Source organism: Sylvia atricapilla, chromosome 16 (assembly GCF_009819655.1).
Source record: "Sylvia atricapilla isolate bSylAtr1 chromosome 16, bSylAtr1.pri, whole genome shotgun sequence".
NCBI classification, from domain to species: Eukaryota; Metazoa; Chordata; class Aves; order Passeriformes; family Sylviidae; genus Sylvia; species Sylvia atricapilla.
Genome location: NC_089155.1, coordinates 8,342,032 through 8,411,610, shown reverse-complemented (window position 1 = coordinate 8,411,610; position 69,579 = coordinate 8,342,032). Strand labels below are relative to the sequence as shown.

The following is a 69,579-nucleotide window of genomic DNA, read 5'->3' as shown; positions in this document are numbered from 1 at the left end:
AGTTACTTCCATGCTGCCATTTGCAGACATTATTCCCCAAATTACTTCTAAACATCCAAATTGCAAAGGGAAGGAGTTAGTCTAGCGCTGGGATTGATTGCTGTAGTTTCTCTTGCAAGACTAATAAGAATATATCTATCTCTTCTGCAGCGTTTTGTTTAAAGTGGTTTGGAGCTTTTGGTGAAGGGGGAAGGCAGCAGAGCTGCCTGCAAGGCTGTGACCCATCACCCTCTCCAGTGGAGCCAAGCACATCAAAGCAAATCAGAAGGACAATTCATTAATCTGCTTTTAAAAACTTATTTCCCGGGCACAGCCGTGCTTGGAAAGTGGGAAAAACTCCTAAAAAATAAAATTTACTCAAGGCAGTTGAAGATTGCAACTCACAGCAGTGTTAGAAAACAAACACCTGGGATTAAGGCTCCTTTAATCAACATTTACTGCAGGTTTAATAACGTGTATTAAAAGCAGGCAGGCAAATGGTGTTTGGGAAACGACAGGAAAATAAAGTAGATAAATGTACTAATTGCAGCTTATCTGACAGCTCTGTGTTCTCCTCCACAGCTGAGACTCCAGATCGAGTATTTATGCATCAGGCAGGATTGATTCTCTGGGATCAAGCAAGACTCAGGGTAGGATGACAGCAGCTGATAGATGGGCATGGTGTCTCACCAAACCCTGGCAGATTGCTTTGTCCAGGTAGTGCAAATTGAAAAAGGAGGTATTTTGCAGCTGACAGCAGCTGTTTACAGCAGGGGAGACTTGATCTGCCTGGTTTTACAACACATTTGAGCTGGGCTCTTTTACTCGGAAGCAGCAAGAGGTTTTATGTGTATTTGTGTGTTTGGGGTGGGCTCCACCCTTCTGCGAAGCTCACACCCAAATAACCTCTACATAAAAAAGAGGCCTCTGGAAATCTGTGTCTCAGCCACATGTAATGAAGAAGAAAAGAGATCGAAATGGAGAATCTCCACGGGGCTGATGGGTCCCCTGAGCTCAGGAGGCTCAGCTCTGCCTTGTGAGGCCAAGTGGCAAAGTCCATCCAGCTCATCCCATGAGTGTCCACTGCCCCTGGGTCTGAGGACATACACCCCGAGGTTTTACAGATCCAGCATCACATCTTCACTCAGCCAGAGCTGCCCTTGTCACAGCTCCAGAGATCACATCCCTGCAGCTCAGTTTTTTTCCATGGCTCCATCAGTTCCATGGTTATTGAGTCAGGAGAGGTCTGACCAAAGCCTGTGTCCTCGCAGCAGCCATCCTGAATTTTGGCTTTCCTGCCCAGCTTCCCGCTGAGCAGCACATCTGAAGGGGCTCGCTAAAATCTTCCCTTCCATTTAGTGCTTATTGCAAAGAAACAGCCAAATCTGGGGTGGCCTCAACTGGTTTTGCAACTTGAAGGGAGGGCCTTGGGGGGGCTTTTCCTGAGGCAAATCCCAGGCAGATAGCATCTCCCCCGACCGCAGGAACCAGCTCCCTGTTGTTCTGTGCAACCACAGCATCTGCAGCCCCTTGTGCAGGGCCATCAATCACGGCAGACGTGGTGGCAGGGCCCTGGCAGGGACCAGGGTGTCAAAGTTCCCCAGCTCACGCATTTCCGCACAGGGCAGGGTTTAACGAGGGGAAAAGCATCCACCGGAATCACCAGCAGCAGCCAAAGTGCTGACCCAGCAGCTCGAAGGGAAGATTTTCTTTCTTTTTCTTTCTTTCTTTTTATTTCTTTCTTTCTTCCTCTCTTTCTCTTTCTTTCTTTCTTTCTTTCTTTCTTTCTTTCTTTCTTTCTTTCTTTCTTTCTTTCTTTCTTTCTTTCTTTCTTTCTTTCTTTCTTTCTTTCTTTCTTTCTTTCTTTCTTTCATTCTTTCTTTCTTTCTTTCTCTCTCTCTCTCTCTCTCTCTCTCTCTTTCTTTCTTTCTCTCTCTCTCTCTCTCTCTCTCTCTTTCTTTCTTTCTTTCTTTCTTTGGAAAAGAAAAGTGTGCAGAAAGAATTGTTCCCGAAGTTCATCACTGATAAGTTCTTCGTGGGTGCTTCCGTGGGTGCTGATAGAAAGAAGAGAAAAATGCAGGACTGAAATTAATTTGCTCCTCTGAGCTTTGGGCTGAGCTTGACAGTGGATTTCTTCCCCCCAGAGACACACTCAGAGGTTAATTCTCTCCCTCTGCTCCTCACAGAGTGCAGTTGTTACAAACAAACCCTCCTGAGCAACCTAAACCCAGGAGAAACCTCAGAATAAGCCTCACAGTCACTCTGTGAGTGATTTCCCCTGCAACTTGTGCCAACATTTCCGAAAGAAATGCTTCCAGCCAGCTCTGGAGCCTGCTTTGGAGAGAATAGCATCCTCCTGCCCTCCTGCTTTCCTTCCTCAGCCTGGAGCAGGGTTCCACCCACTCCCCTGGGAGCAGCAGCCAGATGCCCACAGCAGGCTGAGCACATCGGGTAACGCCGGGCACTGCCAAAGCTCTGAGCACATCAACCCCAGATTTTTAGTGTTTCCACCCTCTGGACTAAGCAAGAGAATTGCTGTGCTCCCCACTGACACTCTTCTCCTCCTAAAGCCACGGGGGGACTGTGCTGGGGGGCAGTGGGACATGTCCCATGGCAGAGCTGGCCAAGGCCATGTGGGACCTGTGAGTGCAGGGACTGACCAGAGGCCAAACACATCCTGCAGAGCTGGCACAGCTTTTTTGTTTGGTCCTCAGTGAACTGCAGCACGGAGCATTCCAGCTCTGCCAGCCCCACCAAGCCAGGGAGAGGAGACCAGGCCCTGCTGGGCTGAGGTTCAGCCCTTCTCCTGGGAAACTGCCCCTCGTTTTTAGCACTGCTAATTTCACTGTGTGTGCAAAGCATTGTGAAATGTAATTAATCACAGTCCTGTGCCCACTCGTGCCTGCAGTGCTGTAGAGGCAGGGATGATCCCAACAGAGCAGCCCAGGTAGGACCCCTGGAGCCTTCCTGGCCTCCCAAGGATTCTCCATGTCCCTGCAGACTGAGGATTTCCCTGGAAATCTCCTACTTAGTGAACCCATCGCAGCCCCACTGGGGCAAGCAAGGGACAGGGCCATGCAGGGATGGGTAATGAGGAGGTATCCATGTGCTCCAGGACCGATGGGCTGAGTGTGTGGCACACAGGGATCAAGGCTTCCCAAGTATGCACCAGGCTCTTCTTAAGATCCTTTCAGGCACCTGAGGTACATTGGGATCCCTTTACACAGTCTGTCCTAGGCAGTGTTCATGGGCAGTTTCTGACCAGAGCAAATCATCTGCTCTGGTGCACAGGGGATTTGGTGCCTTTATGGCACCTCAGCCTCTCTGGCTGGTGTATCCAGCCCATGCTCATGGTGTGCATTATAGCAAAGCTCAGTCCTTGCACGGCTTTGCAGGGAGTCTCCCCTTCCCAGCCACCACACTTCCCAAATGGCAGCACCCAGCCCTGCTCCACATCCCCTCCTGGTCCCCAAAACCAGTTTCCTCTGCTCAGCCACTCAGGCTCTCCAGCCGGGTTCCTGGTGAGAAGAGGAGAAACCCATTCTCCCAGGCTGTGATTTTCAACCCAGAATGATTTTCATTAACTCTGTCCCCAAGGCACGGAGGGGGACAGGCCACACAGGCGCTGAGCAGCCCCGAGCTTGTTGGAGTCAGAAGAAAACGAGGCAGAGCTTTGCTTGCAAAGTTAATTTGAAGCAAGCGGCAGCTGGCAGAGCAGCCAGGAGAGCCTGTCCCACAGCAAGAGCCAGCCTTTTCCAGGGATACCACAGAGCTGGGATGCTAGCAGGGAGGGCACAGCAAAGGGCTCAGTCAAAACGTTTGGGCACAATAGTTTGGAGAGCGTTGCAGGCACATGAAGATGGGCTCTGGCACATGGGCTGGGGCCGTGCCCTCACTCACATGTGCAGCTCAGCTCCAGGCAGGAGCACGGGCAGGGCTGGGGGACACCAGGAGAGCCCCAGGGGTGGTCTGTGCAAAGCTTGAGCCCTCCTGCAGGCAGCAGAAAGTGGGATCTGACACGGGATACTGCAGTTGTACCCCTTGTGCCTCCTCCCTCCAGCCTCCTCTGCTCTCATTTGATGCCAAATTAATGGAGTTTTATTATTTTGTGTAATACAATGGCTGCAATAAAGATGCAATTACTCCGGATGGAACTTGCACTCAAGAAATATTGTATTCAGGACTGGTGAAACACATCTTGCCAGGAGTGGATGGACATGGAGCATGGAGTGGGGCTGGAAAACCAGAAGTGTGAGGTGGTCAGACTCATTTCCAGGCAGGGCTGTGGCAGGCTGGGCTCTGTCAGACAGGCCAGATGTGAACAGCACCTGAAGAATCATCCCAGCTGGGTTAAAGAGGCAGGAAAAGATCCCCAGAACCACACTGGGGGTGGGAAAGGACTGGGAAATTAGAGCAGGGACAGAGTATCAACATGGATTTGATAGCATCTCCAGCTCAGGAGACAGATGGAGGGTTTGGATGTGCCAGGGCAGAGCCAAGCAACGATGCTGGGCATGAGGCAAGGGGAGGGATGCCTGGGGATGATCTGGCTGCCAGCACGATCCACACAGTAAAATGCCTCTTTCCAGCATCCCTCCTGCCTTCTTCAGCTCTGTTTCCCTGGCTCTCCTCTTTGGGCAGGAATCCATCCTCCCCCCAGGCAGGTCAAACACCTGGCACAATGCTCCCTGCACATGAGGTAGGGGTCCACTGCAGGGCAAGGAAAAGCAGAGCAGCCCATCAGCAACCCCCACTTGCAACACCACCAGGACACAGCCCAAATTACCTGGTTCATTCCAGCTTTTCCCCACAGGCAGTTCCAGCATGCCAAGGAAATCCCAGAGGCTGCTGCAACTGGCTCAAAACCACCAGCCCTGTCAGCTGGTTTGAATTTTCCTTGTGTTTGCAAAGGCAAAAAAAAAAAAAATAGATTAAATGGCCTTTTAATCCTTATTCAGCACTGCACTGAAGGCTTTTCCAGCTAAACTAAAATGTATCACCGACGCCTTGCTGTTTGCATTAATAGCCCAAGGGGACGTAAAGCTGGCTCAGACTGTGTCAAATGCCCCAGAGAGCTCAGGGAGGGCAGCCAGGCTCTGTGCACAGCCAGGAGCTCCCACAGCCCTTCCCTGGTTTATTCCCATGCCACGGACACTGTGTCCAGCTGCAGAGCCTGTGCCACCCACCCAGCACCATTCCTGGCCCAGGGGTGCTGCCCACACTGGTGATGGAGCTGGCGAGGGTTTCTGGCCAGGACACAGAAGGACAGGATGAGGGTTATAGCATCAGACTGGCACTGGGCTGGGTTAGGTTCAATGTAAGTAAGAAATTCTTCCCTGTGAGGGTGGTGAGGCCCTGGCACAGGTTATCCAGAGATGCTGTGGCTGCCCCATCCCTGGAAGTGTCCAAGGCCAGGTTGGACAGGGCTTGGAGCAACCTGGGAGAGTGGAAGGTGTCCCTGCCCATGGCAGGGCTGTGGGACAGGAGGAGTTTTAAGATGCCTTCCAACCCAAACTCTTCTGTGAGTGTCTGATAAGGCTCCAGGTATCAGGACTGCTCCCAGCTCCTGCATGATCCTGCCTTTCCTCAGGAGCATGGGATGGGTACATGGCAAAGGGCAAAGGGTCTCAAAATGTGCTTGGCAGCACAGGACCAGCTGGAGGCTGCAGTGGATGGATCAGCCCCATCTGCATCACAAGAAGATGGCACAAAATCCCCCAGCACCACAGTCCATCCTCCCTTCATACCCCATCATCTCAGTGCTGCCACAAACAGGGCACAGCATCCCGGTGCCAATTCACTGCCAAGGAAGGTTTAATGCATTTGTGCAAAGCACAGCATGATGAGAATTCCTTTTGGCTTCTCTCCTGAGCCAGCATCATGGAACAACCTGTGGCTGGCCCTTGCACCCAGGGACATGCACATCCTCCTAAACTGCAGCAGGCCAACAGCACTCACCAAACTCAGGTTACTCAGCATCTTTACGGCAGCTGGTCTCTGTCTCTCCCCTTTTCCTCTCAGGGTTTGTCAGGTTTAATTAAAATTCCTATACTCGGCTGGTTCTTTCACTCAGGCTATTATCTGCAGTGTGCTCTGCTGCTTGCCTCGAGCTCATCTCATTAGGAATCCACCTCTTGGTGAATGGAGCCATATTTAGGAGGCAATACATGGCCAGTGTTTGAGTCTGAGTAGTTCTATTGACCCATCTCCTTGACAAGACAGATGTGCCAAGGACCTGCTCTCAGTGTTCCTGCTACTCATCCATTTCCAGTGAAACGATAATTTGGTTCATTGCAGGAAATTACAGCCAGGAAAGAGGAGGAGGTGGAGGTGAGCCTGCCCTGCCCCAGCACTTATGGCTGTCAGATTGCAGGTGACACTGCCCAGAACACGGTGGGGACCCCATGTGCCCACCCTGAGCACACCAGGACTGTGGGTCTGCTCTTTAACCATCCTGAAGCCAACAAACCTGCAGAGCTTCTCCCTTCCTCTCTCCCTGGGAAATCAGCTCTCACATGGAGGTGACACTTGACTCTGCCTTCTCTGGTCTCACACAACAAACCTCACTGGGTTCCTCGTGGAAGAAGGACTAGGGGTGGTCTGCAGGGGACAACAGATGAACCCTCTAGAAGAGAGGGAAGTGGAGAAAAAGAGCCACAAACAACTTTCAGAGGAACAAGCCCTGGAAGAAAAAGCAAAGAGAGAGGCTGAGTCAGCTCCCATGGCCACGGGCAGCTCTTCCTCCTGGGTCTGTGAGGCAGCACAGTGATGTCGTAGGGCTGGGGACAGCACAAGGTCACCCAGCCTGCCAGGCCACCAGTCCCCAGCTCCTGGACGTGTTCAGCAGCTCATGTGTCTTCTTGAGCTCTCCCAAAGGGAGCCTTTCCCATAGATCTCAGCTCAACCCCACATGATTTTTTTTCCCCGAGTATTTTTTAGCTCAGCCACTGAAAGAGAAAACCTGCTCTTCACTCAACTCTGCCCTGATGATGAAGAGCTCAGGAAAAAAAGAAGAAAAAAAAAACTCTCAAAGGCAGACTCCACCACTGAGGGGATCTGTGCTGGGCTGGCAAAGGCAGGCAGAGAGAGATGGACCCAGCAGTGAAGCAGCAAAGGTACAGTGGCAGAAGGAGGACATCAAAGCAGAGCAGCCCTGGAAACACAGTGCAAGCCCAGGAGACTGTCACAGCCATGAGCTTCAAAGGGCTGGTCCCAAGCCCCCAGGACACCAGCCCTCTCCTGCTGTGGGCAATGGAGCAGCACAAACAGAAGCCTCAGGCTAAGCTCTCTGGACATGAAGCACTTTTTAGGCCCTAATGGAAGCTCGAGCCCAGGATTCAGATATGAAGCAGTGAAGAAACACGAGAGCCTTCCTCCTCCACCTCATCATTGTCCCCTGAGGAATGCATGTTCCAGCAGGTCCCCATCCCACACTCTGAGGCACCCCCAGCCCCACTGCAGCCCCCTCCCCAGCCTCTCCACACCCTCTCTACTCCCAGCAGTAGCTGTTCACTCCTTTAGGCCATTGGCTGCTGATTCCCATCCCGTACATTCCCTTCCATTTAGAGATATTGTCAGTTGAGAATCAGAGCTCAGATGTTTATTATTTCTAATGTAATCCCAAGCCAAAATAGGAGGCAGGGTGTTTAGTCTTTCCCTGGGCTCTCGCTGCTGAAGAATGGCAGCTGAGGCAGCACCCGGCGCTCCCCATCGCGCCGTGCTCCCCACGGACAGATGGCAAACCCTCAGCTCTTCCAGCAGCTCCCAGATATTTTTACTGCCTGTTGCTTTTTCGCCTCTGTTTATTTTTCAAGCTGAAATAAGCGGAGTGATGGGAAAAAGAAATCTCCTGCTGAGTGTTGCATCAGAGAGCAGATTCCCATAAGGATTAATTTCAGTGGAAACAGCGAGGCCTTCATTTCTTTGGCAGGGTGAACGCAGCAAGGGCTGAGCCCTGCAGCACCCAGCACAGCAAAGCAAAGCTGCTTTCAGTGCTGAGCACCTGTGCACCCTCCTTTGGCCTTTTTAGTAGAGAAAAGGTAAATGTGTCAAGACACCATCAAAAGACCTTGTTGGTTCAGGTTATAACTACAGATGCTTCAAGCACAGAGCCAAGAAAGCTCCATCCAAACTCCTTGGGGTTTGTGTGAGTCAGTTTGGCACTGCTCAGGCAGGGCATCCCAGGGAAATGGGTGATTCCAGGCAGGCAGAACTGACCTGAGGGGCACATCAGTGCCTGCCCACACTCTGGTGTCCTTCCCTGCGCAGAGATGGAGCAGACCCACAGCATCCCTCCTGGCTAACTCTGTGGGAACATTAGGGGGATTTGGGAACATTAAGGGGATTTCCCATTCAATGCTTTTACTGACTTCTGGGGTGGCATCATGTGATCCGAAGTCAAGTTCTTCAGAACTGGGATTGCATCACCAATTCTTGTCTCCCAGCAGCTGTGCTCTCTGCTGCAAAGCAAACTTCCCAGAGCTCAGCAATTGTTTTTAACCCCAGGCAGGCCATGGCCATAGGATGAATTCACAGGAAAAAACAAAATTCCTGACACCCCTTTTGTCATGCTATAGATGAAACCCTGTGAACACAGAGCAAAAGTGAAGAAATCCCAGCTGGGAGGATTTGGGGGATGAAGAAAGAGCACAGTGAGGCAGTGGTGAGGTTCTGTTACTATTTCTATCCTTAAATCTTAAAGAAATCAATAAAATCTTCCTGAGCAGAACCTTTCCCCATAAGGATCATAGCAAGTGGTGTACCTGTTCTGCAGCCACTTAAAACCATCCCTCAATCAGGATGGCTCATGCTGATGGTTCATCTGAGAAGGGCAGCTCTTGTGAGAGCTGCAGAGAGCTCAGGGCACGGCCCGGGGGCTCGGGAGGCTGCAGGATGTCAGAGCACAGGGATGCACATTGGCACCTGGAGGAGGAACCTGGAAATGAGCTGCTTTAGGAATAAACTCCTCACATGTCAGCAAAAAATTCCTGTTGACACACCTGCCTCGCTCCTGCCAGAAGAGAACAAGGAGCTGCTTTCATCCTTCTGCAGGAGCAGCGATGAGGCTGGAGCCCAGCATCGATAAATTAATGGAAAGCCTTTGCTTTCGAGCACAGGCACTGCAGATCTCAGCAGGCACATCACGGCTTTCTGCTCCTGCCTAAATGAATATTCAAGTGGCACGGAAACTGCAGGTACAGGCTCTGCCAACACCTTTCTGGGACACAGCAGCAGCTCTGCCCCAATTCTTTGGTGTCCTCTTGTGCAACAAGCTGGCCCAGAGCTGTCCTGCAGTATGTTTGTAGGGACAACCTCCTCTGCCCACCACGGGGAGCAGACCCAGGAGTCCAGCAAGCTCCTGGCATTCCTTCCTTCATTCACCCGTGCCAGTGCAGCTGCCAGCTCAGACCCTGAGGCAGAATTCATCCTCCCAGCCTCACTCTGTTCCCAGGTCAGGGCTCTACCCCTGCTCACTGCCCTGCAGCAGCCTCCCATCCCCAGTCCCTATTTAGTGACCTGTTTAGGCTTATTTAGCCCCTGGGGTAGCTGCACTCCTGCAGCTGCAAGAAAAAGATGAATCCTCCGTGCCTGGAGCCAGGGATGTTTATTGGCACTTGAAATCCCATCCCTTTGCTGGCCCACCCCAGCCTGGGCAGCTCTGGCAGGGGTGCAGCTCAGTGCTGCCAGCAGCCCTTGAGAGCCCCGTGTCCCCCAGCCTGCCCACCCAGCACCCCCAGGGACGGATGGGCAGCCCTTGAGCCACCTCCCTGACAAGAGCCTGGGGAAATACTCTGCCCTGTCCATCCAGTGGCCCCCTCCCTGCTCACAAGAGAGGAGTTTTCCCATTTGTGCCAGTCAATAGGAGCTCGACTGAAATGCAGCAGCCTGATTGCCTAGCAATAGTGAGAAGAGGAGCAAAGAAAGCTGCCTGTGAGCCAAAAGCTTACAATTAAGAAATAAAATGAGGAACTAACAGGAGGATACAGCCCTGGCAGCTGGCAGGGACATGGGTAGGATCAAGGGGAGGCACAGGGTGGCTGTGGGCAGGAGGGCAGCCCAGAGGGATGAGAGAGGAGGGGCAGGAAAGGTGGGAAGCAATGCCTGAAACAGCATCCCAGTGGATGCAAGCTGGCCCTCAGTGAGTTTGTTGAGGCCAAAAAAGGATATTGCAACAAGTGAAGGGGGTTGTGATGAAAGAGAAGGTGAGAGTTGTAGCTTTAGGAAAGGCTTAGCAAGATTATGCAAGCTGCTGGGGTGCCCAGGATGTGAAGACATGGGAGGAGGCGGCAGATGAAGAGAGCACTCAGGTTCTGGCAGCAAAGCAGCATCCTGGTACTGCTGAGCCCAGGGAATCCCTGAGCTGAGCAAGAGAGGTTAACAGCTCTGATTTGGCTCTGTGTTGTGTTTGAAAGGGTGCTGAGACATTCACGAGATGTCAGAGAGCTCCTCTGAGATATGAATTTGGACAGGGAGAGGAGAGCCCAGAGAGGGGCTGCATGCCTGAGTCATCACCATAGAGATGGTATTTGAGTGTAGCTGCAATGAGATTACCCAGAGACACAGCACGGAGCACGGACACGGCTCTGGGAACTCCCAGGGCAAGCCAGGCTCCCACAGCAGCCCAGCACCAGCCACTGAGGGGCAACAGGTGCCCAAAACTGAGAGGTGCTCCAGGCAAGGCTCTGAGCCAAACAGCCACAGCCCTGCCTCACCTCCAGAGGATGACTTGGACCCTCCTCCTCCTCCTCCTCCTCAGAAGCCCTTCTCTTTTCTGTGTGCTGTGTGCTCTCCACGCAGGAAATCCAGGTTCCCAAACCATCAGACACCAAACTCGAGCCCTTCAAAGGAGCAGAACTGAGCTTCTGAGCCTCACCTCTGCAAAAGAGGGGGAACCACATGTTCACACCCCAGAGGAGAGCCACAAGGGAAACTTCCACAGCAGTGAAGAGATCTCTGGGATCAGGGTGAGAGGGCACGAAGGACCTCTGAGAAGTGCCAAAATGAGCTGCTGTAAAGCTCCAAGCTGTGGTCAGTCCTGGAGAGTGTGACCAGGAGGTGGCAGGCTCAACTCGTCCGTGGATGATGTCCTCCTCCTCTTCTGCAGGAGGACAAAACTGCTCATAACTTGCTTCTCACCTCCCAAAAGGCAGCCAGAGAACTGAAGCTCTGGAGAAAAAGGAGGGGAAAAGAGGCAGTTTGACGTTCTTTGAAAAGCAACCCCATCTTGGGAGCGATGTTTCTGCCACCAAGGCTGATGCCTGTCAGGGACACTGTCCTGACCAACACCGGGACTGGCATGGGGACAACGGCCAGGACTGTTTTTCTCCCCTCCTGTTCCAAATAACACGCAGGAATCAATGGAGAGGGGGAACATAATCTGCATTTCCAGCTGTCCCTCCCCACCCCCAGCATCCTGGTCCCTGGGAGAGCATTTGAAACATTGCAATCGCTATAATTAGAAGTAACACTCACTTTCCAAGAGGAAACTGTGCAAAAGGTTGATTTCCTCTTTAATGCCATTTCAGATCCGCAGCTCCAGTGGTGAGGGGATTTGCTGAGCTGCAGTCTGGATCACTAAGAAGAATTAAGGGTTTCCTCCCACTTCCGTGGGGATTACTCGCCCCAGGTGCAGGGTGCCAGGTCCTAAGGTGCAGAGGAGATTGTGCTGCTCTGTCCAATCCCCCTGCGAAGAGCAGAGGCCAGAGGCATTCCCATTATCATCATCTCATCAATGTTATGCATTACCCCCAGGGCTAATTAACACTGCTGCATGCAGCACTGAGTTGGGAATGCCAAAGACTTTGGGAACTTCGTGGCTGGAGCTTTCAACAGAGCTGCGAGGCACCAGTAGGCTCCTTGTGATTCCATACAAGGAAATATTCACAACATACAACAAAAATAGCCTCCATCACCACACGTTATAATCACATCAGGGAGTCTCCAATCTCTGCTGCAATAAATGATGCCCTCTCTCCTCACCCAGAGCACTCTGCAAACACCCATTAACCCTCCCAAAACCCAAGGATGGGCTGCAGAGACTCAGGCACAGACCTCAGCCAGCAAAAAAGCGTGGCAGGGAGTCAGCAGCAACGCCTGGACTGTAACAACCACTTTATCTTCTCCGATAATCTCAGTAACACAAGGCAAGTTTAGTTTGCCTTGTCCTTTGCAACCTTTCTGAGCCCTTAAGGCCAAAAGAAGCTGCTACATTTTCTCCCCCTTCAGAGTTATTTTTGTGCTGAGCCCAGGAACTTGTGATGGATAAAAGCACCTGCAGAAAGGTCATCAGCCATAGCTCAGAAATATTCAGAGATAAAGAAGCTCCCCTTGGCAGAGAGCTCTGCTGCTTCAGTCTCACACTACTGAAAAGGTTTTCCTGGTTTGTAATTTGAGCTCATCTGCATTTTGCATCCAGATGTTGATCCTCGCTAAACCCCACAGAGCTGCCGACTGCTGCCGACTCAAGCACCACAATCAAATCCTTTTGATAAGCTAAAGGCAAAGAGCACTTTGATCTCTCAGAAAGACACCAGACCAGTTCCTGGAAATGCTCCTTCAGCCATGAGAATGGAGCCTTGAGAATTTCTGCAATGAACTTTCTTGCTCACATGCCCCAGCCCCTCAGAAAAATTCAGCAAATAAACTCAGATTCTCTTTCCAACTATCACTGACACAAAGGGCATTTCAGTCAGACCCAAAATGGTTTTCTTAAGACAGAATTAGGCTCAGTTCTTTTATTTAAAAAATATCTTTAAAATAATATTCCCAAACTTTTTCAGACAAGTAACCAGACAACATTTTTTCCACTCTTTAAATCCAGCCTCAGAACTGAGATGTGCCACCCCTGAGTCGTTTGTCACCTTTACCCTCCTCTGTACTGCCAGAATTAGACATGTGTGTGTGTGTCAGCCCAAGCTGCTGATCCCTTCTGCCTCCCCAAAAAACATCTGCAGGGCTGTGAGTGGGTTCTCTGGAAGCCGTGGCTCCCATACAAGGCAACTGGTCCCTGGCCAATGAAGGGCAGCTGGAAAGGCCTGACCAAGTAAGAGATTGACTTGGCTGAGCATCATTTAATTCTCTACAGGGGGGACAAAATATACTCAGGTCGCCTAAAAAAAGTGAAATATCATGTCTCACTTATTTCCAAAGAGTGACATCATTTCTGTGTCATGCTTGTTCCCAAACAAGTAGAGAAGAAACTCTATCTGGTGTGCCTGCCTTCTTCCTCCCACTGACTTCAGAGGGGAAAATGCCTTGGATGGATAAAGTCCTCCACCAAACCTGCAGGTGCTCTGCCCATGCAGCAAGCCTGAACCTCCAGCCAAGGCAGGTGCAGGCTGCTCTGCAGCAAGGCTGAGCATCAGCACCTGCCCAGAGAAGCTGTGGCTGCCCCATCCCTGGAAATGTTCAAGCCCAGATTGGACAGGGCTTGGAGCAACCTGCAATAGTGGAAGGTGTCCCTGCCCATGGCAGGGGGTGGAACAAGTTCAACACAAACCAGTGTGTGATTCTGTGATCAGCATCAGCCCATTCCCATTTCCATTCCTGTTCCCATCTCCATCCCCATTCCCATTCCATTCCCATTCCCATTCCCAGGCTGTAGCTGGCAGGCAGCATGCAGGTCCTTGGGGAAGCTCAGGTCACTCCACACGTGCCTGTGCAGACCTGGCCTCGTTGTGTATGGAAAGAGAAAGGCAGTGGCACATGTCAGGCAGATTAGAGGGTGACAAATAGATGGACAGCCAGGCAGACTGACTATCTTTAAATAGTCTTCATATTTTTGCCATGATATCTATCTCTGAAGGTTTAAATTATGAGCCTTACTTACAGCTTTGAAAGAATTTAAAACGTTTAAATCCTTGTTAAAAAAACTAAGCTAACAAGGCTTGGCTGCATACTGCACTTTTAATCCACAATGAAAGCAGTGCATTTGATTTGAAGGGCTACAGAGCTCTTAGGGAAATACCCTGCAAACACTGAGCTCCAACTAATGACCAGGCTGCTATAGAAAAGGTTTGGTGTCAGATAGAGATCCTGGCTGAAATGAGTCCATCAAAACTCCCCCATCCTTCTGAGTGAAGGATCAGATATTGGAGGTGCAGTTTGTCCTGTTTTGAGACACCTCACAGGCAGTAAATGAGATATTGAGGGCCCAGATGTTGGCAGGGATATGGGAGGAATCATCTAGCTGCCTCTCACCCCGGGGAATACAAGGAGAGAGCAGCAAGTCCCAGAGTTAAATGTTTGTCACAGGACCAGCTGCCACAGCCCCCCAAATAAACCAGCCACATGTCCTATGAGCTCTGCTCCCCAGATCCAGACACAAGCAGGATGTGTCCGGTAAGGCAGCTTCCCAAACCTTTGGAAAAGCCCTTTTGTAGATGATAAAGCCCCAGAGAACACCTCCAGTTCCTGTTAGTCTTCATTTATCATCCTCTTTCAGACACACAGACGGGTTAACTTCCACCCTCCCGTGCTGATGGCATCTCGCTGTTTGCAGAACTGCACTGCTGCCAGGCAAGCCCCAAACTTCCCAGCTCCCAGCCCAAATCTGCAGCACGGCCAGAGCACGAGCAGGGCCAGAGCGCAGCAGCTGTGACACTGCTGTCACCCTGCCACCTCAGCTGTGACACTGCTGTCACCCTGCCACCGCCTGCGCCCTGCGCTGCCTCTGCCTCTCCATCCTGCCTCCTCCAGAGCTGCTGCGCTCTGAGGGGAACCTGCGGAGGTGGCGCTGCCCAGGAGGGTGACAAAGGGATGGAATCCACCCCGGAGCACGGGTGGCACACGGGAACATCCTCCCCACGGGGATTTCTCCCATCCCGCCTGCAGCTGGATCTCATTGCCGGGGAGAAAAGCTTCTGCCTCCTGACGATTCTGTTTATTCTGCTAAAGACCGTAATCATTCTGCTGTTTGGGTTTGTTTGGGGCGGGTTTTTTTTTTTTTTTTTTAGCAGGCTCCTATTTTTGTGAGCTCATGTGCTGCGCTCCCTCTGCTGGCTGGCTCACTTGGGCTGGGGAGAGGCTCCGGGGAAGGAATCGCACAATCTGAGAATCCCAGGATGGTTTGGGTTGGAAGGGACCTTTCGGCTCACCCCGTTCCAACCCTTTGCCATGGGCAAGGACACCTTCCAGCAGGCTGCTCCAAGCCCCATCCAACCCAGCCTTGAAAACTTCCAGGGATGTGGAAGCGAAAAAACAAAGCCCTGCTCTAACTGCGTGTCAAAATTAACATCACAAACTCTTCCCAGGCCCTGACTCGTTAAATGTAAGTGTTAAGACCCGAGAGTGGCATTCCTGTGTCAGCTTTACTCCTTCTGGCCTGGGTAAGCAGAGTGTGGTCAACAAAGAGAATTGGGTGGCCTGATAAAATCCAGCTGATCTTTGCTAAGGATGCAGAAACTCTCACACTTGAATGTCACATCAGCAAAGAGACAGGTTCGTACTGCTGATGGTTTAGAGCTGCGGTGTGCACAGCCCCTCAGCACGAGTAATTACACCCAGCACAAAATCGTGAGCAAAAACATGAAAGCACATCTTGAAAATCTCGATTAAAAAAAACTTCCTGAAGGGCAGGAAGCATCTCAGGAGGAGAAACAGGGAGATGCTTCCACAAGGAGTCGTCCCGAGCCCCTCATGCTTCAGAGAGCATTTCCCACACACAGAATTGCTACTGGGAGCCTTGGAGCATCCTTCCCTTTCTGGAAAGCTGGTGGATGGGATTAAGCCCAGGGTTGTCCTGCAGCATTCATAGTGGTACTTTCGTCATCAGAGGAGCAGAGAAATCTTTTGATGGACATTAACCTAAGAGCAGGGAGTTTTTCATCAACCCTATTCAGTAGGCAAGCCAGGGAACAGTAAGGGCTCTCAAAATCAGCCCAAAAAATGGCAAGACAAACCTCTGTATAGATATTTTCTTACTAAAACGATTAATAAACATCACACATTGCGTCAATCTCTGAAGGTCAAAGCAATCTTTTTCCCTAGTGGAAGCTCTTAATGGAGGTTTTTGAGCTGCATTTTATGCCTAAATGTGCTCCTTTAATGAGTGCAATTTTACATCTGCCCAGGTAAAGCGCCTTGTTGTACATTTGCTTTTCTTCCACGGTTTTATTACACCTATTTGGCTGATGGTGCCCGGCCAAAAGAAATGAAAGATGCTGGGAAATCAAAATGGAGTTTCTGAAAGTGTTTGTCTTCATAATAATTTTTTTTAAAAAACTAAACAAAAAGAGGCTTATGAAGCAGCATGCTTCAGTACCCATTTACTGAGATTTCACTGTACAGCTTTTCCTTACATAAAAAGGCATTTTAACATTAAAGAAAAAAACAAAAAAAGGAATTATTCTGCTAGACAAGTTGTGACATGAAAAAGGAAAACAAGATATCTGTGAACAGCCTCTGGCACCGAGGCCCTGAGGGTTTCCTGCACTGCTCTGGAGCAATGGAGAGGAGTAGGGGGGTGAGGATGGAAGCAGAGAGATAACCCCGACAGAATATACCCCTCTGGGGTGGGCCCTGCTCCACCCTGTGCTGTGCTGGGCTGGCCAGGAGGTGTTAGCCCTGTGTTCCTTGTTCTCTGATTTCTCTCAAGCCTTCCTGGGAAAAAAAATGAAATAAATCATTTAAAACGTCTGTATCGTTTAAATATATATTTAATATTTCACAAATATACTTCTGGGCTGTTTCTTCAGCATCCATGAGAAATGGGGTGTTTGAACACAATCATCTGCTCCTGGAGTTGTTCTCAGCCTGAATCAACAGCTGGGCAGGTGAGGATCCCTCTGCTGGCTCCAGCAACGTGTTAGTTACAAAGGTTTCCCAGAGAGCTTTGCTGGTTTTTTGGGTTTTTGAGTCTTATCATGTTTTATTTAGGAGATGTACTTACTATAAGGGATTTGTGAGCTAGAAGGGGCTTTTTGCTGTCAAGAGCAGCATCACAGAGATTGGTTTTCTGCAGCTCTCATACCTTATTCCCTTTGTGTTATTGGTAATTATGTAATGTTGAAAGAACCTTAAGAAGAAGATGTAGGAAGAAATAATCTCTGTTCCCCAAACCTACAGTTCTGAGTTACAGAAACAGCAGTGAGTGACAGGTGGCAAAAGACAGATGGGGAGAAGGCTAAAAGAGATCTCTAATTCTATCACTTTAATGAGTTCTTTCCTTATCAGCTTCAGCCCTTGTCCAGGTCTGCTAAGTGTTTTTTCTTAGAGATAGAATCACTATGAATTAGTGTGTGGCAGCTCCTTTTGTTACACAACTGAGCAGATTTTCGACTGCTCAGCCTCTGAAGAGCTGAGCTGTTCCCAAAGCCTGGCTGAAAAGGGAGCCCTCAGACAGAGCTGAGCTCTGCTGACCACCCACCCTTGTGCAGGGCCAGGCTGGGAGCCCACTGCACCCATCCAGCAATAGCCAGGGCCTCACAGGCTGCCTGCAAGGAGTTCCCTGCCTGAGGCTTCCCTGGGGTGGGCAGGCAGCTCTGGGAGCCAAGGCAGCCACGGTGCTCACGCTGGGAGCCTGTGGTCAGGCCAAATGCCTGTGGCTGCACCCCCCGTGCAGCAGCAGCAATGCAGACCGCCCTGGGAAGTATCTTCCACCAGCCTAGGAAACAGTATTTTGGGGGAAATCCATCTTTGCAAAGGTGTTTTCCCTCTGGGAGAGCAGCGCACTGCACTGAAAGAGTCCTTGCTCTTTGCTCTTCTGCCCAAGGAAAGCACCTGGGGATAACTTTGTCCGCAGGGCTCTTTGATACCCTCTGAAGTGGTGGAGAGCAAGGCTCTCACTTGTCTCATTTTGACCATGATGAAAACCCAAGTTGTGTCACCTTGGCCCACAGGAATACCAGGTGCTGACCTCCACTTGGGAAACTGGATAAACACTAAACCTCAACATGCAACCATTTATGGCATTTAATTCTCACAAAGGCCACTTACAGCAGAAAAGGGAAACCTTGAAACTAAAAGTGCTAAGGAGCAAGTGAACCTTGTTTATTAGGCAAGGATACTTCTTCCTCCAGCACATTTGGAGTTCAGTTGTGGTTTATAAATTGCAGATTTAAGATGTGCCTACATTTATTCCTCCTTGACTTGTCCAGAATATTTTCTCACTGATAAAAACCTGTTCCTTGCTTTGCTACAGAAGCCAGGGGTTTGAAGCCATGTTTTGCCTGGAAGGCAGAGACACACAGTATATTTCACATCTCACATCTCACATCTATGAGGAGAGGTAGGACAGGTGCCACTGGAGCAGGGACCCTTTGAGCCACACAGCTGAGAGCTGAGGTTTTTCTTCCTGACATTCATCCCTCTGATGCCTAGGTGACAGCAGGAGGATTTATTTCAGTTTTGTAGCAGGAGCTGACTTGATGCATTACTGCGTTCAGAGATTTAATACACACGAACAGGCACTGCTAGATCTGCACTGGCTCTGATTAAATTAAATACTGTGGAGTCAGTCTCCTGAATTTCTGTTCACAAGTAACAAACAGAGTGGAGGTGGGAACCTGCATTTTGTTATAGGCTCACTGTAATGAACCATTTATGAGCAAGCTTTATAAATAACTATTTTATCCAAACTCTGGGTTTGGATTTAAGGGCTCTGAGAGAAATTTAAGATTTTTCAGCTTCATGCAGCTACTGACCTGAACTCAACTGCTTAAAAGCCATGTAGATTAGCTTGAAAACAATCCGAGCTACATTAGCTACACAGGAAAAGAAGCACAGAATTAGACTCTGTGCAGAAACACACAGGCACCTTCACTGAAAATATGCCAAATAGACAGAGATATATAGATACATAGATATCAATAAATACACATTCTGTAGGTGCACCCCTGTGTATTATATGTGTGCAGTTATTTTTAAAAGCATTCAAATCTGTGGCAAACGAGTGTCTAGAACAGAAACTGTTTTCATTTTCAGCAGCACACGCCGTGGCAGCGAGGCTGTGTGCTGGGAAACCACCCCCTGCACCTCCCCGGGAGCAAAGAGCTGCGCTGCTGCCTTTGAACCTGCACACCACATCAAGAGGGAGAGGAAAATAACACGCCAAGGACCTCAATAAACATGGATTATCTTGTTTGCTGTAATCACTTGGAAATGGCCAAGGCAGCCTGCAGTTCCCCAGGAGTCAAGTGCTTTGCCCTGTTTCTATAATAACACCTCCTCATGCACTGCCTGCTTCCCACAGTGATGTGTCCCGGCTCCAACAGGACTCTCAGGAGCTGGGGCCATCACCAGACAGCTCGGGAAGGCTTCAAAAGTTTCAGTTCCTGAGCAGGTTTTGCAATAGCAGCAGGCTGGGCCCAGAGGGGACGGGGCTGTTGGGGGGTTTGGCTCAGGAGGAGCACACGGAGCTCCCCAGGTTCTCCATCCCCTCGGCTGCTCCAGCAGCAGCAGCTCAGGGCTGTCAGCTGGCAGGAGCACCAACCCTCCATGGGAATCCAACCCGTCTGGCATCCCCCTCGCAGCGCTCAATGTAATCCTCAAAACCACTTCCTCCTCCTCGTCAGCACATCCTGTGTGATTTCCTGTGCTGTTTTGTAAGAGCAGCACAAATGAAAGGATTCCTCATTTATAGAAAGCCTTTCTCTGTCTTTAGCAGCTTTTCTTTTAAATCTACTTACAAAATCCCTATTTAAAGCATTTTTCTACCGGGTTTTCTAGTTTCTTTTCTTCTTTTATTTTCCTTTTCTTTTCCCCTGAAATTCAGAGTATTTTTTTCTCTACAGTTAAAATCCTTTTCCTCACTTTTTGCTGTTTTATTAAAAAAAAATAAAAACAACAACCTACTGTTAACACAGAAGCCCCAAGATTCACAGCTTCTGTTACAAAACATATTTACAGCACAGCAAAGCTTTTAGGTCATGCACAGGAACAAATTTTTCCCTGAAATCACTTACTGGTCTCGACAACCACAAACATTGTTGGCTTTATTTCAAATAGAAATTAATTTCCTTTCCATCTTCATCCCAAAATCCACCGTGAAAAGCGAATGTATTCAGAGTCATTTGCCGGCACCATGCACCACTCCCACTGTGGTTGGGATGCCACTCCCTCCCACAGGAACCTAAACTGCTGACTCTAAGATCCAGCTTTAACACTGCTTTGATGGATCTTCACTTGAGATAAGTTGGAATTTTCTGGCAGCTTTGGCAGAAATTTAACCTCTTATGCACTCAATTAGATTATTTTGGTCTCAGTTAAACCATCGTCTGCCTTGCATTGTGTGTTATAAACCCTCCAAATACCCTAAACTTCCTTCTTTTCTCTTTATCTATGAATTAAATCAATTTATATTCCTGCTAGTCGTGTTCATCAGGGTGCAGCTCTAAGGAGAGCCCAGCCGAGGCAAAGGCAGACTGTTTACACTCCACAATATTCCTCTGCTTAGAGCATGTTATTCTCCATGGCTTGTTGGCTTCTCTGCTCAGAGTCAAACCCATTTTCTCAGTCTCTCTTCTTATTAAGAACAATGCCCATATAACCATATAACAATCCCAAGGGGCTGTGCAGCACAGACAAATTCAAGGCTTGTTCACACCACAGGGATCAAACACGTTTGTTCCTCCTGACCAGCAGCATTTCCTGTGATAATAATAGTTTCTGGTTACCACGGACTGCCACACATTTATTACAAATTCCAGTTCCTGAGAACAAAAGGAGTGTGCCTCAGGCTGCCCTTCATGTGAAACTCGGCAGGTTTGATTCACATGACGTGCTGAAAACAACCTCAGCTCCCAGAGTTCACCCAGGGGTTTGCACTGATTCTCCCTGTGCCATTCCCCTCATCACATTGAAGCCATAATATCCGTGTTTAATCCACCCTGAGTATAATTTTCACCTGTGGCCACCTTGTTTTAACCTGCAGTCAGCAATGTTTTACCCTGAGGGTTGGAACCAGGAGCTGGACTGCAGGGTTTATTCTGAAATACTGCTGAGACTCCAAGGAACCTGTGTTGGGAGCAACAAGCTGAATTCAACAGCAATCCCTGATTCACTGGGATTTTTCCAGAAGCTGTTGACCTCCCCCTGCCTCCCTGGGCCTCTCTGCTGCGATGACACCGTGCCTGTGAGCCCCCTGTGCTTGTGTAACAGAGCTGTGGTTTCCCAGCGCTGGGATTCTGGGCAGTGCTCCCCAGCTGCTGTGCCTGCTGCAGGGGTGTGTCAGCAGCAGCAAGGCACGAGCAGAGCTCCTCGAGTCCCAGGTTTAATGTGGCTGCTGAGTTTGCAGTCCTTAGTCAGCTAATTACTATTTGTGGCCTCAGTGAAATGAAGATCGTGTTATTTGGGATCTTCCCAGGCCTTTTACAACCACCCTTTGGTTAATATTTGTGAAAGGTTAGAATATGTATGATACTTTTTGAGAGCTATAGGTGTATCAAAGCAATATTGGGATTTCTTGTTCTCCTGAGCAACAGATACCCTTCTCTCTTGTTTTCAGCCAGAAGCAAAGCACACACAAGGCAGCATCTCTGTGCTTTGTACACTTGGCAGGACCATGGCAGCCCCTCACGGCTTTGAGTCGTGCCCTCAGCTCGCAGTGCAGCTGGGATGGCCACTGGCCACCTCAGCACTTCCACTGGGACTGAAGCACAGCTCCAGGAATGCTGCCTGGCCAAACTCCCCTCTGCTCTGAGCTGAGGAGCTGTGCTGACTTGCTCTGCCCAGCACCTGCACACCCAGTTCCTTCCTTAGATTTTGGGTTGGTTTCAATTCCTGCCCTGGAACTGAGGAGGGATGTGGATGCCTCAGGATGCACTCGACAAGCTGACATGGTCTGAGCTGGTCAAACAGAACCCCAGCCATGGCAGACTTTTTCTGTGCTCCCTGAACATTTCCAATCTTCTTGTTTTACTGTGCAGTGAAATTATTTCCTGCTAATTGTGCTTCTGTTGCAGATATTCTGCTTACACCCAGAAAGAGCTTTTCTCAGAACTTGAAAATATTGTTCTTCAACCAACCAAATTGGATTTTGAATCTCAGGAGTGGCAGGGACTAAGTACACTGTGCCTGTAATGCCCCATCTGTCTCCTCTGAAGCTGCACAGAGCACAGCCAGAGGACCTTTGGGCTCATGAAACCTGAACTAAAAATAGTAATTACTGGGAAACAAAGGGGACAACCTGACCCCGCAGCTGGCAGCCTCAGTACAACAGCAGTGATATGTAATTGCCTGCATACTTCTGAACTACACTTGGGAGCAGCTTCCAGGAGCTTCCGAGTAGAGATCCGCACACAGCTCTTACAGATGGTTCCTCCTTGCCAGAGAGAGGACTCCTTAGACTCTTCAATCCCCATCCCAAGTACAGACTAGGCTGTCTGGCATATTTCAGCTCAATGAAATAGCCCGAGTGGGCCAGACCTGACTCTACTCCCTGACAGAAGAGGATTTGAAGAGAACAGTGAAGCTCCAAATAATCCTGATGAAATAAGAATGGGTCACCATTAAAGTGATGCCCTGTGTGGTGGTAGAAATCCCAGTGTAGAGCAGGGTCCTGTATTATTTGGCAGTGATATCCTGTAGTTCCCACAGAGGAAACAGGCATAGGACAAGAAATGACAAAGATTTGGGTTTGTGAGGGTTAAAGGACACATCAGCATTAAAGCCACAAGCAAGCTGTCCATCTTCTGAGCCTGACAGCAATACCTTTATTCACTGGTGTACTAAAGAAGCTATTGACACCCTAAATTAGTACTAAAATCAGTTGACCTCTTCTATCCACTCCCTTGGCCAGATGACCTTTGTATTTCATCATGTAACTCATACCAGGTAAATTAAAAAAACCTCTGTCCTCATACACAAATAATGTCCCATCCTCTTCCTCTCTTTTTCCCCTTTAGGCTGCTTTGCAATGCACAGCTGCAATAAAGCTGACTTCAGGACAGAGAAACCTACACAGAGGACTGTTGCTAAACCAAAAGCCTCCCCCTGTCTAACACAAAAGAGGGGAAGGTGTGTGGTCTTTGCAGAACCCACTGCTGAGAAAATTAAAACCATGCTGGCCTCCCACACCTTTGTGGTGGAGAACAGTTACTTCCCAAGCCAAGCACAGGTAAAGAGTAAAAGAAGGAGGCTGGGGTTGTTGGTCTGCTCGAAGCTGCAGAAGCCCAAAATCTCCCTGAAAGCTGAGATTGTGCTCTCAGGATCTGAGACTAAGTTTACCATCAGAGGGTCTCTCACCAGGGATCCGGCTGCAGCAGTGAGAGGCAGGGCTAATGCACACAGTGTATGCATCAGACTGGTCCAGCCTATCCCAAAATGTCACTTTTCAGACGTTGTCTGCATAATTAGAACCAGGAAGAGCAGAAATTTAAAAAGAAAAAAGATATTTCGTTTTTCACAGTGTGTTCAAGTTTATCCACTTCTTTTCTTGGGGGGACACCCTCTAATCCAACCCACTCCACTGAGGGAAAACATTCCAATGATTATCACAGATGTTTGCACGGGGCAAAATCCTCTTGCCTGGCGCTAGAGCAGAGAAAGAAATTTGAAATGGAATTTCGTACCGCAACTCCACGGTCCCTCATGCCAGGTTTGAGCACGAGTGGATCATTTAGCAGGACAAATTCAATCCAGATCGTGCCTGGGCACACAATGACATTTCTGTTGGATTAGCCAGAGCTCACAACACGGTGTTTGTGCTGGCTGGGTGCCAGCAGCAGGAAGAAAGACAATATCTAATCTGGCATAAGGCCTACCAATACAGACCTCATGTCCTAACTTCTTGAACAATTTTGGATGGGATCAGTGCTGTGGGTTGTGTGGTCTAGGATTTTGTACCCAGGTGCCCTAAGGCCAGGTTTCCTGTTTCGTCAAACTAAGACCATTTTTTTGCTGTGCTTCTCCATAAAATTTCCTTATTCATGAGAGACCCTCATCCCATTTGAGTCCTGGCTGTAATCCATGATCGTGCTGCACTCTCTATAACATGTATTCAGCATCTCCCTCACAACAGCCTTTCCCAGTTGCTCCTGCAGATCTGTGTGTGTGTAATTGCGTGTAAATTTTGTAAAACAAACATCACAGCTGTTTGCTCGACTGGGCCAATGGGTACCCACGGGCTGTCACTGGTTTGTGCAGCTCCTCTCACCCTGCCCAGGCAGCCATGGGAACTGCCAGTGCTGGCCTCTCAGTCCATCTCTGTAATGGGCATTAGTGCATCTGATTTCTGAAGGGACCTTCTTCTCCCCTGCAGACCTCGGGCTGGAAAGGCTGTGCTTGCCCTCACTCACGAAGGTGCTGTTTTCTAAGAAAACTGACTGAGTGCCAGGCTGTCATTCCCCGAGGAACTTGGAAAAGAATCTGCTCTCTTGAGCTGTTTTACCTGCTGACACTTCTCATCCAGTCAGTTTTACCAGAGTAATCCCCCTAATTTATGGCTACAGGCTGGCGTTTGTGTAGTCTTTGGGAGAAAACTTATACTGGAAAAGTTACTTATTTTAGAACCCACGGCCTCAAGGAAGATATTTTCCCCTAATCCTAAACTAAGTGATATCATACTTGGCTAGTGCTGTAACCATGGTACTGCAGTTATTTATGACTCTGAAATTAATGCTATAGTTAGCAACACTGGAACAGGGTTTCTTTTATGCTACTGTCCAAGTGCTTCCCTCCCCCAGGCCGAGGCTACACTGGAAAGCAAGACAGAGTGTCTCCAAAGGGTCTTTAATTTGCAGTAAACAATGTCAGCCTTTGCCGATTTCCAAAACTTGGCAACACACAAGTGGATACGAGCAAAGATGCGTCTTCTAAGCAAAACAAAGCACTTGGCTATGTTTTTATTGATCTTATTTCGTGAGGAGATTTATTTGGGTTTTGTTTGTTTTAGTTCTTAAAGTAAATGTTAATTTCTGTGAAAGGACCTGGAACTCCAGAGTGCAGAGTCAGGGCTGGCAGGAGGAGGGAGAACTCGGTTGGACACTGGACATCAGCTCCAGCATCAGGGAATCACCACGAGGGCAAAGAGGAGAGGTCAGCTCTTGTGTCTGGGACACTCTGGAAGTCACCTCCTGGAAATTGATAGCCTATGTATACAAGATATCTGGAGACCAAACCAACATTATTCCAGCATGATCCCTTCTGCAAAGAAATCCCAGAGGAAGTCGGGGGAAATCCAGCAAAGTAGAACAGAGGAAACACAGAAAACCACACAGTGCTGAATCCTGGTCAAAGATCAGGCAGTTCCCTGCTTCCACAGTGCAGATCCCTGTCAGGAAAACTCAGGGACATCTCCTGAGGGTCAGATGACAGCCTGGGGACCCAGGCACCTCTCTCTGCTCTTGGAGGGGACTCATGCCAGCAGCAGTAGCTTCTGCATGCCTGACACAGTGCATCACCTCTCAGCCAGGGAATGAAGAGAACCATAAAACAAAACTGCAGTAAAATCACCAAAATAGAAATAGAGAGGGCAAAATGCAAAACAAAAAAAAAAACAGAGAAGAAAGGAGAGACAGAGCCAAGTATGAAGATGTGATGGGATTCTGCTCTGGGATGCAAAGGCAGCCCATCCTTTGATCCACAGTTAGAGGCAGTTTGAGTGGATTTAGCTCAGGTCACAGTGTAGGCAAGAGCCCACGCTCAGTGCCTGCTCTGTGACAGCAGCCTGAGGTACAGATACAGCACAACATTGTTGGGCACTTGTGCCACTACCATTTGGTGTAAGAGTCTGACTTCATGTCAGCTCTGCTACCTGGAGTAACCTTTTTATGCTGCCTCTGAAGAGCAGTGAACAGAGCAGGATAATTCTATGCCAAAAATAAGGAGGATCCAAGTGACTACCCCTAGTTTAGGACTTCCCAGATACTCTGGGCTTGGGCCCAATCTGATTTACAAGTTGGTGGAAGAAAGTCTCAGGGCCTTCACTGAGAAGTAGATAAGGCATTCTGGGAAAATTTATTGGGTGAGAATGTAGCATTTATTTGGGGTTTCAGTTTTATTTTGGTTTACAGTCTAAACTTCCAATTCCCAGAGCCACAATTCTCCCACTGCCTTCATGGGATTTATAGTGGAGTCACTTGACTGGGTTTTGCTATGTCTAACGTTTCTTTATTTTTTCCCTTTAAATTTTTTTTTCTCCTTTTGACCACAGGCAAAGCAAATAAATCATCTGACATCGTGCCAGCAAGCTGCCATAGGCACTTTGAGACTGGAGGAGTTTCTCCTGCCCCAAAAGAGTATTAAAAAAAAAACTGGCTGATAACTTGGATGGGGTTCAGGTATGTTTGTGCACATACCAGCAGTTAAACTTATTTCTTTTACTATCTTATCTGTCCATTTCTGGTTTTAAAAGGGAGGAAGTTTGGCAGGCAAGTTACTCTTGGAATGCACTCAGTAAACCATGGGCAAGAGAAGTGAAGAGCATAAACAGAAATAACCATAGGTACAGCAGCTGGGAGCCTGACTGCTGGCTTCTATTCCTGGCTTTACCCATGACTCAGTTGGTGACCTCAGAAAGCCACTTCACCCCTCCATTCTGCAGCTTTCTCACAGGCAAAACCACCCATCCCACAGGTCACCCCGGGCAGAGGCACCCTGTGTCTTCTAGATGGGGGTTTTACAGGAAAAGTCCCACCCCACCCCTGTGCCAGCCCCAGAGCCCTCCACCACCAGGATCAGGACGTGGTGCCTCCCTCCCCGAGGGGAGCTGGCAACTTTACCCGAGTGCATTTTGTGAAGGAAAAGCGCTATAACAAAATGTTGCTAATTTTAGCCTGACAGCATACAACACATTCCTGCTCTGGAGAGAGCTCTGCTATCAGCCAACTTAATTATCCAGTACCTTTGCCCAGTTCCCTCCTTATTAATTGTGGCCAAAGCACTCAGCAAGGCCAATTCGCTGCTTGCTCTCCATTTCTCCTCATGCAAGACCAATTCCTTGACAGCTGGACCATGAGACTGCCACGCTGGGCAGTTTCTGCTCCCCCTTTTTGTGTTTTTCCCCCCAGCAGTTGTAAACACATCCCTCCACTTTGTTCCTGCCCTCCTGCGGCAGATTCCTGGGATGCTGATGCCAGACACAGCCCCGGCCTGTGACAAGCAGTCCCATGGCTGGGGCAGGATGGAGCTGTGCTGCGAACACCCTGGGATGGGCCACTGGAAAAGCAGGCTCTGTTTGTGCAGGAAAGGCTTTTCAGTGCTGCTGGGGAACCTCCTGCACCAGCTGGTGGGAAGGATGTCCCCCCATCCTCAAAGCCGGGGGTCTGTCCGTGGGGTACAGCCAGGAGGATCACAGGCAGGAAAGCTGAAATAAATCTTAGAGAGTCCCTCTGTGTGCATCGGGACCAGCAGCGGCACAAAGACATCCTGGATCTATCTAATTTCTGTATAAAAACAGGAAACCACCCCTCCCTTCGCCAAAGCAGAGGGAGAGCTGCATGGCTTGCATCTGTCTCACCGAGAAAAGGGGCGGAGGAAGGAGCAAACTGCTCCCTTCCTCTTATTCCGGAGCGTGTCAGAAAGAGGATGCACCAGTCCATTTGTTCCTGGGATATTTATAAGTCTGTCCCCAGGACAGGTCTTAGAAAACAGTGAGGAGATGTCAGAGCTCAGACCAGCCAGGCTCAGACCTCTCCTCACACCCATTTCCAGCAGCAGAAGTGAAGAGGGGGATTGGTACAAGCAGCAGGGAAGGGGTGTCTCCCCAAAACACCCTGGGAACCTCAAGTGGGGACTCTGATTCGAGTTTAGTTTGGGCTTAGGGCAGCTAAACTCCAGTGTCACTTTATCTGAGGGGTGTTAGTGACCTGGAGGAAATGAATCCTCACACACAAGCCTCTCTGGCCTCCCCTCCTCCTCCAGCTCTCACAGCAGGGAAAGCCAAGACTGATTCAAGACTGAGCAAAAATAAATTCTTTCCCTTCAGAAACGGTGCTTCCCACATTGAACCAGGCTTTGTGAGGCAGGGGGAAAGTTCTTACTTCTAACACTTAATTCTATAGTGAAAATATCTTAAGAGTGCAGGGATGTCAAATAATACCTGGCCTCTGCCCCACATCCACTACAGAAAGAAGAGGGGAAAATGAGAAAGTATTTGTATTCTCACTATCTTTCTTCCCTGGATTGAGGGAAATTTACTATCATAACTTGGGAACTCACATATTTTCTCAGGGCACAGCATCCTGCTCTGCCTTACTCCATCATCTCACTGGGTTTTAGTGATGTAAGATGCCAATATAAATCCTGCAGCTCGACTGTGTTTGCTCTGGCATTGCAGGGAATGTGGATCAGGCTGTAATCACAGCTTTACCCATTTCAGTGTCAATGATACCAATGAGAAATCAGGACTGTACAGTGTTAAACCAAAAACCACATACAAACGCCTTTGTTCTGCCTGTCAAAGTTGTTCTCAGCTCAGCATATAAGTGAGAAACCTCAAAATCATGACCAGCTTTTCCTGACAATGACTCCTGGATGTTGCTGTGTTAAAAAGGAAATATCAGGGTGATATTTGTCCACACACTCATAACCATCCTTTGCTTTGTCTGCCATCTTGTATCAGCAGGTCATGAACTTTGTGAGCCAAATGATTTAGAGATGAGGAAGCAATGGAGAGATTCTCTTCATGCAAGTAGAATAAAAAAGGGAAATGTAGTTCTTGGGGTAGATTATACAGCTGAGAGTATCTTTATCTTCCCCATTTGGGCAAAGTATTTTCTTTTCATGATAGAACTTGATTTATCAAACCTTCTTCTCAAATACTCTTCTTATCTGTAAGCATCAGCATCACCTTTCCCCAGCAGCCAAAGGGTGGAGACTTCCCATGGGCTCTGCACACATCTGCAGGAGCTGTTCCACCTGCCTGGGAACTTTTGTACAGGGACCAGACCCAAACCATGCTCATTTTTACAGCTGGAAGATCTCCAAAGTGTCTCTAAATTCCTGTTCCCATCTGCTGTGATAGTTCCAAAACATCTGTGACTTTTCACAATGTGGTCCAGCTTTTTCTACTGTCCATCTTGTAGTCAAGGAAAGAGCACATCTGCCCAGATCTCCACGGCCAAATTTCAGCCAAAAGTGATCACAGGAGTCCAACCACCTCAGCTTTGTTCTTATTGTCACCACTTTTCTCTGCCATCCCTCATAATGAGTGTTGGGACACTTCTCAAACAGTAATAAGAGTTTGAGGGAAAGTCTGTAGGTCTCTGAGAGGCTCAGGTGACAACTGTAGGGGTAATATGGATTTTAGTGCCCTCCATGGCACTATCAGTTTGTGCCATCCAGCAGCAGAGCTGTGAACTTGCAGTGACTCCTTCAAGGGCAGCATCTTTACACCACCACAGGCAGGCTTTGGGACCTTTAGCCCCATCCTGGAACACCAGCACTGGCCCCTTTCGGCCAGGATTTCTGCTGAGCTCCTTCTCTCTGCCCACCCCCTCCCACCTTGGCAGCAGAAAGCAAACAAGCAGCCCTGGGAGCTGCAGAATCTGCAGAGTCTGGCTTTCAGCAGGCTGGCGCCTCTTGGGGGACTGACCTGAGTGCCTTTGAGGGCACAAACCCTGACTCCAGCTTTTCCCACGGTTTGGGCATCAATCAAACATCAGCTCCAGTGGGTTCTCCAGTGTCTAATAAGGTCTGACAGCATGTGTTGGTTTTTCTCAGCCTGGCAGGGTCATTTTTTGCCCAGCTGTTTGTAATGGCAGGAACTCAGCTCTAACAACTCTCAGTTTTTTGATAGAATTGGCCAAAGGGTTAAGAAGTTTTTGAAGAGAATAATTTGGAAGAACGTGAGTGGGCTGATATACAATGTGATTGCATAAGCTCTGTTACATTAGGAAATCAAAATAACCAACCCTTTTCCCTCTAAATGGGATAGAATTTCAAGACTAAATGCTGATCCTGGTAGTGCGAAATCCTCTTTTAAACTTGGCTTCACAACCTCCAGACACACTCCAGAACTTCAAGTTGCTGCTTTATCTTCAAGCTTGAAAACAGGAGAGGCAATCTTTGCACTTCAGGTCCCTGTGGAAGAAGCATGACCCCAACCAGAACGACTCTTGAGTCAGCCTGTGAGCAGTCCTGGGGAGCCACGGAGATATGCAGGTTTGCAGCACACCTGATAGCTAAGGCAAAGATTGGGATTGGAAATGTGTCTCTGACATTCCACAGGAAGCTTTGAGGCTTTAAAAGAGTAAAAAAGCCATAAAGGATGCACAGGTACCTCTCACAAGGGAATAAATTAGTTGTGATGAGACTGCACAGCTCAAACCAGGTATTCTGCAAAGACAGCTCCACCACCACTGAGATACACAGGGTGGATTTATGTCCTGGAGCAGGGCTGGTCTCCAGAGCAGCTCTGCTTCCTGCACCCTCACGTGCCAGCTCTGTGCACACACAGGAGCATCACCTCAGCGTGTCCCCAGCTGCCCTCTGCAGAAGAACTGCAAATTCAGGGACAGGGTGACCCTGACCTTTATAATCTCAGCTCTGACAAACACTTCCTGCAGGGTGACAGCAGAGTTGCTTCTCCTCTGCGTCTCACTTGGGGCTGTAGAATCTCAAGGACTGTTGCTTCCTCAGAGCCCAGTGCCAGGAGCTTCTCTTTTGGTGACTCCGGTCTGAATATGCTCTGCTGCTTGGAAAGCTTTTAAAAGCCCAGATAGCTGGTGGGGGAAAGGCTTTCCTAAAGCAAAACATCTCTGAAACCTTCATCCATCCATCTTCATCACCTGCCAACCTCTCAGGGAGCACACAAGCTGGAAACAGCCTGGAAGGGATCAGCCCATTCTGCTGTTGCAGGCAGGCTGATTCTGCAGACCACCCTGGAGATGGGATTGAGCTACTGTTGACAGGATTTCTCCAGCAAATTGTGCTTTGCAGACCCGTTGGGAACCTTGCTGTATCTCACTCCTGACACAGGCTGGCTCATCTCAGATAGTCATCAAAAGAGGACTCCGGCTCCTGAGCATCCTGCCTGGAGCTCTCCTTGAAGAGGAAAACCAGCTCTGCAGGTGCTGGTGTTGTGCTGTACTCACAGCTCCCTGCAGCCTACGACAGAGCTCACTTCTGCTCACCCAGCACCTTCTTAGAATCACAGAATCAGAATGAAACAGAATTTTTGGGGTTAGAAAAGCTCTCTAAGATCATCGAGTCCAACCATTACCCCACAACTCCCAAGACCACCACTAAACCATGTCCCCAAGTGCCACATTCACATAGCTTTTAAATTCCTTCAGGGATGGTGACTCCACCCCTGCCCCGGGCAGCTTGTCCAATGCTGAACAAACTTTTCTGTGAAGGAATTTTGCCTTATATCCAACCTAAACCTCCCGTTGTGAAACTTGAGGCTATTTCCTCTTGTCCTGTTGCCTGTCCCCTGGGGGAAGAGATGAACCGCTATCTGGCTACAATCTCCTTTCAGGTAGATGCAGAGTGAGACGGTGCTTCCTGAGCCTCCTTTTCTCTAGACTGAGCCCCCTCAGCTCCCTCAACAGCTCCTTGTGTTCCAGACCCTTCTCCAGCTCTGTTCCCTTCTCTGGACACACTCCAGCACCTCAGTGTCATTCTTGTCCACTAAACACCGGTTTTGAGGTGTGACCCCAGCTGCTCCCAGCCCAGACAGGGCAGTGGCTGTCCTGCTCCTGCTGACCAGGTCTGAGCCTACCTAACAACACCAGCAGAAAATTAGGGGAAACACCGATGGAGTGCTCAGCTTTTGCTATCAGGACTTCCTTTCTACGCGTCCAGCCGAGGAGCAGCAGCAGCTCCCGGGATGGTGCGGGGCTGCCCCTCGCTCCTGGGCTGGAGTTACCCCGCCCTGCGGCGGGTCCGCTCCCAGCTCCGCGCTCCTTCCCGGCGATCGGCGGGGGCACGGAGCCGCCAGAGCCCCGCAGAGCCGCCGGGGACCCCCGCACCGCCGGTGCTTCCCCAAGCCATGGGGAGCCGCCGGGGATCCCCGAATGGCCGGGACCCCCCCAAGCCGCCGGGGATGCCCGAACCGCCGGGACCTGCCGAGCTCCCGGGGCCCCGCCGGCCGCGCTCCCGGCGGAGTCGGGCGGCATCTGCGGGCGGGTCCCGCTACTGCAGCGCCGGGAGCGGCTCCGGTGCGGAGCGGCCGCGGGAACGGCACCGGGGCACCGGCACGGAGGGCTCCGGGCGGCGCCTCCGCCCCGGCTGGCACCGTTCAGCACCGACACGGCTCGACCCAGGCTGCCGCTCTCTCCGCCGGTGCCTCCGGGAGCGGCAGGATGCTGCCAGTCCTTCCCCGGGAGCTCTCCAGGCTGGCACGGGGGGAAAATCAGCTTTCCAGACTCGCAGCAGTGTTCCTGGATATTGATGGCAGCATTTCTAATTGCTGGAAAAGATGCGAGGCCGAGCTGCTGCACCCTGAGCAGTGCTGCGAGTCTGGTTGTTCACTGACAGACCCATTGTGCAGGGGGTTTGGAAGCTCTAAGCATTTCCTCCCAAACCATGTATTTTTTTTTTTTTTAATTAAACGTGATTTCTCATCATCATCTAAATGGACAGACTGGATGGACAATCACAAGAAATCACAGGCACAAATCACAGAATCCTGGAATGGTGTAGGTTGGAAGAGACCTTAAAGCTCATCTCATTCCAACCCCCTGCCATGGACAGGGACACTTTCCACTAGACCAGGTTGCTCCAAGTCCCATTCAACCTGGCCTTGAACAATCCCAGGGAGAGGCACATGTTCGTAGCAATTTCTCAAAGTCCCGAATACATACTAAAAAGCAGTTCCTGAAGACGTGGGAGCCTGTATGGGCATTTGTGAGCTTCCAGTTAAATGAATTGCTAAAGAAAATCGTGAGGGCTGGTGGCCCGGTCACACAGCAGGAGGGAGCAGACTGGCAGTCACAACTCCACACTAGAGCTGCTCCGAAGATTTGCAAAAGTTACAGCGAGAGAAAAGACCCTGCTTTGTCTGCAGAGATCCTGGGGCAGGTCCCACCTGGGTGAGAGCTGTGTAGATCCCACTGTCCTGAACTGGGTGGCTGAAAAGAGGAGAATCCAGAGTGCTGGACAGGGCAGGTTAAAAATGTGGGAGGCATTCAGGTCTGTCTGATCCCCCAGTGCAGAGGCAGAGTTACTCAGCTCAGAGATGCTGCTCGCATGGGTGGGGATCGGGGTGGAGTTTTCACTGCAGGAGTCACATTTGGGGCCTATTTTAAACACGTCCCCCACGTCGCCGAGTGCACGTCTCGAGGATTGAAATAGATGGCGGTTTGATCATTGTCTCTCCCAGGGAAATGGTTTTTAATGAGGTTTTAAATAATAAAGTGGGATAATTTCCCTGGCTGGCAAGATCATGAAATTTTTATGCCTCCTTTCTCTCCCAAAGTTTTATCACCCTTTATTTTTAGTGATGTATAATCCCTGCTTTTAAGAAAGAAAAGAAAAAAAAAAAAAGGCAGCAAAGAAACCACTGGCGTAGGGAAAGCCACTCCTGGGCAGGGAGCCTTAGGTGGGAAGCAGTCTGGGGGAAGCTTCACAGACAGCCCTTCCCCAGCCCCTGGGAGAGGGGCAGAGGGGCAGAGGGGATCCCCAGTGTCGGTGCAGGGTGCCACTACTGGGTGCACGATGCTGAGAGTAAGTACTGAGGGCAGAGAGTCAGTTCTGGGAGCCAGCACTGGGTACGTGCTGCTGATGCAGGGTGTAGCAGTGGGTGCACGGTGCTGGGAGCCAGCGCTGGGTATGTGATGCTGGGCGCCGATAGTGGCTGCGAGGTGCTGGTAGTGCACAGCACTCGGTGCTGGTTCTGGTTCTCAATAGTGGGTGCATGGCGCTTGTCCTGTGCGCCAATATTTGACGCCGGGTGCGGGTGCAGGGTGTGAGTACCGGGCACAGGGTGCTGGCAGCGGCTATCAGCACCGCTTTGGTGATGCTGGTGCTGGGGCACAGCAGCGGGTGCCGGGTGCCGGCGCTGGGGCAGGGGGCTGGGGCCGTGGGCGGTGTGTGTGTGTGTGGGTGTGTGTGTGTCTCTGTGCGTGTATGCGCGTGTGTGTGTGTGTGTGCCGTGAGGAAGTGCCAGGGCTGCAATCGCTTTTCGGAAGTGGCCGGCGGGGCCGGGCCGGAGCCTGCGCAGTGCCGCCGCCGCCGCTCGGCTCCCGCTGCCGCTCCCTCTCCCTCCGGTGCCCAGCCCGGCGGCAGCGCAGCGGCGGCGGCCGGGGGCGGCGGCGGCGGCGCGGATGCCCGGCCCGTGAGTACCCCGCGCCCCGGCCAGGGGCAGCCGCGGATGGGGGGGACCCGCTCCCATCGCCCCCTCCCTCGCCCGGTGCCCAGCCCAGCCTCGCTCCCCCTGCGGACCCCGCTTTGCCCACCCCCTCTCCGTCCCCCAGCCCCTCTGCACGCTCCTCCTGCATGGACCCCGGGCATCCTCCCTCCTGCGCGGCTCCCCACACGCGCGCCGAGCCCCGCGGAGGATGGAGAGCCCTGCCCGTGCCTGTCCTGTCTGTCCGTGCGTCCGTGTGTCCGGCTGCTGCCTGTCACCGGCCCCATGTGCGAGCGCTAGGGCGGGGAGATGCTCCGTGAGGACCGGCCGGCGGGGCGGGGGGACCCCGAGCACCGAGCGGGGAGGGGGAACTCCCCGCCGCATCCCCCCAGGGGAGGGCAGGGCTCCTGCCAGGAGGAGGAGGAGGATGGAGAGGGGGAAGGAGGGGGGCACCCTCTAGCCGCAGGGCCGGCTGCGCCGGGGTTTGCCCAGCCCGGGGCGGGGGTTGCAGGGAGGATCCCCTCCCGGAGGCCTCCCCGGCTCTTCTGCACCCACAGGTGGGTGTCAGGGCGGCGGCGGAGCATCCGCGCAGCGGCTCGGCCGGGCAGAGCTCCCTGCCCGTGCAGCTCCCCGGTGCGAAGGGTGCTGAGCCTCGCCTGGGCGATGGGCAGCCCTGACCCGGCCGGCCGGGGCTCGGGGAGCGCCGGGGTGCGCGAAGGTTGCCTGAGGTCAGGGCAGCCTCCAGCTCCGGTCCCCGCGGGCTTCTCCGGCAGCGGCGCGGCCGAGGGCTGGCTGAGGGACCTGCCTCGGTGGTGTCGGGGACGCGGCTGTCCCCCGAAGGGACGTGACATGCGACGGTCGCCCGACACGAGCCCATCACGTGGGCGGCATCGCGGGATGCCGCCGCTTGGCGCTGCGTCTCCGGGGCCGAGGGATGGAGAGGGCCAGGCGCGGTCACCGCGCGTCCCCGCGCACGGAGAGGCTCCCCGGGAAGCTCCGTCTCCCCGCCGCTTTCCATGAGGCTGCTCTGGCACGGATCCACGGCCTTATTTAAGAAACTAAACAAAAAAGTGTTAAGCGAGTGGGAGGGATTCCCCCTGCTGCGAGGGGAGTTCATTCCCCTCTGGATGCATCTCCATCCCCGTCAATGGAGATGCTCCTCCTGTGTCACGCTGGGTGAGCAGAGCCGTGGCATTTGCTGGCCCCGTGCACGTCGTTTTCTTTGGGAAAACGGGTCGCCCCAGTGGGCACATATTTCAGACTATCTCCCAAGGGAAAGCGCCACATCAGATTTCCCTACAAGGATTTTAGCTGCTCCGCGTCAGCCCTTCCCCACAAATGACTCAAGCCACTAATCAAAATACAGTCATGTTCTTCAGCAATTAAACAACCTCCACCTCACAGGACTGTCGTGGGGAAGCAGCAGTTTAGTGACACGAATATATCTCAGTCAGGGTGCAGGCACCCGTTTTGATATTATTATTTTAAAAAAAGAAAGAACTGAAGACAGATAATTCAAATGAAACCCAGAAAAGGTAAGGGAGAAAATACCTTAGCAGGGTAGTTGGTTCTGAGTCTGCCCAACGTGCTGGAGCAGCCCACCTCAGCCACCTCCTGAAGTGCATTCTCTCCCTCATCTTGGCTGAGCTTTGGTTCTAGTCTTTGCTTTTAGGCTGGACCAGGGCTCCAGCATCTTGGGTTTCAGCCGGGCTGATGTGAAGTGAGTGGGTGAGCTCAGTGCTCAGAGCTCTTCCCTGTGAGCAACAGGTCGGGAGCAGCAAAGCAGCCACTGTGTCACTCCTCAGCCTCTGCAGAGCATGAGCTCGAGCTGCTGGGGCTTTTCCTCTCTCTTTTTTCTTCTTTTTTTCCCCAAATTTTTATCCTCTGGATAAAATAATTTTGGAAAGCTCAGGAGGAAGTAAGAGCCACTCTACCTTTCCACTCCTGCTCCTCGGATCAGTTTGTGCACCAACCCCTGGTTGTGCCTGAGCACCCCAAAAAAGAGCAGGCAGGGCACAGCCAGGCCAGCAGGCACCACCCCTGCCATGCCACATTCTCAGGGTTCAGCAGTGTGGGCTCTTGCCTGGAATAACAGCAGGTTCAGAGTGATCTGGTGCTCACGGCCTTCGTCTGAGACTTCCTATTGCTCAGTTCCTTATTCATCTGCACATCTCTCTCTGCATTTCCATTACAGAAGCTGTTCAGAGAGGGGGGGATCTAAATCCATCTGTTTATATACATTATTTCATAGTTGTCTCTTATTCTGGGGAGAAGAAAAGATCCTGGACCTCTTCGGTGATTTTCTTGCATCCCCCCCCCCGTGTGTTACAACCTGGATTTTACCTGTGGGGAGCACAGGATCGGGGAAGTGTCTGATGTCTTCTGTGGTGTGAGAGGGGAAGGAACTGAACTCGCAGGGACTCCAAACACCCTGTCACACACTGGGAAGCAGCTCTGTGGTGCCATCACTGCCCCTGCTCTGGCGGCTCAGGGAACGGGATCCAGCCCCAGGCATCTCCCTATTCACTGCCCATCCTGCACCAGCACCACTGGAGTCTCCTCCAGCTCATTCCCATCACTGCTGGGCTCAGCCAGCCCGTTTCCTTTCCCAGCTGCCTCTCCAGGGGTTGCCCTGTGCAGCACAGGGAGGATGACCTGCAGAGAATCCTGAATCCTCACTGCTTTGGCCATCCAATGGGTGTGATGGTAACTCCAGTAACACCACTGCCCAGCTCTCCCCTCTGCTCCCCTGGGTTTCAGGACATCCAAACCTTCTCACAGGGATCAAACATTTTAAATCCAGCTGTGCATGCTCTTCAGGAGCCATTGGCTGTGCTGGTTCACAAGCCCCAGAGTGAGTTCCCTGTGCAGTTCCCCAGCCTTCCTCAGGACCTGGAGACACAGGAGCTGGTGGGTTTGGGGTAAAACCAGTGAAGGCAGAATTCTGGCCCCATCCAGATCTCAAGCACTGTGTAAAACAAGGCAGCAACCCTAGAGTTTTGGTTGACCTTTCACCCTTCTGCGAAAGCGCTCCCTGGGAGCATGGAGAATTATTTTATTTCTGTTATTTTTGGCTGGAAATCCACTGGGTTCTTTCTTCAGAGTGGACCAGTAACAGAAACCTCCTGCCTGTGATATTCCCCCTCACCAGACATTGTGCTGGGCATGGAGGGTGATGCCTCAGCCCATCCCATCATCTCCTCCTCAGTCATTCTGAGTGTACCAGGAGAGGCAAGGAGTGCTCTGCCACTCACCCATCCTGCAAAACCTCCTGCCCTTGGCCGTTTCATGGAAGCAAAATTTAACCAGGAGCAGGGTGGAGCAGCAATGAAAACAACAACAAAGTCCTTTGGGGTTCAGCTTCACCATTCATCTTAGGCATGGAAAAAAGGGGGTTTCCTGACAGCAGGAAAATGTATGGTCGAGTTTTAGAACAAGCCACCCTTCCAGTTCTCCAACCACTTGGAACCAGCCTTGGTTGACCTTTTGAGGGCTCTTTGCTCCAGCTGTGGAGACATGCTGGGCTCGGGGGCCCAGGTTTGCCACACTGCAGACTCACTTGTCAGCACTTGCCCACTCTGGAGGCAGAAATGCTGCAAAGCCTCCAGGGCACCAGCGGGATGAGCACGGTGGGAGCGGGGCTGGCGGCATTCCTGTGTGTGGCTGTGGCTCTGTGTGCAGGGGACGGGCTGTGGGGGCACTGGCAGCCCACTCCCAGTGCTGGAAGCACTGCTGGTTCAGCCTAAAGGGGGTCAGCAAGAGGGTTTGGGGTAAGGGCTTGGGTTTTCCAATTGCTCCCCCTTCTGCAGGTTTGAACCCAAGAAAGCTGTAGCTTCCTGGACAGAAGGCAAATGCCCAAGCAGCACACCAGGGCAAAGGGCAGGAGAAGAACAAACAGGTACATATTGGCATTAGTGGGCAGGAGCTCTGAAAAAGCAACAGAAAGCTTCAAGCTAGACTGGAAAAAAAAACAAACAACAAAAACCAAGGGAAGATGCTGCCCGAGAGCCTGATGTGGGTTTCACCAGGAAGAGAGAGCTGGCAAAGCAGATTTGGGGCTGCAGAAATGTGCTGCTGTGACAGCAACTCATGTCCTCTGATGGGACCTGCACCCTGCAGCACCCTGGGGGCTCAGCAAAGGGCATCACCATGGCCTGTCAAATCAGGGGTCTCACTGAGATCCCCTGCAAGGCCCACTCCCACCATCTGAGCCCAGAATGCCTGTGATGGGCAGCGTCTGTGGCCAGAGTCCTGCACCCCGGCCATGCCTGCCCTGTCTGGCAGCAGTGGGATGCAGCAGCTGCACTGTCAGACACTGCCCCAGGGCCACCTCTGTGGAATGGGGCCACACAGGGTGACAGTGCTTCCTTCCTCCCCACACTGCCAGCTCCTCCCTGGGGTGATGGAGCTGAACCCCACCATCAATTTTCCCCTTTGGTTGGGGTTTAAATCACCAGGGCAGCTGGATTCAGAGGACATGAATTGCTCACCCCGATCCCTTCTGGTGGCTAGGGCAGGGCAGAGCCTCACTGCTGCCCTGGCACCATGACCACACCACAGGGGTCACCTGTGACCCTTGGGATTCTCCAGAACTTGGGCAGGGCATTGAGTCACCAGATCCCCCCTTCCCTGGGTGTTTCCCTGCAGGATGGTCTCCTGGGGGGCTCAGTCCTCAGACACTCAGTGTTTTAATTCAGGACCAGAGTCTGATATGGGAGGAAGTTTTGCTGGTACAAGTGACAGCCCAGCTTTGAAAGTAGTCCAGGGACCTGATGTTGGGGACGTGTCCCAACCCTGGGACATGTCCCCATCAGCACAAAGTGACATCTGCCTGACGCCAGGCCTCCAAAGGCATCCGTCAGTGTGCAGGCAGCAGCACCCATAGCTGAATAAACCACAGTGGGCAAATGCCCCTGGGTGCAGCATTTGGGATGTGCTCCCCTTGTCCCCAGTTGTGCTACTGGTGTGGCCCTGGCCTGGCTGGTCCCACCACTGGTTGAGCCAGGCTCAGCCCTGCCCTGACCACATCAATGCCACACGGGGCCATGCTTTGGGCAGGAAGTGTGGCTGGAGAGCAGGGCCAGGCCTGTCCTTGGCATGGGCAGACTCACCTCCTGCCTGTGCCAGCACAGGCTCCCAAACCTCCTCGTGCACCTCCTGGTGCCTCCCATGCAGGGCTCTGGATGCAGCCAGTGGGGTTTGGTCTTGTGCAGAGGCTGGGGGAAAAATCGTCCCTCAGCTGTGTTGAGAGCTCTCAGAGCTGTGCTAAGCCAGCCCTTTGATCCAGCATTGCCCTGTGATGCAGTGTCTTTCCTTTTCATCCCAATCCTGCCTTGGTTCTCTGCCTGGTTCCTCATTTCCTTGAAAGATGCCATTTTTCATTCCTCAAATTACCACTGTCCTGTGGTCCCAGGGGCCTGGAGCTTGCTAGGAACAAGGAGCACCCTGCCACCTGCCCAGCTCAGTTCTTGCCCTGGCCATGCTGTATCCCTCCCTTTCCTCTGATCTTCCCTCCCATCCACCACCAGGCTCTCCATCCATTTAGCCCCTGCTGAGTATTGATCACTGATCTGTCTTCTCCTTTCCCATGGATCATTAGGGAAGGCAGAACAGGCACCTGCCCTAACACCAGGATACTTCTAGTAGTAGAAATAATTGCCAGAGCTTGCCTTACTAAATCCCCCAGCTGGGGGATTTTTATGCTGGCATGGGGCTATTTTTATGTTGTAAAATAATTAACTGTGTTTCAGTGCAAAAGCTGGGGTCAGGGCATTGGGTGCTGGTAATGCTGTGCCTGCCGTGCTGCCCAGCAGCTGTGGTGCCAGGACAGAGCCCTGGGTCTGTTCTCGTCTTCCCAGCAGGTGCTGGGGAGGTTCATGTGGTCCTTTTGGGAGGGCTTATGGTGGGATTTAGCTTGGAGGACGCTCAAGCAGAAATACACTGGGAGCAGAGGAGTCTGGAAAAGGATCCCGGCATCATCCTCATCCTGGCCGGAGAGGGACTGTCAGCTCTTGTGGTGTGAAGGACTGGGGAAGTATTTGGACACACTGGAGCATCTCACAGTTCCCATCAGCAGGATTTGCCTTTCCAGCCTCTGGGAATGGCAGAGAAATCACTGCAGGGCAGAGGATCTCCCCAATGGTACCTGCTGGCCACCGCTGCCTCAGCCACGTGTGTGAGCACATCTGCAGTGTTATCAGTGCCAATGGCAGGGCAGCGAGGACACGGCAGGGTGCAGCCACATGGGCAGACCCACAGCCTCATCCCTGCAGGACCCAGAGAGCCCACCCAGCCACTGCCAGGGCTCATTGGCACGGCTGTGAGGTAGGATTGGGGTCAGCCCAGCCCCATCCTGCAGAGCCAGGGGGCACAATCCCCAACCTCTTTATTCTTTTTCGAAAAGATTGCTAAGGGGGGGATTGAAAACCGAGTCTAAAAATAACTCCTAAAACTTCCTGTACTGCTGGCAGGTGGCTGGGACAGGCTGCGGGGGCGGGAGGCAGCTGTGGGGCTCAGCAGTGGTGCCTGGGCTGTCACCACGGGGTAACCCCGGCAAGAAGGGTCCCGGGGGGTGCCAGCCCCCTGTCACCCACCCCAGCTGCCTGCTGGGCTGCCTTGCCTCTGGTTGCACTCAGTGGCTGGTTCCAGCCAAATTTGGCAGAGATCAGAGGTGCTGGGACCTCCTGGGAGAATGCCAGGGAGGGGGTGGGGAGGCTGCAGGCTGTGCTGAGCCCTTATTAGACACTGGAGAATCCAGCAGCACGCCGGAAGCCGGGGCTGCCAAGCTCTCCTTGTGCTGATCCAGCGTGGCTGGTCTAGCAGGTGATGGGTGTTTGCAGCTCCTCCAAGGCATGGCGAGGGGTCAGGCCCGGTGCTGCTCTCGGCTGAGGCATCACGGGGCCAAGACAAGGAATTGGGCAGGGATGGTGTCCCCATTGCCACTGGGGGTTTGTTCGTTGTCCCCACTTAAATGATCCCTGCATCACAGGGTTCTGTGATGAGCAGCAAAGCTGCCGTCCCGCTTTTGACCCCTAAAATACGAAGGGAAGGCCCTTCCTGGGGTGGAGAGGTGGCCAGAGAATAAAAATCCTCTCAGTCCTGTGAGCTGGGGGTGGCAGAGGCCGTGGGAGCGTGGCTGTATCCTGACAGCCCCAGCTCTCTTCCTGCCTTGGAGCAGCAAAGGGAATCCTGGAAAAGCGCCTGGGAAATAAATGAGGTTCGGGTGCCCGGAGAAGCGGAGCCCGGCTGAGCCCCGGGAGCGCCAGGAGGTGACGGCAGGGGAAGGAGCTGCCGAAGCCGGTGGGGACTTTGGGGTGACGGGAAGGTTTCCCCCGGGTGGAGTGGCGCTGGGGACAGCAGCAGCAGCACAAACGCGTTGTGTTTTGGGTGCCGGGTGTGCGGGCTCGGGAGGAGAGGCGATAACAGCCCGTGTCCCGGGGAAGGCGAGGGGAAGCGGCTGCGCTGAGCCGGGCGCTGGGATGAGCTGATAACAGGCACATGGCGCTGCCCCAGGGGAGCGGGGGTGGCTGCCAGCATCCCTCCTCCCTCTTTCTCCCCTTGCTGCCCTTTTTCACCTGCGGTGAGACCGTGCCACCGAGGGGCAGCCGCCAGCAGACACCACAAGCGGTGTTGGTCGCTTGTGGGCTGGAGCCTCCTCCATCCACAGCAGTGCCGAGGGTGAATTTAATCAAGAAAAAGGAGGTTGGCGGCTGATTTTTCTCTCTCTCTCTCTCTCTTTTTTTTTTTTTTTTTTTTTTTTTTTTTTTTTTTTTTTTTTTTTTTTTTTTTCCCTGAAGAGGAAAAAAAAAAACCAAACAACTTTGTTTGTGAGTCACTCTTGGCCGAGGGAGCAGGGCTGCGCTCAGAGCATCAGGCTGGCACATCCCACCTCGAACGGGCGATGCCGCCGGGAGGCAGCGCCGGCGGCTCTGGCTCAGCCCACCCTGAGCACAGCCCCTTTGCCGCACTGCCCACCTCGCTGCCGATGTCTGCGCCGTGCGGGCACCGCAGGAAGCCCGGGGACATCGGGAGCACAGCGTGGCAGAAAGCATTGTCGCTTTGAAGTGGCCTCGGCTGGTCACCGAGGAGCTCGGTGCAGCCTGGGAACATATCCCGCCCGTCACTCCGGGCAGAGCCACTTCCTTGGCCACGGGATTGCTCCAGCACCAGCGTGCCCGGGCTGTTTCTGAGAAGCTGCCATCGGCGCCAGTCCTGGCTGAGGAGCCCCATCTTGGTGGCCCTCGTGCTTGCAGCTGCAGCTGGATCCTGCCATCCTGGAAGCAGGAGGCTGATGTGGCTCAGCCCCTGGTGGGACCCACGGTGCCCCTCGATGGGGCAGCTGGCCCCGCGGTGGAGCAGCAAGGAGAGCGTCTGGGCCGGGCTGGGGCTTTCCCAAAAAAGGCCTGAACTCTTCGGTTGACTTTGCCACTTCCCTTACCACTCCCTTTCCTGTTAGAGGATGTGTTCAGCCGCTTTTCTTTTCTCTTTCTCTCTTCTTTTCTCCCCCACCTCCCTGCCCGCAGACCCGGCGGTCCCGGCGATGCCGCGCGCCCCCTGAGCCGGCCGGGGTCACCCTGGCTGGCACGATGGCCAGGCTGCAGGTACGGACACGCCACAAGAGCTGCTCCCACACCCCCCAGTCCTCCCAGCGCCCACGGCACAGGGTCGGTGGGCACATCGGGGGGCAGCCCAGGTGGTGCTAGGTAGGAGCGCCCCTGCACTGAGGTGGGTGCTGATTTGTGCCCCGTGCTGCAGAACTGGGGGAGCCTGCTTTGCCCAGGGTGAGCAGGGCGCAAGGAGCTTCATGTGCAGGCGTGTGGGATGGGGCCAACATCCCAGCTAGGCCTGCTAGGAGGGAAGGTTCCCCTTTGAAAGTGATTTTGGGGAGAGCTCGTCTTGTCTGGTTGCCTGGAGGGTCCCCACTCCATTTGGCAAGAGGACAGTGTGGTGCCAGACATCATGGGGACATCATGGGCATGTGACGGCACTTGGCACAGCCCGGGGACAGGCAGCACATGGGGCCTCCCAGACTCACAGGGGGCTTGGGGAGCTCAGGGAGGGTGGCTTTTGGAGCGTCTCTTCTCTCTGTGGGGAAATGTCCCCTTTTTGTCGTCCTTCCTCTTTCTGCAGCCTCGAGCGCACGCCCTCGCCTTCCCTCCGGCACTTCCCTATCCGCCAGCCCCACGGCAGGCCCTGGCACTGGGACAGCTGGTGACAGCCCCACGGCACCCAGTCCCTGCCAGCGTGGGGAGGTGGGGGGTGGCAGGGGCATCAATGGGTGCACAGTGCTGGGAAGTCATCCCTGCAAATCCAGACCATTTCGGCAGTGCCCTTCAGTGCCCATCAGAGTGTGCTGGCATTGCTTTTTGGTGCCAGCAAGGGTCACACCAGCATCACCTCTTGGTGCCATCAGACAAGGTCCCTGCGGTCCCTGTGCAGGCCCACAGTTCTTTTCTCTCTGTTCCCCACGGCACAGCACACTCCTCCAGAATGGCCCTGGGTGTGTCCCACAGCACCTAGGGAGGGCAGCGACCCGACCCTGCTCCTGGCTGAGCACATCCGTTGGGATGGGAAGGGGATGCTCCTGCCAGAGGATGCCACCCCCTCCTGCTGCCTTTCCAGGGTGTGTTGGCTCAGCCACTTGCGTGTCAGCTCTGGCCGAGAAGCAAAGCAAAGTACCTGGACAGAAGTTCCTACAGAGCAAAGCCACACGCTGTCCCCACATCCCGGTCCCTCAGTCACCTCCAGTCCAACCATTCCATAGCCCAGGGCTGTGGCAGAGCCAGGCTGAGCTGGGAGGGAGCAGGGTTTTCCCAGCCTTCAGGTTGTCCTCCTGCTCACTCTGTTCCCACAGCCTCGACCCCAGTTCCTGTTGTTGGTGCTGCAGCCCCCGGCAGTGCTGGGTGCCATGGGATGAGCAGTGAGATGTGGGTGAGCAATGGGAAAAAGGGTCCTGGGAGTGGAAAACGGTCAGAGGAAGCAAAGGAAAGGGAAAAATGGGGGGTTAAGTGGACCCAAAGGCAGCACGGTGCGAGAGGGAGCAGAGCTGCTGCCGAACCAGGTGACAAGGTCACAGCTGTCCTGCCAGCACTTGGGGCTATAAATAGGGACAATTGGGAGTGAAACACAGACTCTCTCCTTTTTCGTTCCTGTGGGAGCACTGGGAGTGTGGGAGGGTTGGTGAGGGTGTTGTGAGGGTTCCTGAGTGCCCAGGAAAGCACTGCTGAGGGATGGTTGTGCTGGGAAACAGGGGCCTCTACCCCCGGGACTCATGGAGGGCTCTGGGGGACAGCTCTGTCCCCAGCTGCATCCCACACCCTTCCTCTGACCCCCCCTTGCTGAGTCCACAGCAAGACTCAGACCCGAGATGATGAGACCTGGGGCTGCTCAAGGTGGGGATGCTGAGGCTGAGATCTCCAAGGGGCTGTCCTTACCTGCTGCCTGTGCTCCCATTCCTTCCTTTTGGCAGGGGAAGGACCATGATTGCTGCCCGTCCCCCTTGGCAAGGCACAGAGAGGTAGAGGCAGCTGTGGCCTGACATAACCACTGCCTGTGCTGAGCCCAGGACCCAGCATCTCTCCTACCCAGGAGCATCCTTGCTCCAGGCTGAGCCGGTGGTGCTGACAGGGACAGGCAGGTGGCATGGGACAAGGTTTGGTTTAGCACCAGGAGCTGTGAAAACTCACCACCACCACCCTGTTTCCTTCCACTCACATGATGCCGTGGAGCGGCTCCAACTTCCCCATCCCTTCCCTGAAGACACCAGGGATTTCAGCCACTCTTCCTCATTGCACAGGGCATGGCTTGGGGTGTGCAGGGTCAGCACTGAGCCCCTCACCCCACCAAGCCCCTCTGCTGCCTGCAGTGAGCCCCACAGCATCCCCAAAGTGTGGGATGGGATCCCAGGCAAAGCAGGGGGCTGGCAGAGCATGTCCCAATGCATTTCCTCTTCTACTTTCCTTCTCACTTCCTTTTCTTGCACTTTCTGCCTGCTGCCCTGCCCTCACTTGCCACCTGCCCAGGGCTTTCCTCAGCACCAGGCAGCCCCCGGAGCCGCTCAGAGCCGGGGTTTCTGTGCAGTAACGTGGTGCCACTCCTCTCCCTCCCCACAGGCTCCATCCAGGAGGTGGCAGGGACTTTAGCCGGGGGGTCTCACAGCTCACCCGCGGGCTGGGAGGAGCTGAGAGCGGCAGAACAGCCCCTGGAGCACGACCCAACCCCGTCCACCGTGTATGAGGCTGGGACGCAGGTGAGGGGTGACCCGCCGGGGAGCAGGGTGGCGAGCAGGAGCCAATACTAAATCACAGCAGGTCACGGCACAGGGGTTGCTCCTCTACCTCTGTGTGCTTGCACGAGGTGGGGGATGATCAGCGGCAGCTCCCTGACCCTCTCCACCCTCCTGCCTTTCAGTACGCAGGACCCGCGTCCACAGAGTCACCCCTTCCGATGTCCCGGCATGAGACTTCTCCGACAACGGTGCAACCCGCCAGCAACCACCGCCCCAACGCCTGCTGCTTCTGCTGGTGCTGCTGCTGCAGCTGCTCGTGGTACGTCCCCCTGCCCACCTGGCCCTGCCTCCTGCAGGGGCACTGAGCACCACCCACCCACCTCCTCGTCCCATAGGCAGGGCAGGTCATAGAATCCTGGGTGCACTGTGACTCCTGTTCATGAGCCAAATCTCTTAGGATACACAGAGCAGAAAGCAGCAGTGAGACTCCCCAGTGCTGCCCTGATGGACTCCAGGGAAGGATGACCCTGGTCCATACAGAACTCTGGGAAGCTCTGCCCTGGAGCAGTGGGCACAGAGTCCAGCCCTGTCCTCCCAGCACTGGCCAAAGCCAAGGATGGAACCAGCTGCTTGCCTCCATCTGCATCTCCTGTCCTTACTGAGGATCTCCAGCTCCTTATTCTCTGGATAGCCCAGATTCTGGAGAGCCCATCTGCTCTTCCTCCTCAGCATCTGCTCGTTCAGAGATTGCTGATGCCTCTGGCTTTACAGCAGCTTTGGTCTTTACAGCCACCAAGAGCAGCAAGCTTGGAGGAGCAAAAATCCCTGGAGCTGAGCCCCGTGCATTTCCCTCCTTAGGGAGGTGGCCGCCCTAGGTTTGGTGGCATTCCCTGTGTCTCTCCTTCATCTCTGCAAGAACCTGTGAGCAGAGATGGAGCAGAAATCCTGGAGATGGGACAGATATCCCTTCTGTCTCCTGCTCCTGCAGCAAGGGGTGCTGGTTGCCGAGTGGGGCTCAGGCATGGCAGGCAGTGAGCCCTGGGGGTGGCAGAGGCAGGGACATGCCCGCGGCTTTGCCCACCCCAGCTGCCCACGCTGGGGCAGAAGTTTGTACAGCCAGTCCTGAGCGAGCAGCGAGGGACAGTGTCGCAAGCAGGAAGGGCTGCGGTCAGTGCTGGGCACGGAAATTCAAGGGCCCAGGGGAAGCTGGCTGATGGCTGCTCTCCACTTGTGCCACCAGCACCCCCAGGGACAAGGGGACACAGGGACAGGGAACACCGCATCCCCAAGCCCCAACACCTCTATCCCACTATCTGCCTCCAGGCCAGACCGGTGCTGGCACATCACCAATAAACGCTTGTTTATTTATTGGTGATTATTCATGACACAACAGCTCACAGTTGTTGTGAACACAGCAGCTTCGCCTTGGGCCGATCCAGCACTGACCTCTGCCGGCTGCTGTGGCCACTCCAGCTCAGCTCAGTCCTGGCACACATCCCTGGCACATGGTCCTGGCACACGGCCTGAGTGGTGGAGCGGGACCAGGGCCACAGCAGGGACACCACAGGGACACCCTCACATGGTGACAGAAAAAATGCATGAGGGAGCCAGGATGCCACCGGGGCAGTGGGTGAGAGGAAGGCATGGGTGGAGGAGTGCTGGTGCCCACGGAGGAGACTCTGTGGGGTCAAGGTGGGGTCTGCATGTGCCCCCAATGCCCCTGACTACCTTTCTGTCTCCCCGTTAGGAACGAGGACCGAGAGCGAGCATGGAGGGCATCCCGGGAGACCAAACTGGAGACCATCCCAAACTGTGAAGCGTGGTGAGTGCAGGGGCAGTGCAGTGTGGGGCGGGGGGGACACCTGTGCTCTGCCCTTGGGGTACACAGCAGGCAGAGGATCAGGACACCAGGGCTCAGGGGCTCCTGGTGATGTGTCCAGCAGCTCATCCGCAGTTCTCACCAAGAAAAGGGAGCCTGGAGCCACAGGCTGTATCCTGCTGTGATTCTGCCCCTTGGGCCCATTGCAAAGGGAAACTGAGGCATGGAAGAACCTCAGCAGATTTCAGACCTCATTCTGCCGTTTAGACAGAAGAGCAGCCACAGGGAGGGGAGGGGACAGGCCATTCCCAGGGGGTTTCAGCACTGAACTGGAGGCAGCAGCAGTGTCCATGTCCACTCAGGGAGGAGCAGAATGGGCCGGCACCGCACTCCGGGAATGCTTGGCACCAAGCACCCATTCCCTGAGTGACAAGTGTGACACCCAGCCGTGAGGGGCTCTGTGCAGTGCCTGGCACAGCCGGGTTAGGGTTAGAGGTGCTAATTAGCCATGAATAATGAGTGTACCTGGCCTGCTTGAGCAGGTGCTGAGCATTTGCTGGGCAACAGCCTCCCTCCCTCTCCCTCCCCAGCTGGCAGGGGTGATGGACCCATGTCTGTCTGTCTTGGCTCCGAGCTGCCTCTCCACCAAAGGGCTTTTCCTCTTGTTGGGATTTGTGCAGAGCCAGCACCAAAATACAATCCGTTTTGGGAAAATCTAGCCCTAAGCAAGGCCATGCTCCAGCCTGGCTGAGCAGAGCCAGGACAGACCCCACGTGTGACCTCTGAAAGCTCCGTACCACCGGAGCCTGAGCAGGAACAGCCTCGTCATGAGCACTGAGCACGGGGGAAGTGGTTGGGCACAGTTCCTCTGGGACGGAACCAGGGATGAGCAGGAGGGACACAGTGGGTCTCTGGCCGGCTGTAACACCATCCTCTTGCCTTCCCATGGACCTGTCAGTGCCAAACCCACGCCAGAGGAGGTGCAGGGCTGGGCACAGTCCTTTGACAAGCTGATGAAGAGCCCGGCGGGGCGCAACGTCTTCCGGGAGTTTTTGCGGACTGAGTACAGCGAGGAGAACATGCTCTTCTGGCTGGCATGTGAGGAGCTCAAAACCGAGTGCAACAAGCACACCATCGACGAGAAGGCCAGGATGATCTACGAGGATTACATCTCCATCCTCTCTCCCAAGGAGGTAGGAGGCAGAACCTTTGAGGGGAGGGCTCAGGCTAAAATGGGGCTGGGGAGGACTCTCAGGGAGAGGGCTCAGTTCCAGCCGCTGCCAGAGCCCTGTGACAGTTTAGGGATGAGTTTGGCAGGGTAATGGCGGTGGGAAGGGGATATCCAGCCCCCCAAAACCCGCGGGACGCTGCTGGCAGTGGGACCGCGGGCCGGGTTGTGCTGCGGAGCCGAGACCTCACGAGGGCACCAGCGGGCCGAGAAAATGCTGCATCCCGCCCTGCAGCATCCCCGGAGTGCGGGTACCCAGGGCGGGACCACCCCAACCCACCTCCCTGTACCCAGCCGGGGGACACAGAGGGGACTCCGAGAGATCTCCACTCCTCCCTGAAACCCTCCCCAACCACCAGGGCTCCATGTCAATATTTTCTGGGAGGGAGCACACTGTGGTCTTCCCACATCTGGTGCTGCACTGTTACCCAATTTCCCGTGAGAGGAGGTGGAGGTGTGCTGGGGAGGGTGCTGGCCCGGGGGCTTGTCCTTGGGTGTCCCCCAGCCCCCACTTTCTCTCCGTGCCTCCCAGGTGAGCCTGGACTCGCGGGTGCGGGAGGTCATCAACCGGAAGATGCAGGAGCCGTCCTCGCACACCTTCGACGACGCACAGCTCCAGATCTACACGCTGATGCACAGAGACTCCTACCCCCGCTTCCTGAACTCTGCCATTTACAAATCGCTGCTCCAGACCGTATCCCACTCCTCCTCGGAGTCCTAAGGGCACCCACTAGCTGTGGGGACACCAGTGGGGACATGGTGGCCAGGGGCGGTCTGTGCCTCCTCCCCTCTGCCGCCCTCCTTGCCAGACCTCACTAGGTTTTTAGCTTTTTACCTATGAACTGTCACCCCGGTGTCTGGGCCACACTCCAGGACTGTCCCCAGGACACAGCTTGGGCCAGCTCATACTACTGATTCCCCTGCCCTGTCCCCAGCACTGGCCGGAGCGAGCTGGGGGAGCACGGGACAGCACCGGGGGCCTGGCTCCCTCCACACCCTGTTTGGAAGAGGTCACTTTATCCCAAGTGGGTTGGGGGTTTTTTGAGGTGAGGAGGGAGGTCGATTGTTGTTGGTTTGAGTTTGTTTCTTTTTTAATTTTAAATGCTCTTTTGGTTGGCTTTTACTGGGGGACTTGAGGTGCGGGGGTGGGGGGTTGACAAGCATCTCTGTACATATAAAAATCTTGTCAGGTTTACCTTGCTCCAGCTGTTTGAGATGGCCCACAGGGCAGGGGGTGGTGCTAGAGCCTGTTTGTATTCCCAGTGGATCCGGATGGAGCAGAGGGCAGAGCTCTGAGGTGCCAGAAGGATGTGCTTGAGGGGGTGTCTTACAGCTGCCTCCCCATGACACATCAGCACTGCTGCAGCCCCAGGACACCACACACTGTCACCCCTATCTTCCATCCTTGGTGCATGGACCTCAGAGAGGGGGGAAAACCCTGTGCAGGTGTTGTTTGCCCTCCTGCAAAACCCACAGGCTCCAGGACGCCTGCATGAGAGGGCTGCCAGCTGGCCCAGCCCTGCCCTGGCAGCAGGGAGAAGCCCAGGGCTCTGCCCTGGTCCCTCACTGAGCAGGGACCTGGGCTCCACAGGGGATGGGAAGTGTCATAAGGAGGATACAGAATTCCCATGGTTTTGCACAGCACAAGGAATGATTTACTGAAGGCTCAGTATCCAGGATTAAAACATGTCCGTCCCTGCCCTTCACACTGAAAAAAAAAAAAAAGCCAACACAGGGGTTTTGCTGCCAGTCTTTGCTTTTCCTGATCCACCACAGCAGTTTCTTATTTATCCACCCCTTCCCCTCCTCTCTTCAGTCCTTCCAAAAGAAAAAGAAGTGCTTTTTATTGAACATATTTTTTAAACAAACCAATTCTTTCAGCTTTTATTTTTGTTTTGTTTTTGTTTCCTTCCTTCCTCATGGCATGACTGTGGAAATTCATGTCAGTAAATTTAGTTTTCTTTGCCAAGCTGGAAACACAGTTCAAGAAAATGTATTTTTGAGAGAGACCAGTAATGGTTTATTAGGAATGCTGGTATTGTTATTACTGGCAGGTTTTCCCCTAGTCTGCACCCTTACAGCATCCCCACCCTGCACAGGGGAAGTTTTAGTTCTGGGTTTATTCTGTGAGTAAGGAAAATGCTCTCAAATGTGGCCCCTGCCTGAGGATTGGAGGTTGAACATCCCTGAAGCTGTTCCAGAGCAAGGCAGGGCAGAGCCCCTCCACAGACCACAGAGGACACAGCACAGGGAAGATCCCCACTTCCATGAGATAATCTAGTTTTTCTCTTGCTCCCAATCCCTTTTAAACACCTTACAGGCCAATCTTTACTTCTGAAACACCTCTTTATCCAGTGTACTTCCCTTCCCTGGCTCTCCTTGGTGTTATCCCAGAAAATGGCACTGTAAAATGACATGGTGCTTTTCCCAAACTCCTGCTTGGGACTCTTGGTACCTAATTCAGGATTGTCAGAAGGCTGTACACAAGCTCAGCTCTGCTCCTCACGGTAACACAAGAAGAAAGGCAAAAGGCACTGGTAAAGAGCTGGCTCCCTTTCCCAGTGCACGAGCCAGTGCTGTGGTCAGCGTGGGTTTCAGATCCTGAAGCTTTTTTCTTTCAGCATCACTGCGAGGACACTGCTCCCTCCCAAGCCTGGCTTGAATAATCCCATTCACCACAAGACTCGTGAGGCTTAAAGGAGTTGTCAGCGTCTTTGAATATTTTTCTTCTTGGGAGACTTGGCTGCACCCTGTAAAGTGAAAGCCCTGAGCGAAGGATGCTGGTGGGATCCCTGCCTCCGGAGCAGCACAGCCCTCAAAGGGGCTGGGAGCACGTTTTCCGCTGCTTTCATGTGGCTGCTTACTCCTCTCCAAACATCTCCGAGGTCTCTGCTCAATGTCTGCTGTCTGGCATGCTGGGAAGCCAGTGGAAATACTTGTTTTTCACTCTGGAAGAGGGAAGCGATGCCATGAGAGATGTGACTGCAAATGCTCCTGCCCTGCCCGTCAGCAATGAGCTGGAGGACACAGCACAGCTCCTGGGCAGCCTCAGACCCACAGACCTTGCTGGGATTCCCCAGATGCTGCATCACCCCAGTTAAAGGCTATGAAAAGGAAAGAAGAGGGATTTTAAGTCTGGCTGAAAGCTGTTGTGAGGTCAGATGGAATTTCCCCACCAGTTTTTAGTTAGCTCCCAGAAGGAGCCTGATTCTGCAGGTCTCCTTCACAGGGTCACATCTGCACATCTGGAGCTGGCTTTGCTACAGGATCCTTTCCTTATCCGACCCCTTCCAAAAACCAGCTCTGAGCTCGTTTCAAACCTCCTCCACTTCTACAGCTAAGTGCTAACAGCTCCCACCCATCCCTCTTGCCCTTACCTTGTCCAGATCCAAGCCTCTGAAATTTTTCCTGTATTTGCAGCATTTTCCCTTCTCCTGAGCCTCTCCAGCAAGCCCCTCTGAAACTCCAGGCTGTTTTTCAGCTGTCAAGCAACAAGCAGAGCACAAATAGCAAAGTGCCTGGGACTCCCTCTGAACAGTTTGGGGTGGAATTTTCTATGGTTGGTGTCACCCTGCTTTCAGTCTGTTACAACCTGGGCAGTACATTATCTTTGCAGCAGCCAATGCTATTGGCATTTAAAGGCTCAAGATGCCAAGGAATCAGTGCAAAATCCAGTGAATGCTGCCAAGATGGAAAGCAACATCTGATCTCTGCCCCAAAAGCTGTGTCCTGTCATCAGTACTGCCCACTCAGCTGCCCCAGGCCTTGGTTCAATGGTTGAGATTCCATGAGGTGACAGAAACAAGCCTTCACACATCGAGGGTGTGCCTGCAAGTCATGTCACTTTCTGCTGCTCCAGGCATTATTCACAACCCTCAGCCACCTGGACATGGACTGCCTGTCAAGTTCCCATGCTGGAAAAACAAAGTGCTACACACACAGTTGAAATAAAAGTCAGAAACTGACAAAAATGTTTAATATTAGTTTTGAAGAGAAAGTGACCGTACTCGCTTAGATGAGAAAGTAATGACTGGGTGTGTTTAGTGAGCTCTCCTGCCAACCTGTCAGCCCAGGGCTGTGGCTCTCTGCGAGGCCCAGGCCTCCCTGCTGCTGCTCTCAGTGTGTGACAATGCAAACTCACTGGGACACAAAACACAACTGCCGTGGGAGCCGGCGTGTGGAGGCTGCGCTCAGGTCTGCGTTTGGCTGCCGCTCTCAGGCCGTGGCACATGTCAGCAGAACTGCAAGAGAAGGGAGTTTAAACCCCAATTAGAAACCTCACTGCCCAGGGGAGCTGCAGAAGAAGGTAAGGATCCACGTGTGGGTGTTTCAGAAGCTGGCAAGAGCTTAGGGGTTCTCAGAAGCAGGGGCCAAAGGGAGCTCCCATGTGAATCTCTTGCTGAGACTTTGGCACTTTGTAGTGGCATCATTTCTACTTGCCACTGACTGCTCACCCCTGAGCTCTGTGCTCAGCATGAAAGAGCATTTTTGAAATCCTGATCATCACCACTGGCCCTCAGAGGGCAGAGGCAGCATGGAAAGCACTGTAAAGCAAGTTATGAAAGAAGGGATATGAGGAGAGAGAAGGAAGGGAATGTGGGAATGTGGAAGTGAGACTTGACCCCAGATGGTCTGCAGGGATGAACACAGAAGCTCTTGCCTTTGCGCTGGGGGGGAAGGTCACTCTCTAGAGCCAGTAAGGGTTTTGGCAAGTGCCTTTCAGCAGCAGCCAAGTGCCTGCAGCCACCCCAACACCCCTCAGTGCCAGTAATAGCCCTGGTGTGCTACCTTCCAGCGATTCCCACACTCATTGCACACGACGAAGGTGGTCATGGGCTCATCGGAGCTGCGTGTCTGCACCTGGGGGGGACAGAAGGCAGGTGAGAGCTGAGCATCACACATGGCCCTGTCCTTCTGGCCTCCAGGGATTCGTGCTGGGCTCACCACACCAGTGGGATGGCAAAAGAACCTTTCTAGTACAGTAGATCTGGAGGTTGTGTTACACACAGTACACACATACACACATATACACATCATGACCCCCTTCAGCTTGACTTTACCTCAGTGACAAGTTTTGGGACAGCATATTTCCCTCCTCACACACTCTGCTGCCCATTTCTTGCAGGTGACTCTGGAGGTGGACATTCCCACAGCAAATCCCTCCCCAAACTGGCCCTCAGGAAGGGACATGGCCATGACAAACTCCTCAGTCCCAAGCACAAGAGCATAAAAAGGCACTCAAGCCATTCCCATTTACAGAGTAGTCCTACATCCTGGCCTCACAGGAACACACTCTGGGTTACCAGGTTCTGCACAGTTCCAGTCTGGTTTGTGTTTGAGCCATTAAGGAACTCTGATATTTAACCCAGATGTGATTGCTGCCTCTGACTGGCTCTTGCCAGAAACACATACTTTACTAGAAACCAGATTTTCGTGGCATTTGAATACCACAGGGCAGATCTAGACTGAAAATACTGGTACTCCCCACACTAGTCAGGCAGAACTGTGCTGAGGGGTGATTATGGTGATCTACCTGTGTAATTACCCAATGTGCAAAAGTCACGGTATTTGTGTTATGCAAATTAACCATTTTTACAAGAACGCTGAATAGCTAAATTCTGTAATTCTCCCCCTTTACTGTCTGCTTCCAACATGTTCATAAATGCCAGTTCATCTACTTGAGACTTTACATCTCATCACCCCCTAGTGATTTCACTAGAAAACAAATCAAAATACAGAAAACCTCCTGATATTTCTATTCAGAAGACATTGCTGTCCCCTACTTAAATTCCAGGCAGTCAAACTCCAGTCCTCCACAGGTGGAGACAGAGCCATGTGCTGGGACAGCCCAGGAATGCTGACTGGGAGCACTGGCAGAGCGAGGCCCCTCGCCTGAGCCAGTCTGTGGGATGCAAGGCTGCTGCTGTGCCAAAGGAAACTCCCTGGTCAGATTCCTGGATCTCCTTCTCTTTCCATGTGTTTGGATGTCAAGTCCAAGCAGATGCAGGAGTCTCACCCGGCACTTGCACACGCAGTTTGTGCGCAGTCACTCAGCAGCAATCTGGTGGCTGCTGGTGCATTTTTGGGTATCTGCACATTCTAAACCACTGACTCACAGCAAAGGCACATTTATCTCCAGATGCCTGGCACGAACATGGGAGCTAAAAAGCACTGGTAATGCACAAGGCTTCCAGCAGCTGGTCATGGGGAAGAAAAATCCTGTCTGCTCACATTACAGTTTCATTTATTCCTTTTGTTTCACCCATTTCATACTATTTGATTTTAAGTAAGTTGGGGCTTATCCAGCTCCAGGTTATCTATATTCTTAATTAGTACTTTTAATACCATCAGCATGTCTGACTCAGTTTCTGCAGCCTCTCCTCTCCACTACCCACTCCTTTATTGTCTGAATCTCAGCATTCCCAGCACCAGCTTTCAGTGTAGAGCACTGCTGAACTTTTTTAAGCTTCCTTGGTGCTGCACAACTCCTGCTCTTGTACAAGTGAGCCAAAAAGCTAGGCAAGCTCACAGAAACACTTGCAAAAGTACTTTTTAGACAGCCTTGAGTGTTTTCTCTCCACCAGCAGCAAAACTTGGGCTCTGCTGCAGGGCTTGTCATGGAGCAGTGACCAAGCTCGTGACCATGACAGATCATGTCCTGTGCAGGGGCTGGGACAGGAGCAGGAAAACCAACCTGGGTGTAGGTGCAGTTCTTCTTCTTGCATTTCCCACAGGTGAAGAGGTCAGTCTGTGTCCCTCCTGTCTTGGCCATCTGATGCTCCCGGATTGCTTCTTTTGTCATGGCTTTCCTGATCTCTTTCAGCTCATTACTGGCCATTTCCTTTACAAAAAATAAGGCAATAAAATCACATCTGCCCAGTTTTACCACCACACCCACTACAGTGGAAATAGCCAACAGGAGGACAAGACAGCCTGACAGATGGGTATTGAGACAGAAAGCCTGTTCCAATTCTGGTCTCTAGTTCATAGCAAGGGCCCTGGGATGATGTGACGGCCCAACAAACCACTCTCCACACTGCAAACCCCATTGCAAGCTCACTCCATGCACTCTGGCAGCAGCTACTGAGAAAACTGCAACCCTGGCAGCAGCCCAGCTAAGCCTCAGGACACGTGCCCTGCAAGAAGCAAACCCTGCTCCTCAGGCTCCCTCACCTCTGAGGTCATGACAGCGATCTGCTCAGGGGTGATGGCCCCACACAGCACGTTCTTCTTCAGCTCAGGATTTTTGGAGTCCTTCAGGTTGGAGATGCGGCTCCTCACACGGTTTTTGTATTTCATGTCGGTGTTCTTGACATCCTGGTAGATGCGTAATGGCAGTCAAGGAGCCTGCAACCAACCCAGAGGCATCAAGCACTTCCCAGCCACCCATGAAGAGCAGGGATTGTCACCCACTGCCAGGATGGAGGTGCTGGGACCCAACAGCAGCATGTGATCTGGGAGGTCAGTGCTGGATTTGAGAGCAGCTTTATACAGTCCCAAAGTCCAGGGGCTTCCAGCTTGAGCTTTGTCACTGTGCTGGAAATATTCAGCTATGCTCAGGTTCTACAACCTCTCCTTTCTCTCAGCAAGGCTGCCACACACCCCTGCACTAAGAGAGCTCAGCTGCACCTCCAACCCCACATTCCCAAACCAAGCAAACTCCTCACATCAGGCATATCTCTCATCAACATGGAACTTGAGCCTCATTGCTTCATCCTTTCCATTGCTTTTGTCTAGATCAGCACACTCGACTCAACAGAGAGCACAGGAAAGTTGCATATATTTAAAGGTAGAACCAAAAGCAGCAAACAGCACTCTGATGGGAAGGACAAACTAGGGATTACAGTCTCTGAGCTCCCAACTCCACACTGGTAGCTCCTTAGTGACCCAGAACCCAGCCAAGCAGAGCTGGAACCAGACCCAGAACCCTGACAAGCTGCAGCAGAACATTTATGCACTGACAGTCCCGTTTTTCCTTTGAGCACATGGATTTCACTGCTGGAGGCATGCAGGCCCTCGAGGCAGCACTGTACAGCAAGGATATACTCTTCAATCTGGGCTGCTATGTGCTCGCAGTCGGCACCGATGGCGATGTAGTCGTCTGTAAGACAGCAGAAACACGAGCTCAGTGCCTTCCAACCAAGCCAGGGCTCCCCAGGCTCAGTATTTCTGAGCTACAAATCTGGACAGTTAGCTGGTTTGATTCACATGCTCTTCCCATCAAATGGCATCTTGGCCTTTGCTCTTGCTACTCTCTGACCCTTTGGAAAAGGGCAGTGATGGAAACAGGTTAATCCAGCCAGTCTGTGCCCAGTGCCTCTCTAGGATATGGACTGCATGAGACAAAGCTAACAATAGCCTTGGTCCAAGAACTTAGTTTTCCAGTATATTTTTCCTACCATTGAAATCAAACATGAATAGGCAGAAGTTGAGTTTCATCAGATATTCACCTCAATGAGAAGTAACTCTACTCAGGACCAACCCTCTGGGAGGGCCTGGAGATGTGCAGCATCAGGATCAAGCCTTCCTTTCTCATCTCACCTCTGGACCATCTGCTCTTCCCCTCTTCTCCCACACACCAGTTAAACAGCATCATACAGAGTGTGTAACTGCCATGGACTTGGACAGCCAGTATGATAACCAACACCACAAAGCAGGGAAGGTAGGGCACAGCTGAGCCTAGGGAAAGGCTCAAGGGAACTCTCCAAGATTTCATGTGGAAAGGGTTTTTCTAAGAGCTGTGCAAAACATTTAATGCAGCATATAAACACATGCACAGGAAGTCTAGAAACAAAGATCTCATGAACTTCTCCATCTGCCACCTACATTCCTTGGCTCCAAATTAATAAGACTCTGCAGTGTTAGACCCCAGTTTTTTAAAGGGATCTGCAATGTGGACACAACCAGATGCTCAAACTTCCAGACATGCTGAGCACCTGCAGTTGCCTCTCACTAGAGATGGCAGAGTATGAATGCAAGAGAGATCTGTTCCACCCCAGATCCAGAGGACCACAATATTTAAGGAGCTCCTGTCTGCAAAGGCAGCAGAGTATGACAGCAAACCCTGACTGGCATAAGCACCATTCCTACAAAGTTCATGTAGTGAGTTACAGCTTCACTTTGTGCCCCAAGGGTGACAGGGAAGACAGCTTCACTTTACAGCAATCAGAAAAGATCTAGAAAGTGAAGCAAATCCCTGCACACCTGAAAGATTAAACTTCTGCACAGACCACCCCATGTTGCAGAGCAGAAGACCCCAAGTAACTCTGTGTGACAAGCCCCTTGTTCTTAAGAGCCATTGCTTGGCACACTGCCGTGCCCCCAGCTCAAGCCAAGTCCCTGTGTAAGTGTCAGAAAATGCTGCAACAGCAGCCAGTTCATCAAAGGGGTGACCAGGGGCTAGACTGAGCCGCTGACAATAACCCTTTGACAAGGCTGCTCCAGAACAGTGTGTCTAAGCTGAGCTGGCACTGCCACTCTCTGTCAGAATGGTCCAGGAGCTGTGGAGCACTTAAGGCAATGTAGGGCTTCCCCCAGCACTTACCATCAGCCTGCAGAGCTGCTGTCAGCATCTCCCTGCATTTGTTGCGCACAGCGTCGCAGGTGATGGGGGCCGGAGGGAAGGTGGTGATTTTGGGGGTGGTTGGAGTCTTTGGAGGCTCCTGCCTTTTGTTGGAGCTAAAAGAAAAACTTCACCTGTCAGAATGTCTCAGTTTGGGCCACTGAGAGCAGAGAAGGGAGCAGCAGGTATGTGGCCAAGCATCCTGTTAATCATAATACAGAACCAGTCAGAACACAGTGCAAAGTCATTGTCCCAAACCAGCACAGAGCACAACACAGCAGCCAATGCCCTCAGCCCAGACACGAGCTCTCCTGTGGACACTGCTGGCTACCAGCAGAGCTTTAATCCATGAACAACCCTGCCAACCATCTTGTGTTAGTCAACACATATCAGCTGCTGCACCACTGGGCATCAAGGGAAAACATTTCTGTTGGACACCATCAGTAACCCAGATACATCAGGACATCTGAGACCATCAGCACTCTCTCAGTTTTGCAGTGCAGGGCAGATTCATGGTACTTCTTTCCTCTTTAACTTTGCAGGACATCAGGCCCATAACTGCTCTCAGCAGAAAGCAAGCAGAAAGCTCCAGAAGAAGGAGCTGTGCTGAGGAAAACAAAGAAAAAGAAATAAAATGGCTCCTTCAGCTTTGATTTAAAAAACACCACCAACAAAGTGTAGCACATAAAAGGTTCTTCCTTTTTCCTGTAATCTGGGCAAGACACTGATTACTCATCTCAGAGAAGAGCACCCCTACACAGCCACACACAGCTCATACAGGTGCCAGGCTAGCACAGGACTAAGAAATACTGCTTCACTCTCAAAAATAACTCCATTTCCACCTGGAGCAATCACAGGCACAGCCAAGGGAATGCAAACACCTGCCTGCTGTGGCTGACTCAGTCGGGTCACCTGCCAGGGGAGCTGGATGGAGACCTGCCTGCACAATCAGCACATGATGTGGGCAGGCTGAGTCACTGCTGCAGGGTCTGCATGCAGAGAAGGAACCTCAAGGAGCAGCTCAGCTGGCTGTGCACCCAGAAAGCCTAACATCTGCACATGACGTTAGTCAGCCCTGCAAATACTGCTGGTAAAAGATCTGGGTTAGTATGATTCACAGATGGTTTTCTAGAGCTTTGTTCTCCCCCCTAAATCTAGGCAGCAGAACAGCAAATTTTTTTTCAGCAGAGATTGCTCTGGCTTTGGTGATTTGTCTGTAAAATTCCCTGTATTTATGGCCAATGCCTGGTACCATTATTGCACAAAGAGACAGAAAGGGAAAAAAAGAAGCCTCAATATTTCACCCATGCCATGCTGGCAATATCTTCTTGAAGATCCAAGTGGCTTAACAATTTCTGTTAAGCTGGGTCACTACTGCCAGTTCTTTGCCATCAAAAATAAATTTGTTATGAACAAGCACTTCCACTACACTGCCCTGGAAGAGATTAGTCAGCCCACAAAAAAAAAAAACAAAAAAACCAGCACTAAGCTGGAAACCTTCCGAATCTGCTGCCACACAGAGTGAGCCAGACGACTTTAGGGACTTATCCTGGGAGCTCCTGTGACTAAGATCATATCCAGTCTGGCTCAAATCCCACAGATCACCATTGGAGCCCCTGGATTTCCGCAGTTCAGAGCCTTGCCAAGCCCTTTTCAGAAGCATCCGCCTTCCGCAAATCGTTCAGGTCAAACCAAAGCACAACTTTAATATCTTGCTCATATGAAGGAGACGATGCACTCTGTGAGGGAGATAGTACTGTGAGCTCACCGTGTTTCTCTTTGACCAGTAGCTGAATAAAACCCCTTTTTACCAGCTGGTTTTACTGGTCAGCACTGCAGGAGCTTATTAAAGAACAGATTTGTGTCCAAAGAGCTCAAAACATTCAATAGGATTTACACTGCACATGTTACAAAAAGAAGAAACATCTTAGCCTGTAAATAATCCATTAGATGATGATTTTCTCCCATCTGGAATGTAGAAACTACCATCAGGTACTTTTGTGCTTAAGAAGCTACACACAAATCACAGGCAGCACTCATGGGGGTGTATATACCAGAGCACACACTAAGGAATAACCCATAATTCAGGAATAACCCATCTAAAAAAATCACAGCTTCTCATGTTACATAAAATAGTTTGGAAAAACTGAACTTCCCCAAAGGACACAAGCAAAACGTACTTACAGTAAAAGGAAGGACTGAAGGAATATGGGTGGTTTGTGGCAAGGGAAACTTAAAGGAGACAAGTTCTGAAATTCCTTACAAAGGAAGATTGCAGAAAAAAATCCACAGAAGGATGTAGAAATTGATTTAATAACATAGGTTTTAATTGAGAGTAAGTTTAAAATGGTAAAGGTGAGTTATGAATTGGAAATATTGCCAAGTCAGCTGTGGAAATGCCTTGCCCTGAGTTTTCTAGGGTTGTCAAAGAGCTTGAAAAAAGCCTGTCAGGGACAGCTTGGGAAGTGGTTGTGCTGTGCTGAGAAGGAGCTGCAGGAGACTTTTCCCTGGGAGCCCTTCCAGATTTAAATTTTGTATCATTTTGCAAGAAACAAACAAAGGTTTCGCAGAGCAAAACCCTGTGTATGAACTCAGTGACCTCAGTGTGAACTCAGAACACTGACCTTCACTACAATAGTCCTCAAACACAGGTCTTCAAACCTGTATTACAGAGGTAATACTTGATTTTCAGGAAGGCTCTATCTGCAAATGCTATAGACTTGAATATTTAGATGTTTATTTCTTGGAGGTAGAAAAAAGCTCAACAAGATGCATGGTAGTCCCACTTCGGTTAGCTGATGAGGAAAGATACATTTGCCTGCACACACACACACATCATCCATGCACTGAGACAAGAGCTGATCCCTCAAGAATTAGATGAAACAGACTTCTCAGCCATTCCAAATACAGAAAATTATTTATTAAGGTTTAGAGGTTAGTTTATAAATAGAACAGTTGGGAAATAGAGCTCAAACACACCTAGAAGACTTATTTCAGGAAATCCTTGTGGTTCACACTGTTCCTGTTAAACAGGAGAAAGAGCTTGTAAATCTATCCAGGCAGCAAAAGTTTATACATAAAACAAGGCTATGCTGGAACAAAATGGTGACAAAGCAGCAGCCACGGACTGCAAGCAGAACTCAGCGCTGGAAGAAAATCCCACAGAAGAGCTAAATTCAGGCCACAGATACAAAACCTCCTAATCAAGGCAGTTTAGAGAATCCTGGAAAAGAAAAACCTCATGCTGCCAGAGACAGAAACATTAGACACAGCCCATTAAAATGTACTACACTATGGATCTGAAACTCTACAGCACAAGAAAGTATGCTTTGGATTAGAGTAATGCAGCATCTAAATTCACAGGTGCCAGCTCCACACTGGCTGGCTCAGAGCCTTCAGGTCTTGCAGTGATAGCTCCAGTCATTACACAGGGATTTCTACATCTGTGCTCCAGAAAGCAAGATGAGTTTCAGGCTAAGAGTTAGTCAAGTATTTTTCCCTGACAAAAACGGAAAGCATAGCCAAAAATCTAACAGACTAAGAGGCTGAGATATCTGAATTCAAACTGATCTCTTTGGTGTCTTGACAGCAGCCTCATCTGAACCAGCTATCTCACACACTGAGCAACCAGTCTGACTCCACTGCAGTCTCTGCTCCAAAGAACAGAGACTCTCCTCTGCCAATAAATTATTTTTCTTTTTAAGGCAGATTAATAGTTTCTTTTGCAGAACTGGAGAAAAAACATTCCTGTCTCTGGAAGAGAGCCTGGCTCAACAGACTGACACCAGGAGCTGGCCCCTGGTCCTGGTCTAGGCTACACTAATCCATTGGCTTCTGTTCATCCTTCACAGCCAAGGGGATGCTTTGCTAGGCAGAAGATGGAGGCTGAATACACATTAAAAAAACATCAAGGATTAAAAAAACCCATAAAACTGCAGTATCTGCAACACAGTAAGGCACAAGGGAACATCAGCAGCACGAGCCAGACAGCTCCACTGCACAGACCCCATGATAAGTGAGAAAGCAAGGAGGCAGCAAGGAGGGGTTTTGCCTCTGTGCCTAGAGCCAAGATCCTGTTCCGAGTGAAATCCCACACAGACACACACAGATCTGGACTGCCCTGGCTCCCATTCTGCACTGCATCACTGAACTCCACCCTGGCTGTGAAGTCTCTCAAGTCCTTTCATTGCAATACTTAGCAAATCCTTTTTCCCATTCTATGGAAGCAAGATAACCAAAGATACCAATCACTTAAAGCCATGGAGCTCAGCGTCAGCAGCCTTCTCTCCATCAGCAGCTCTGTATGGAGCTGCAAAGGCTCACCCTGAAGTGCCAAGCCTTGAGAGAGCTGAGCAAAAACAAAGAAGTGACAAGAAAGTGACCAACAAAGGCTGCAAACATGGAAAATCCTGCAAGCCAGCAGTACTACAGCCTGAATACTCTAAATCTTCTGTCAAATTTGGGAAATTGGCTAAATCACTTAAGAGCCAAATCTAGGAAGCACACACCTTCTTAGGATCTGAGGCTGGGAGAAATTCCTAGAACAAAGCTTTAAATCCCATTTTCCCCCTCCCCTTTGACCACTGTCTGCACTCTCAGGCAGTGGAAACAGGATGCAGCATTCAAGGCATGGCAAGGGGCAAGCATGCAGCTGACCTGCCAAGTGGGGGACATCAGCCACAGGGAAAAGGGGACTTCTGCTGGGATTTGTCAAGGACCAAGAAATGGAAGTTTTACTTTAATCAATCCCATCCATCACCTGACACTGAAAAGGCCAAAAATAATCTTCATTCTAAGTAGTTCGAAGTTAGAAATAATCAAAAATGCATAAAAATGCAACACAAAAAAGAACAGGAGAATGCTCTACTACTAGAAAAAACAACACATTACCAAGAGTAAGAAACATTAAATAAAATACTAATAAAATTTAAAAACTCACTAAAGCCACTGTATTTTTGATGTGTATTTCAGCATTACAGTTGATTAATAACACCACATACATCAACCTTGAAGAAGAAACACTTCCAGTGTCTCTGACCAGAAATTTGACTACACAAAATTCCTGACTCTTAAAAATAAAAAGTAAAGTAAGGTGCCTTAAGAAAATTTAAATTCTCTAACAGCGTCATCTTTTGTAAAAGGAATGTATTACCTTTGGTCTCTGGAGTTACCAGTCTCCCTGGAGGAAGATGTTGGCAAAGACAGGCTTTTCTTTTTATCTTCATTTTTTTCCTCAGAAGCATCTATGTTCAAAAGAGAAATCAGTTCATAACTGGTCTTTATGCTACAGCCCTGCCTATACTCCTCAATGTTTTCACACCACCCACTGTTGGCCTAAAGCAAGTTATTATCCTCCCAAAAAAAAAAAAAAAGAACCAGGAGAAAATGCCTTTATGGCCTTCCTGCTTTCCAACAGACCTTTTCCTTGCCTCCAAGTAGAAACTAATTCAAGCAAAAGCTTTCCTCACCAAACTAGAGAGCAATCAGCCTGCCTGGGAGATAAGCTTCCTCACGAGACATGCCTCTTCACAGAAGTTTCTTTCAGAGGCTGCTGAGCAGGGATTAGATCAAGTTCCCTCAAGCACAACTAAAAGCAGAATTTCCATCCAACACCAGCTGAAGGGTCAGGACAGGCTGGTCCTTGTGGGAGTACAGCTTCTTCTGATTCCCAAGTGCTGCTGAAAGTTGACAGCACAACCCTGGAAAGGACTTTTATGACACTATAGAAAAAGTTTGACTCAGAGGTAAATTGTCTGAGTCTAGCCAAAACACACCCAGTCTAATGAGGAGGTAACAATCCAGGCAGGACGGGAAAAGAGCCCTTTTAACACTCATCCAGCCTAGCAAGGCATGGGAGCCCTTAACCAGGAAAGCCTCCCCAGCTGGAAATGATCCAGGTCAGTTTATCTACGAGATGCTGAACTAAGATCCTTCTCCAATCACCACCCAAAATGCATTCCAGCACTTCCCTTCCTGAGCTGTTGCACGAGGCTGACAGCACACATGGTGTTAATGCCACGCAGAGCACAAGTGGGAGCAGAGAGTTCAGAGCACAGATATTGTTTCTAGAAATAACGTTGCTAATTATTATGTGAGGAGGTATAAGTTAATAGTCCTGAAGCTCACAATGCTCTTCCAATGATGAGCTGGCTAAACAGGAGCTAAATCTAGTGGGATTCATGATAGGATACAAAACTCGAAAGACAGAGAGGGTGGAATTGTAAAGGCTGATTTGCTAGAATGTTTATTCAGATCAAGAGATAAGCTCTCCCAAAAAACTCAACCTCCCACTGAAGGCAGATTGTTCACAAGCTGAATCTGACAGGAACAGGCTGATTTTCTTACCTAGAAGTTTCTTCCAAGATTTGATGAGGGATTTGGCAAGTGATATCACTTCTTCATCTGTGCTCTGCTTTCTCAGTGCGTTCACTGACATCCCAATGCGGGTGGACTGCAAGGGAACACCCCCATGAATCACTCCAGAACAGATCCATTATTAGTTATTAACTGAAATCTCAAATAACCACAACAAAGTCAAAGCTGTGACCAAGAGAGGAGTATCCAAAGGCTTGCAGAATAATGATTCTGTGACCCTTACAACTTTGGAAGAACAAGGTGACACTCTCCAGCCTGCACAGCTGAACAGAAGACACATCCAACGTCCCACAAATCCCTTCCCTACACACTTGTAAGTGACATTCAAGCTTAGAGTGAAAAACTCCTGAGATGCATCACAACCTCCAAATTGTAATTCTGCTCACTCCTCCCCTAAATCCTAAATATCAACATTACAAAGAACTTCTCCCAAGACTGCCCTCTGTGTTTGCTACTTTAAACCCAGTCTTTCCTCTTTTTGCAGCCCAGAGCTCTTTAATTGCCCATCCAAAACCCAAGTTCTGCACTATTTTATTGGCTTTAATGCTTATTTTGATTCTTTGCATGAGGCGAGAAGTGTGAGGAAATCTATTAAGTTTATTCAGACAACATTTTGAACTTATCCAGATGCAAAGTTCAGCTTTTTACCATAACTGTGCAACTCACCTGCAGTAAATCCAAAGTCATAGGCATCGTTTTTAATTCTTTCAGTAAATCCATCGCACCTTCCTGGAGAGGAAAAGAGAAAGAGAATGAGTGTCTCAGCTTTTATTAAAGAAATTCAACAGCTTGGGAATAGACACAGAAAGTTGAATTCAAATGAAAAAAACACCAACAGGCATTCCCTGAAACAACAGCAAGCTCACTGCTGTGGTTGCTGTTCCAGATGAGCAGTAGATCTGCAACCTGAAGGCACCTGAATTACTGGAATGGGCAAAACAGAAGACCACTGGAGTGCTACAGGTCCTTGCTTGTGTACCGTGCAACTGTATCATTAGTTTATTATCCTTACCTGGCACACTGAACATTTTTAACACCTGAAGAACACACTCTGAATTACAAATATCAATGACTCCAGGTAGCTGTTTCCTAATTTTCATATTCCAGAGCCCCCACTCTGCTCAGGACAAAAGCTGAGACCAAGAGCAAAGCCAGCAAGCTGTGATGCTGAAGAATTGGTCACTTGGAACTTGTTCTCTGAAGTCTCCTTACACCATCCCTACATCCCAGAACCAGGAAAAATCTGACTAGGAATCTGCAGGTACCTAAAACTGGCAGTCACTCAGAGAAATGGAAATCACTTGTCTCCCTCTAGCACATCCCAGCCTGGCGTAGGCCTGTCTCCATTCAGCTGCCTCTTTCCTCCCAACCCCCTTCCCTCAAACAAGGCTTCCAGTGTTCACATTTAGCAGCTCATTTACAACAGCGACCACTCCAAACCCAGTTACAGCACAAGGCCTGCACAGCCACCACTGTAGGGAAGCGAAGCCGCCTGCACTGCCAGCCCTGTCCTCCCTATGCAGAAGAGCTGCTTCCAACTCATCCCAGGAAGCAATCCAGCTGCAATCCACCCTACAGAACAGATGCCAAAATCGGAGTCAAAGCTTTCAGTGTGCACACAAGCAACTCACACCAGCATAAACCACACACATTTACTGTACCCAGAACGACTGACTTCAGGCAGTTTCACACCTCTCCGTTCCTCCAGCCCTGAACACCCAAAGTGACCCGGTGACTCCTGACTCCAAATGGAGCCACTCAGCACAAGGCCAGTAAATGAGAATCCACGACAAAACTACAGCAACAAACAGGTACTCCAGAAAACTGTCCTACAGGAAGAGTTCTAAGGTTAGCCAACACATAACATGCTGCAGTTCAGCACTCTCTCAAGGGCCAGCCAAGAGGAAATGTGGCATACCACTCTCACAAGAAGCTGCCTCTTTCCCAATGAAGCTGGAAGTAAATTCTGCAAAGTTGCTCCTTTCCTATTTCAACACTGATGTTGAAAACCCACCAGCAGTAAGAACGGACATCACAGCCCAAACACATTTCCCTGGGTTGTTCCAACAGCGACACAAGTGACAGTGCCTGCCCCACCCACGGCTGGCAGGGTCAGTCCAACATCCAAAAGTTCATGTGATAACAGCATCGCACCACACGAATACCACACTCCTCTAATCCCTTCCTCTCCTCACCATCATCTCCCACTCCTCAGAGCCCTACCCAGCCCCAAAACCCTTCTCCCCCACCCCAAACACAGACGTACAGCCTACCACCGTCACAAACCTTGTCAGCTTCCTGCCTTAGCACTTGCATGACTCTGTGCTCCTACAAGCACTGATATACCCCATTAAGGCGGAAAATACCGGCTCCTTTTCCCCCAGGCTGTCACACGGGTCACAGCACACCCTGCGAGACTCCCCGAGCGCAGACAGCAGCCTGGCCAGCCCTCCACACTCCAGAGGCCACGGAGTGAGCAGTAGTGCCGCTGTGGGATGGAGATGCAGAAAGCAAATCCATCAGCACCGGGGTTTTCCCCGAGGGCAAACCAGAGCCTCAGGCCAGTGCTGGTGGGGACCCCCCTTCCAAAGGCGTCCCAATAGGACAGGGGAGAAGGGCTGAGGATGCTCTCCAAGAGGAGAACGCCGGGCAGGCAGCACAGGGTGAGCCGCAGAGTGCTGAGATGAGGTCTGGGGATGCCTGAGACCTGGGGTGGGGGGCTCGGAGCACCCAAGGGGGACATAGGGCTGCCCGCCCAATAACTGGCAGTGGGTGGATCCCACACCTCCGCAAAGGATGGCGAAGGGAGAGGGCGAGGGAGAAGGAGCCCCACTTTAATGGAGGGAGCCTCTGCTCCAGCAAGATGTAATGACTGAAAAAGAGCCCCCCGAAATGGGGTCTGGGGACGGGGAGGCCCCTCGCAAAGGGCACCGAGGGAGAGGTGGGCGTCCACCAGCGCGGCAGCGAGGAGGGGATCCTGCGGGAAGGGAGAGGAGGGGGCGCGTCCGCCAGACAAGAGCCCGGGGCAGGGGGCAGCCCCCCAACCAAACCGGGCTGCGGGGGCCCTGTCGCCGCCACTCACCGCGTTCTTCTTGGCCACCATCTTGTCCAGGCGCCTGGCAATGCGCACGATCTCGTCCTCCCCGCCCATCGCGCCGCTCCCCGGGGTCGGCGCCGGGGCCGGACGGGGGGCCGGGCGGGGGGAGCTGCGGTAGGTGCCCGGTGCCCACCTCAGCCCCCGGTGCCGCAGTCAGGGCGGGCGCGCGCGGGGCACGACGGGAGTTGTAGTCCTCGGGACGCCAGCTCCACCCGCCGCCTGCCGGAGAGCGGCCCAGGGGCGGGACTTCATCTCCCAGTGTGCCCCGCGCCCGTGCCGCCCGGCCGCCGGGGGCGCTGTGGGGGCTGCGGATCGCCCCGCTGAGGGGGCTCGGAACGGAGCCGGCGCTGAGGGACCCCCGGGGCTGAGAGACCCCCGGTCACCGCCCGCGGGGCTGTGCCACGGCACGGCAGGGACAGCCGTGTCCCAGAATGCTGCTGCGGGACCGGAGGAGGCCACGGAGATAATTAGACAGGCTGAGAGCTGCGGGGTTCAGCCTGGAGAAAGAAGGTTCCGAGGAGACCTTTAAAGCCCCTTCCCGTGCCTAAAGGGGCTCGTAGAGAGATGGAGGGAGGCTTTGGACAAGGGATTGAAGTGACAGAGCAAAGGGGAACGGCTTTACGCTGATCGAAGGTAGGGTTAGATGGCGGAAAGAAATTCTTCCTTGTGACGGTGGTGACAGCACTGGCGCAGGGTGCCCAGAGAAGCTGTGGCTGCCCCTCGGTCCCTGGAAGTGTTCATGGCTAGGCTGGATGGCTCTTGGAGCAGCCTGGGATAGTGGAAGGTGTCCCTGCCCATGGCAGAGGGTTGGAACAAGATGAGCTTTACAGGCCCTTTCCACCCCAAGCCATTCTGTGACTGTGACAATCGCCCGTGGCTGTGCTGAGCCCTCGGAGCAGTGCTGGCCCCGCTCCCTGGATAAACCAAGGCTGTGCCCCTCACACGGCCTTGGGGACGGACAGCACTTAGCAGCGGCCAGGGGACGGGTGTTTTGGGGGGCCCAGGCTGGACCCCCTGTAGATGGCACTCGCACACTGTGCGAGGGCAGCGCATCCCCCGGGACCTGCTGCTGAGCGCTGTCGCTGCCTCCAGCTGGTTCCTGGCAGAGGGAGAACTTCCATGCACAGCCCTCGCCAAGCTCCGATGTTTCAGAGAAGGCTCTGACTGTGCTGGTGAAGAGCGGCCGTGTCCTGCCCCGATGGAGCTGCAGATCATGTGGAAACACAGGGATGTTGCTACGTGTGGTCTCGGGATGCACAGTCAGGTCTCGGGAACCAGAGTTCCCAGCACTCATCTCCAATGCACTGTGTCCTGGGCCAGCTGAGTCACTGAGGGCATAATCACAGAATCACAGAATTGGTAGGGTTCAAGGGCTTGGAGATCATCCCACCCCCTTCAAAGTCAGAGTCACCTAAAGCAGGTGACACAGGAACTTGTCCAGATGGGTTTTGAATACCTCCAGGGAGAGAAGTACTGAACAGATAGTGCTAAAGCTCTGATAGGTGGCTGACCCCCAAATCTGCCCACTAGCAAGCTGCCAGATTGCTATCCTTTACAGCAGAGAGATCTATAGTGATACCGCAGAGCTCTGGGATCCCTTTGAGCAAGAGCTGCTCCCTGGATGTGTGAGACACGTATCAGTTCATCCCTAAATCAGCAAAGGTGGCCCCAGACTAAATGTGAGCCCTGGACCTTCTCCCTGGCTGGATGACTTGAAACTTCTTGGCTTGGCCACATGTTTGCGAACACGAGTTCTCTCCACCCCACAGTCTGGAGCCTGTGCAGCACCTGGAAATCCTCCAACCCTTGGCAGGGTCTGGTTGTGGAGTCAGGGGTGCCATTTTGGAGAAGACCACCTCTGTTAGGGAGGAGGAAACGAGTGCCAACAAGGGGACCTTCTGTAGGTCCTTGGAAATGGGCAGCAGCATGTCCTGTGTGTGAGGTCGGGTCACGCCGGTCCTTGGCGTCAGAGACACGCTCGAGCGGCACTGCTGCCGCTGTGAGTGTGGTTTGTGTCGCTGCAACGCAGAGATGGTTCCTGACCACAAGTATGGCCGGGGACATGTCTCAGATTCCAGAGCACACAGTCACTGATGCTGAGCGCCATCACCCCGTCGCTCCTTG

At 51.9% G+C, this 69,579-nt stretch overlaps 2 protein-coding genes across 5 annotated transcripts; one reads left to right on the top strand and one right to left on the bottom strand.

The window, feature by feature from the left end:
• Window positions 1–34,014: 34,014 nt before the first annotated feature.
• Window positions 34,015–50,417, top strand: RGS19 (regulator of G protein signaling 19). 3 transcript variants are annotated; one of them, XM_066330827.1, is made up of 6 exons: window positions 34,015–34,135; window positions 45,259–45,395; window positions 45,557–45,693; window positions 47,122–47,196; window positions 48,152–48,386; window positions 48,954–50,417. In XM_066330827.1, the coding sequence occupies exons 3-6, from the start codon at window positions 45,593–45,595 to the stop codon at window positions 49,140–49,142; spliced, it is 600 nt and encodes a 199-aa protein (XP_066186924.1). In that variant the 5' UTR covers window positions 34,015–34,135; window positions 45,259–45,395; window positions 45,557–45,592; the 3' UTR covers window positions 49,143–50,417. The 3 variants fall into 3 exon arrangements, with proteins under 3 accessions (XP_066186924.1, XP_066186922.1, XP_066186923.1); XM_066330826.1 differs by lacking the exon at window positions 34,015–34,135 and adding an exon at window positions 42,623–42,747; XM_066330825.1 differs by lacking the exons at window positions 34,015–34,135; window positions 45,259–45,395 and adding an exon at window positions 42,606–42,747.
• A 1,946-nt stretch (window positions 50,418–52,363) lies between these two features.
• On the bottom strand, window positions 52,364–67,622 carry TCEA2 (transcription elongation factor A2). Of its 2 annotated transcripts, XM_066330824.1 has the most exons (10): window positions 67,441–67,622; window positions 65,025–65,087; window positions 64,329–64,434; window positions 63,136–63,226; window positions 57,966–58,099; window positions 56,466–56,522; window positions 55,595–55,749; window positions 55,116–55,262; window positions 53,210–53,281; window positions 52,364–52,662 (listed from the first exon to the last, which is right to left on the bottom strand). In XM_066330824.1, exons 1-10 carry the CDS (start codon window positions 67,507–67,509, stop codon window positions 52,654–52,656), a joined length of 903 nt encoding a protein of 300 aa, XP_066186921.1. In that variant the 5' UTR covers window positions 67,510–67,622; the 3' UTR covers window positions 52,364–52,653. The 2 variants fall into 2 exon arrangements, with proteins under 2 accessions (XP_066186921.1, XP_066186920.1); XM_066330823.1 differs by lacking the exon at window positions 52,364–52,662 and having other exon boundaries at window positions 53,180–53,281.
• Between the last annotated feature and the right edge of the window lie 1,957 nt (window positions 67,623–69,579).

What these genes read in the sequence shown, in the direction of transcription:
- RGS19 (XM_066330825.1), top strand. An exon ending in TGCTGCTGCAGCTGCTCGTG is followed by an intron (nt 45,694 to 47,121) that starts GTACGTCCCCCT and finishes TCTCCCCGTTAG; the next exon opens with GAACGAGGACCGAGAGCGAG. An exon ending in CCATCCTCTCTCCCAAGGAG is followed by an intron (nt 48,387 to 48,953) that starts GTAGGAGGCAGA and finishes CGTGCCTCCCAG; the next exon opens with GTGAGCCTGGACTCGCGGGT.
- TCEA2 (XM_066330823.1), bottom strand. Translation starts at nt 67,509, where the DNA reads ATGGGCGGGGAGGACGAGATCGTGCGCATTGCCAGGCGCCTGGACAAG. An exon ending in TGGTGGCCAAGAAGAACGCG is followed by an intron (nt 65,088 to 67,440) that starts GTGAGTGGCGGC and finishes TTTCCTCTCCAG; the next exon opens with GAAGGTGCGATGGATTTACT. An exon ending in ATCTTGGAAGAAACTTCTAG is followed by an intron (nt 63,227 to 64,328) that starts GTAAGAAAATCA and finishes TTTTGAACATAG; the next exon opens with ATGCTTCTGAGGAAAAAAAT.